Source organism: Nicotiana tomentosiformis, chromosome 1 (genome assembly GCF_000390325.3).
Source record: "Nicotiana tomentosiformis chromosome 1, ASM39032v3, whole genome shotgun sequence".
NCBI classification, from domain to species: Eukaryota; Viridiplantae; Streptophyta; class Magnoliopsida; order Solanales; family Solanaceae; genus Nicotiana; species Nicotiana tomentosiformis.
The window spans coordinates 34183246-34253472 of NC_090812.1; the positions used below are offsets into that span (position 1 = coordinate 34183246).

The 70227-nt window shown below is 38.0% G+C and overlaps 8 protein-coding genes across 9 annotated transcripts; 5 read left to right on the top strand and 3 right to left on the bottom strand.

Moving 5' to 3' along the window:
• Positions 1 to 2131: 2131 nt before the first annotated feature.
• LOC104092204 (cation/calcium exchanger 5) lies at positions 2132 to 8946 on the top strand. The gene is made up of 2 exons (XM_009597742.4): positions 2132 to 3119; positions 7718 to 8946. The coding sequence occupies exons 1-2, from the start codon at positions 2259 to 2261 to the stop codon at positions 8480 to 8482; spliced, it is 1626 nt and encodes a 541-aa protein (XP_009596037.1). The 5' UTR covers positions 2132 to 2258; the 3' UTR covers positions 8483 to 8946.
• A 160-nt stretch (positions 8947 to 9106) lies between these two features.
• On the bottom strand, positions 9107 to 12277 carry LOC104092203 (increased DNA methylation 2). 2 transcript variants are annotated; one of them, XM_070180903.1, is made up of 3 exons: positions 12144 to 12277; positions 9750 to 11025; positions 9107 to 9533 (listed from the first exon to the last, which is right to left on the bottom strand). In XM_070180903.1, exons 2-3 carry the CDS (start codon positions 10972 to 10974, stop codon positions 9289 to 9291), a joined length of 1470 nt encoding a protein of 489 aa, XP_070037004.1. In that variant the 5' UTR covers positions 10975 to 11025; positions 12144 to 12277; the 3' UTR covers positions 9107 to 9288. The 2 variants fall into 2 exon arrangements, with proteins under 2 accessions (XP_070037004.1, XP_018625003.1); XM_018769487.3 differs by lacking the exon at positions 12144 to 12277 and having other exon boundaries at positions 9750 to 11872.
• A 6915-nt stretch (positions 12278 to 19192) lies between these two features.
• Positions 19193 to 22818, top strand: LOC104092205 (signal peptidase complex subunit 3B). Its single transcript, XM_009597743.4, has 6 exons — positions 19193 to 19384; positions 19532 to 19579; positions 20534 to 20596; positions 21657 to 21710; positions 22363 to 22449; positions 22531 to 22818. Exons 1-6 carry the CDS (start codon positions 19259 to 19261, stop codon positions 22654 to 22656), a joined length of 504 nt encoding a protein of 167 aa, XP_009596038.1. The 5' UTR covers positions 19193 to 19258; the 3' UTR covers positions 22657 to 22818.
• A 1155-nt stretch (positions 22819 to 23973) lies between these two features.
• On the top strand, positions 23974 to 25558 carry LOC104092206 (gamma conglutin 1-like). The gene has a single exon (XM_009597744.3). It carries the CDS (start codon positions 24035 to 24037, stop codon positions 25355 to 25357), a length of 1323 nt encoding a protein of 440 aa, XP_009596039.1. The 5' UTR covers positions 23974 to 24034; the 3' UTR covers positions 25358 to 25558.
• A 4385-nt stretch (positions 25559 to 29943) lies between these two features.
• LOC108944436 (uncharacterized) lies at positions 29944 to 37852 on the top strand. The gene is made up of 2 exons (XM_070180918.1): positions 29944 to 30412; positions 32904 to 37852. Exon 2 carries the CDS (start codon positions 35308 to 35310, stop codon positions 37603 to 37605), a length of 2298 nt encoding a protein of 765 aa, XP_070037019.1. The 5' UTR covers positions 29944 to 30412; positions 32904 to 35307; the 3' UTR covers positions 37606 to 37852.
• Positions 37853 to 41927: 4075 nt separating this feature from the next.
• On the top strand, positions 41928 to 44125 carry LOC117277034 (uncharacterized). The gene is made up of 2 exons (XM_070193978.1): positions 41928 to 42302; positions 44030 to 44125. The coding sequence occupies exons 1-2, from the start codon at positions 41928 to 41930 to the stop codon at positions 44123 to 44125; spliced, it is 471 nt and encodes a 156-aa protein (XP_070050079.1).
• A 19344-nt stretch (positions 44126 to 63469) lies between these two features.
• LOC138905460 (uncharacterized) lies at positions 63470 to 63920 on the bottom strand. Its single transcript, XM_070193985.1, has 2 exons — positions 63716 to 63920; positions 63470 to 63648 (listed from the first exon to the last, which is right to left on the bottom strand). The coding sequence occupies exons 1-2, from the start codon at positions 63918 to 63920 to the stop codon at positions 63470 to 63472; spliced, it is 384 nt and encodes a 127-aa protein (XP_070050086.1).
• A 1616-nt stretch (positions 63921 to 65536) lies between these two features.
• Positions 65537 to 67980, bottom strand: LOC104092207 (heavy metal-associated isoprenylated plant protein 34-like). The gene is made up of 3 exons (XM_009597745.4): positions 67608 to 67980; positions 67018 to 67093; positions 65537 to 66840 (listed from the first exon to the last, which is right to left on the bottom strand). Exons 1-3 carry the CDS (start codon positions 67635 to 67637, stop codon positions 65612 to 65614), a joined length of 1335 nt encoding a protein of 444 aa, XP_009596040.1. The 5' UTR covers positions 67638 to 67980; the 3' UTR covers positions 65537 to 65611.
• Between the last annotated feature and the right edge of the window lie 2247 nt (positions 67981 to 70227).

A 70227-nucleotide genomic window follows, 5' to 3' on the forward strand; every position in this document is an offset into this window, starting at 1 on the left:
CTCATATTACACAAAGAACATCTATTTCTGTTACAATGTTGTTGTTTTTTTCCATATTTATGGCGAATTATAAAATTTCTCGTTGAGATATGTAATACTTAACCATTTTCATGTTTCAAATATAATTTTTTTTGGTATAAGAAGCCTTTAAAAGTAAATGTCCTTTTTGCCCATGACAAGAAATTCTCCCTATTTAGTGGGCATTTGGACATAAGAATTATAAAATTCAAAAATAAAGTGAAATTTTTTTTCGAGTAAAAATGATATTTGAAAATTAGAATTGTATTTGGACATGAATATAATTTTGGGTTGTTTTTGAATTTTTGTGAGTAATTTGAGGTAAAATTTTGAAAAACAGTTTTTTTGAGTTTTTCAAATTTTAGAAAAATTCCAAAATTCAGCTTCAAAAATTTTTATGGCCAACACAGATTTTGGAAAAAAGTGAAAAAACGGGCTCTAATAGCCTGTTTGGCCAAGCTTTTCCCGACCCAAAAGTATTTTTTTCTCAAAAAATACTTTTTTCTCAACTTGAGGTATTTGACCAATTTTTTTTTTTTTTTTTTTGGGGGGGGGGGGGGGAGAAGTATTTTTGGGATGAAGCAGAAGCTGTTTTAGAGAAGCAGAAAAACGTAGTTTCTCCCCTATGGATGGCAATGGAGCTGGGCGGGTGCGGGGCGGGTTTGGCAAAAACCACAAAATTTTAACCTGCCCCGCCCCGCATAGCTATTTTTTATGTTTTCAACCCGTTCCGCCCCGCCCCGCCCCACTTATATTTTTTTCTTTTATCTTTTATTTTTTTCTAAAATAAACTAGTTTGACATTTTATACTACTAGAAGTTTAGATTGATAGTTCAGTAGAAATGAACACTAGAGTGGGTAGTCTTGTGACTCAAAAATGATTAGTGTATAATTTGGTATAGTAACCATATTTAAGATTTCACAGATTCTGATAATAAACTAACTGACATTTTTTTCTCCATTAATTCCTAGTTTTCAATTTCAAACTCAACACTAAGTTAATTTTTCTAGTTAAAATCAAAGACGAAATACAATCTAATTTATTCTTAATTAACTTAAATTGGGGCTATTTTATTTTTATATAGTAATTCTCTGAAACAAATTTTTTCATTTTTCCATTTCTTCCATCAGAAAATCGTGAAGGATGTAGCAAATTCATTAGTATTCACAAATTTGAAACAGAATGGATTAGAGCTATTCCACAGGTTTCACTCTTGGAAATAAAAACGTAAAGTTTTCGTGACCAAAGTTTTGTTCTGATTTGGTTAAAACCGCGGGAACAACAATTTGGAAGATATAAACTATCCTTTTTAAAGCCAACCCGCGTTGAACCCACATTAAACCCGTTACCCACCCCGCCCCGCTTTAATTTTTTAAAAATTATTTTAACCCGCCCCGCACCCGCATAAGAGTAAATCCACCCCGCCCCGCCCCATTGCCATCCCTCGCCAGAAGCATAAGTAGAAGCAGAAGTAATTTTGACCTTTCTTCTTATCAAATATACCCTTAGCAAAATATGGTATATACCAAAATAACTTACTTATTTTAAACCTAATACTTAGAATTAGAGATTATATTATTGAACTCTCCTAATGTATAAATATATATATATTTTTTTAGGATAGCTTTCTAATATATGGTGACTTTTGGGATGAATGCTTTTATATTTATTGAATGATTTTTTGATATATTTAAATAATCTTGAAAGAATTAAAGTACTTTTTAATTTTATTTTCATGTTTTAATTAAATAGAATAAAAAATTTAATTATTATCTTTAATAATAAATATTTGAGATTATTTGTTTATTCATATAATAATAACTATTAAGTAAATTTCTTCGTGTCTTTATTCGTAATTTGATACTTAAAAGCACTTTTTGAAAAACTTGGCCAAACACAAAATATTGCTCAAAAGTATTTTTCAGATCGATTACTGAAACACAAATAACTTTTCTCCAAAAATACTTATTTGAAAAATATTTTTGAAAAAAACACTTATAAGCAGATTTATCGAGCCCGGCCAAACAGACTATTCTTTCTCAATTTAGGTTTCATTTCGTGGATAAATCTATCTATATATTTTTTTTTAGTAATTTTAAGCCTAATTGGATCTAGTTGATCTTATTATTCTCACAGGCAAGTGAAGTTTACACTCCATTCCATAAACACGAAAACGCGTTAATACTTCTCATCAAAAAGCCATTCTTGATCTTCAACTCCAATAATAATCTGGAATGGCATGGCCTTCAATTTCTCCTACTTCAACACCACTCTAACCTCACTCATCCTCCTCACCACTCTCATCTTCTTCTTCATCGTCCAATATTCCCCAAATCCCATTCCCAAATCTCCCCACAGGTCCCTCTTCAATGTCCAAAAATCCAATCTTTTTCCCTGCAATTTCACTGACTCTAATGGAATCTTTAACTACTTTTCCTTCCACTATTGTCTCTTCCAAGAAAACCCATTTTTCTCCATCCCTTTTTTCACCCTTTGTGTATTTCTACAGTTCTATATCCTCATTAAAACTGCTCAAGATTACTTTTCTGTTGTGGTTACTAAGCTTTCTACACATCTTAGGCTGTCACCTTCTATGGGTGCAGTGACCCTTTTGGCTTTAGGAAATGGTGCGCCTGATGTTTTTGCATCTGTGGCTGCAGTTAGGGGAGGCCAAGCAAGAACAGGTTTTGGTGCTATTCTTTCAGCAGGGACTTTTGTCTCTGCTTTTGTGGTTGGGTTTGTGGCGATTTACGCAGCGCCTTTTGCTGTTGATCCTGCTCCTTTTGTGAGGGATGTGATGTTTTATTTGACTGCTGCTTTATTCCTTTTTTATGTGTACTTGAGTGCTGAGATTTTCCTATGGCAAGCTATTGGGTTTGTTGGGTTTTATCTGTTTTTTGTTGGGTTTGTGTTTTATATGGACTTTGGGATGGGTGATGGAAAAGGGAAGGGTGCTAAGTCTGGAGGTGAGGTTGGCTTGGTTAGAAGTGATGAAGTCCATACAGGGATTATTGAGTTGGATTCTGAAAAAGGCAAAGTTTTGGGAACTTTGGAAGACGGAAAGAAGCAAACTACAGGGTCTTGCCAAGTTATCAAAAAGGTATTTCTTTTCATTAACTTAGACATACATATGGAAATTTCAAGTTTTAGCGAATTGCTCATTTTACCTGGTTATTGAATTGACATTTGATAGATGATTTATTGAGCATTTTGAACCACTTTAGGGTGCAAAATTGCTTAATTCCTGGTGTTTGTGGGCTTGCCTGTATACTAGGTGTGCTTTAATTATTATGACGCCAATTAGTATGCATTTGTTTAAGAATGAGAAGATTGAACATTTGCTTGACCAAAAAGATATAAACAATAAAAAAAGAACTATGAGAGTGATTAAGGTTTAATAGGATTGTTGTCATTCCTCTTGTGTAGGAAACTATTTGGTTCTGTTGTGCATTGCTGTGAAGCATGATTAAATCCGATTAAAGTATTGAGATCAAACTACGACCTTGTACTAGCTCCAGAGGCTTAACAGAGGATATGTTTTGTGGGTTAGAGTCTAATGTTAATGAACAATCCTTCTTGTAGCAATGAGAGAAAGTTGGTACTCTACGATGATTTATGTTACTTTACTAATGTTATGATAGTAGTATGTGCTGTCTGGCAGAATTTTGAGGTCGCATTTGTAACATAGTGAAGATGATTACTAAAAATTTCTGCCAAAAGTCAGTGTTTCTTGAATGGTTCTCTTCAGTAACTGAGGATGCTGAATACGGGGCAAGATTACCTTTGTCTGAACATAATGATCTTGACAATGATGCTGCAAAGCTAACTGGTGGTGTCCTTCTATCTCCACCTCAAAGGTAAACCATCTGCGAATGGTAGCATTTTCAGGTTCTGAAACTTGAGTGGGGAAATTCAGCAACGACTGTAGTCTAAAGAATGGCAAGATGTTGGAATTAGGAAGTTAATCTAAATAATATGCGAGCTTTATTGCTCAATGAAAACTTATATAAAACAGAACCCACTCCAGCTTTAGTTCTGTATTAATCTTGTATTCTACCAGGCTAGGATGTAAAAACTTATTAAGTGGATAACTAAATAGAGCCATGGCTAAATGGGTCAAGGCACAGCCATTGGTCATTATACAAGAAATAGTCATCTAGCATTCTAATTAGTCTTTATCACCCTGCCTCTTATGCTTGGCACTTGGCAGGTATAGATGATTTTCCTTCTCTCTGGGTTTTTGGAACTAAAACTATGCATGTAACAAGCAAATTCTTATTAGATACTTGAATGGTACGTTAGAGTATTTTGGGGTGTATAAAGCTTTCCCTTTTTAGTAATTCATGCAGAGAATATATTATTAGAGACGCTTTAGTACAGCGTGGACGAGGTCAGGAGTCTATTGAGTGAGGTTGTGAAGGATATCTGATAATGATTCTGGGTTGATTTGAAGTATGAGGTTGGAAACTGTGGTGGTGTCTGGTGGTGGTTGTGACGGCGGCAGTGATCGTGACGGTGGTAGAAGAGAGGCGAAGTGGTGGAGGGAAACGGGATATAGAGGGGTTTTAAGGATTGTAGTATTGTGTAGATTCAACATTTCACCGTTCTGCGCTAAAGAGTAAAGACGAACCCTTCCATTCATGTTGGCTAATATGCTAAGTAATACTCTCTCCATCCAAATTAGTAATCAATTTGACTAAAATTCAAAACTAAATTGGATTAGATCATCTCATTATTTTAAAATTAAAAATATAAATATTTAAAAACTATACGAGAGAATATTACAATATAAATATAAGAAAAAATATATTTTAAAGGTTTAGCCCCTTCCATTTTTGCCCGTAAGAGAAAATTGATGCTGTGAAGAGTTAGGCATCTGGTGCTCAAATTTCCTTTGAGATGCTTTGTTTTGTTGAGTTGACAACAGATTGGCTCTTTTTAAGTTTACTTATGAGGAAGTTAAAGAAGGGGCCAAATGATATTTACCTTTTGAGTTATTGTAGCGAGCGTAAAGCAAAGGATTGAGTGTTCGACATCGATCTATTTGGAGTGTCCTTAACCTTCCTCAGTTAGAATTGCTTACTGAAAAAGATATAAGGTAAACATGCATAGTTATGTTTAAGGGAAAAGGGCCAAATATACCCCATCTACTTTCATATATTGTCTCCATTTAACCTCCGTTATACTATCGGGCTAAATTTACCCCTACCGTTATACTATCAGGCCAAATCTACCCCTACAATCAGCAAACTTTTAAAAATACCCCTTGATTTGTTAACTAATCCAAAATCTCCCAAATTCCTTTTATTGAAATCACTTATTGTTCTTCTTGGTCCACTATTTTAATTTCAAAAATTACTATTGATGTGAATGCTAAAGTTAATAGACTATACAAATTATTCATAATTTTTTTTTATTACCAATGCACCCATTTCTCTTTTTGTAATAAATAAAATTAATTTAAAATTTTGTTTATTTTTCAATCATATACACATCGTAGAATTTAGTGGGTCTATTTATTGTGTATTATATGTAGCTGATCATCATGTATGTACATGTATATTCAAATATATTTTGTCATTGCCTGGTTAGTATAGAGATCGAACAACTAACTTAAGAGTGCAAAATGTGTAGGCATTTAATTAAAGCAAAGTTGAATTAGACAATGTAAAGTCTCCGAGGAACTTCAACTTCAATCACTAATACTTGCAAAGTCTCCATACATTTGGTGCAACGAATTCATTAAAATTGGGATGTTGTAAATACTTTTAGAATTTAGAAAAGCTACCTAATTTAGATTTTTCAATTTACTATACTTTGTTTATTCGGTTGTATTATTTAATATTTTTTTCTCTAATTCAGAAAAGCAGGTAAATGCCAATTATTTCAAAAATAGTGGACCAAGAAGAGCAACAAGTAATTTAAATAAAAGGAATTTGAGAGATTTTGGATTACTTAATAGATCAAGGGGTATTTTTAAAAGTTTGCTGATTGTAGGGGTAAATTTGGCCCGATAGTATAACGGTAGAGATAAATTTGGCCCAATAATATAACGGAGGTTAAATGTAGACAATATATGAAAGTAGATGGGTATATTTGGCCCTTTTCCCTATATTTAATGACAAAAATGAGCATATAGGCTTATCAATGACTTAAACACTCTTATACTACTACTTACCTCACTCTGTTGTCATTTAAAGGTGAAGTCTCTCTTCTTCTTCTTCCATAAATGTAGAGATGGCAATAGGGCAGGGCGGGGCGGGTGAAGCATTGCCCTGCCACAAATTCAACCCGCCCTGCCCCGCCCATTTAACAGTTTTTATCTTTTTCAACCTGCCCCGCCCCGCCCTGTTTAGCTCCTTTTTTTCTTTCTTGCTTTTCTTTTAAGTTTAGAACTGTAAATTACTACGTTGACTCATCTCAAAATTAAGCTACTGTCATTTTTACTTAGAATGAGAAATGACAGCATTCTTAATTAGCTCCTTTTTGGTTTTCAAACAAACACCACTGGACTGTCATTTTTACTTAATGAAAGGGTTAATTTATGCCTGGACTTTGCATTAGTCTTTCTTCTCAAAATTATGCTACTGTCATTTGTATTTAGAATACGAAGCACATCAGATTTTTTTCCAGCTTCGATTTCTTTCTCATTTACTATTTGTTATTTAATCTCTCATGATGAATTAACTAGATATTATGCTTTAGTAACATGCCATCTTGATTATGACACATTAGGAAAGAAAGAAAAATTTTAAAACTAATTAAATGGGAAGACCAGTATGATTAACCCTTTCAGTTAATACTCATAAGTAAACATATTTCGGCAACTAATTAATTATATGCTTTGCTAAAATGATTTGAAGCCTTTGTACAGAAATATGCGCGCCCAAGTGAAGAATACTCCAGTTTGTTTGCTTGTGCTTGCAGCAAAAATCCTGCCCCTACACCTGCCCTGCCCCATTTATTATTTTCTGAAAATATGTTTTGGCCCGCCCCGCCCTGCCCTGCCCCATTAAGGTTTTGCCCTGCCCCATTTGCCATCCCTACATAAATGTAAGCCAAAATGTTGAACGAACTCCATGCTTGTACTTTTCGAGTGAAGGGAAGGAACAGAATAAGCGGCAAGCAATTGACGAACGGAAGAGCATGCCTAAGAAGTTGGATTACACTATATTAAGCCATACGAATTGTGATCACTATAACATTTCTCATGACTCATAGGTGATAAAAGTAATATCCTACATAGCAAGAAAATTTTGATAAATGAATGTGTTTAATGTGAAAATACATTCTCAGCTTTCTATTTCTACACCATTGTACTCTAGCGTTGTGAAGCCTTTTAGATTATTCTTAAGATCCATGTACATACAAACCAATTTATTTGCAAGTGTGCCAGCTTTAGTTACAGATATTTTGCTCATCTAGGTTCTAGCTAATTGTTTTTCATGGGCGCTTAAGGAGATTATGCTTTTTTCCCATTGGTTCGGAGGTATCTTGCAGAGTGTTCGGTTGTTTATGTTTACTTCTCTAAGTCAGCTATCTCTTTAAAGCGTCATGCCAAATTAGTTGCTTCTGGTTCTGCTGCTTATTGCAATCCATGTAGTTGATTAGACCATTCATGAAGAATCCATTAGGCACACACAAAATTTCTACTCTAATTTTATGAATTTTGACATTTTACCTTTTCTTTATTGACAGGTCACAGTAATCTGGAAACTTCCTGTCTCAATGCTCCTTAAACTCACTATACCACAGACTGCACCTACTGATTGGAGTAGACTCTATCTATCTGCCAATATTGCCCTTTGCCCCCTCCTACTTCTGTTTTCCTGCAAATCTTTCGTGCCATTAAATCATCCAATCTCTTTTCTACTCTCAGACACCCATTTTCCTCTATGGTTCATTGTATTTTTTGCTAGTTGTTCTTTGGCTATTCTTCATTTCATTGTTGAAAAGGAGGCCCCTAAAACAGAGCAAATGCCTGCAGTTGTTATAGCATTTGTGATGAGTGTATTTTGGATCTCCACTGTTGCTGGGGAACTCCTCAACTGTCTTGCAGTTCTAGGAGTGCTCCTTAAACTGCCTGCTGCATTTCTTGGTTTAACAGTACTTGCATGGGGTAACTCAGTCGGTGATCTTGTTGCAGACGTGGCTGTTGCAAAGGCTGGGCAGCCGGCCATGGCCATGGCTGGATGTTTTGCCGGGCCTATGTTCAACATGCTTTTCGGGCTTGGAACAGCTTTGGTTATACAGACAGCCGATGTATATCCAGAAGCTTATGAGCTTCATTTCCATGTGAGTATTGTGGTTGCTTTTGTTTTCTTGCTATTGAGCTTGATGGGATCTCTGCTGGTAGTAACTTGGAATAGATTCCGGGTGCCAAGATTCTGGGGATTCTGTCTAGTAGGACTTTACATTGTTTTCATGCTAATAAGCCTGGTCATTGCCAAGTTCTCTGCGTGAGTTTCAGAGGGACGGAAGTGCGTCGAGCAAGAACAGTCGATTCATCCATCACTTGTGCAGAACCATGTGGGAGCTGCTTAACTCTTGAATGAGTAAATAGATTGAAGATGAAGCATCTGGCAGTTATTAGCAGTGCAACTTATGTAAAAATTTGGAGAAGTGATTCTGCTTAGATAACCTCATTCACAAACCCAGTTAGACATCCTATTGATTTCCATGCAAGAATATAGCAATTCATTTTTTCAGTTCATTGTTAGGTGAGTAAAGTGAGTTGGAATATGTATCCATCCATATAATGGTATCCAATAGAAAATATCTGGTCAACACGAGTTTCATGTAGGCCAGTTTTTCTTCATATGAAATTGATGTAGAATTTTAGAGAAAAATGTTTAGCCAGGACAGAAGGAACGCTTACTCTCTTGTACTTCTCATATTTAAGCACTTCATCCTTGTTTTCTCCTTGAGATGTTTAACCCCTTAGTCATGCAAAACTACCGTAGTTCTTTAAAGCTTTTCAAAGCTTTTGCTTGTTGGAGAGTAAAGATTGAATAAATCCTTAAACCATTATGTGGGGTGAGGGATGAATAGCCCTCCAGTTCAGGACAAAGAACAAAATTTGCAAGATTGTGCAAAATGAATGTGCTTTTGATTGAAATTGTAAGGTGGTCACATTCCATCATGTTACGAATCACTGGAAAATACACCATATTAACACTACTATGGACATAAGCTAGGAGAATATGTCCAGGTACTAGCCTTCTAATAAATTTTAAAAAAAAGAGCAAAAATATACCCTATTCCATCTGTCATTTTCTTTCTGCTTTCATTACAATTCCCTCAAGAATTCCATCAGTGCCGAAATTACCAGAAAATTGTTGAGGGTCAACTGGGCCTGGCAGCTTGAAAGAGATGGAGAATTGTCCTGTTGGACAAAGGTTCTGAGTTTGCATCTCGAATGCTTGGGAGTATTTGCGGACAGTCCTGTCACCAGTTGTTGTCAATCCCTTAATCAATACCTTTCCATCACTCTCCACTTCACTAGAAAAATCTCCTGCATTTTACCATAAATTTTGAATTTATTAGTGATGAAAAATCACTGATGTGACCAGTGATAGCAAAACCAGAAGCATCAGTATGCAAATACAATGAAGTACTGAGAGAATCAACCAGCAGAACTTTGATGAGAATGACTGCAATTTATAAGAGGATTTTGCAAATCAAATATGTTGAAGAAACCAGAAAATTGGATATCATATTTATAAATTACTTTCATCTCTTTTTACTCCAGGGAGTGACACACGGAACAAGTAAGAGTCCTCGCTCTCTCCAACATCCAAGAGTCCTAGAACTGGTCCTATTTTACCCTTTGCTGCACTGCCAGTCACTGCAAATCCACTCTTAGTGGCAGCAACAATGTTACTTAGCTCCTCCTTAGAAGGGCGAGAAGGAAGGAAGACGGTACTAAGCTCAAAGTCCTTAGAGTTGGTGTGCACCGATGATGAACCCGTAGAACTGTCCGTCAGAGGATGGACATCTTTAAAGAGACGACCAAAAGGATTACCATTTAATTTCGTAGAGGTGTCTGGTGGTGCATCAGTAAACTGGCTGTCACCAGCATTCTTCCAGAGACTACTAAAAGGTGTATTATCAAACTGTCTGTTGCTATCAGGTCGTGTACTGTTAAATTGTCCGCCACAAACTTCCTTCAAGAGACTACTAAAAGATGTAGTGTCAAACCGTTCATTGTTACCTGGTGGCATACCATTAAATGGTTCATCACAAGCAGCCTTCAAAAGACTAGTAAAAGAAGTATGTTCAAATTGTTCATTAACAAGTGGTATACCACTAAATGCTTCACCACAACAAGGCATCTCCTTATATGGTCGGCTACTAGAAGCTATGGATGGATAGTGGACGATATCTCCAGGCTTGAATACCTCCTGTTTTCCAACATTACTTAGAGCTTCACAATCAACACCGGCTTGTGACTCTGCGCAATCTTTATCCATAATAAGATGTGCTAGACAAGTGAGCTTCTTGAATCTCTTAACATCGTCTGGGCTAATATAACTGGTATCAGGGTCATTAATGAATACAATGTTTGCAATAACATTATACACATCACAACATAAATGTGGATGCAGGCTGGAAGGAAATAGATCACAAAACCGAGGGTAAGCTGCAGCTTGGCCGTGGTAAAGAGTAGGAAGCTTTCCGTGAAAGAACTGGTGCAACCATGGTTGTGCCAGGACAACAGACCGATCTGCCTTTCTCAATGCATGATAGTAAACCCTTTCTACTTCTATGGTTCTAAGGCATGAACCAGCTAGTTCATTGGAAGTGTACGGAGGTAAGCCCAGATATTTTCTTTGCAGAACAGATTTTTTGGGATATTCTCCTAGGAGATCTGGTCCAAAGTAGGTTCCGGTGATGAAGTAAAGGAGGAAAAACTGATCATCCGTCGGAACCAATCCACTGAAGTTGTTGTCCATGCTTGCTCAAAAGAGTAAGAACAATGTGAATCTAATCCAACGGCAACTAACCTGTTTCAGATGAAATGAAGTAGAAAAAATAGTGCACATTAGCTAACCTTTAGTTTAAAACACGAGTGAAACATATAACAAATGAAGACAGTAGTTGACAACTGATGGAATAGAATCCTTAAATGAGAAGGGTAGAACCAATTTTACAGAACATTATGGGATTTCAGAAGCCACAGTCATAGAGAACTATGTCTTACAAGCATAGGCATAGAAAGGGGAGGCGAGGAGAAGTTCTCTTAAAACTGAAAAGTAAGAAACAGGTGAGCCTTTTAAGAATATTCACCAAATCATACTTGCATTTTTTCAAATATAGATTTAAAAATAACTATTTTGTATGCAAGCCCAAAACCGGGTGATTGCAGCTGCTAGTTTTGTCCTTTTTCTTCTGCAATTGGTGGCAGGACCTTTATTCTCTATTTATGTTAAATAAAATATGATGCCAAATTTTATGAGCTATCAGCAAAATAGTGAATAGTGTGACAACATCTTCCTTTCCTATCCTATAATACTTTAAACACCAGATATAATTCATTAATAATATATAACTAATTATCCATCTATAATTAGACATGACTACTTCCATTAGTTTGACGCCAGAGCAAAAGAATGAACAGAAATAACTCAAAATTGCTTCAATAGCCTGGATTTAAGCAGGTACAAACACAAATTAAAAACAATTTTGACACTACACCTACAAATTGGCAAGTGAGAGCAGAGGTTTACTATGCAAAACCCATATGCAACAAAAGAAACTGAAATTGTCTTGGTAATTGGTTCAGATTATGTGAACTACCCAGTATTATCTCCAGTTCCCACCTAGAATTCCATCAGAAATTTCATCGGTCATCAGAAAACTCAGAGTCAAATTAACAACACTACATTGATGAATCTTACATGCAAGAATGCTAAATCCATGATATATAGTACACACTCAAAAATCAGAGAAATTGACAAAACAAAACACCTATTCAACTGGGGGGTTACTTCTAGACAAGAAGACACTTCATTATGTGCAGTTTGCTGTTTGCATATACAAAATGCAAACTACAATTCAGTTTTTTCTTGGTCTACAAAAATGAATTGATTCTATGACTTTGAGACGAAGAAGTTAAGTGTACCAATGAGTTCTGCAGAGTGAAAGTTGAGCTCTCTTTGCTAGTTAGGGAGACAGCCATGAACAAGGCAAGGAGTTCTTTTGGCCAGCAGTCATTCCATGCAGTGCCACGCGTCAAATGGACTCTTTTTCATTTTTCCATTTAGATGTTACTAACAAGTGTTACACCCAACATTAACTATTTTGTAAGGGAGCTATATATAGAAAGTTAGAAACTCAACTTGAGCAATAGCATTCTTTAGGAGTTCCTGGGTCTACGATGCAGTTATGCAACAATTATACTGGGGTAACTGATAATACTCAAAATTGTTGTACAGTAAATAATAATAGATGAATTGTTAATAATATATTGGGGTTCTTAGGAAAAAAGAAAAAAGTTATATCGGGGTTGAATGCCCTTATCAATTTTGCATGTGCGAGTTTTGACACATTGGATTTTTACGCAAATAGCTGGTCATATTCACTGTTTACTTTTTTTAACCATATACATGAATAATATATTAATTATACATAACTATACACATATAATATATAAATTATATCTCCACCGACTATTTTTAATTTAAACAGTTGGATGGTCGGCTATTTGGGTTAATTCTTCATAAGTGTTAATAGTTAGCGTAAATTAGTCAATTTATTATATATTTCATAATATACAACATGAATGTTGCAAAAGTTGCTTGAAATTGATGTGTGATAGTAATTATTAAATATCCTTTTCCCCGTTCTGAACCACCCCTAAATGGGATCCAATATCGTCCCAAAAAGTATTAAAAATATATCAGTTATTTCAGTCCATAAGCAATTAGGTACAAAAATTAACCAATTCATAAAATATTATCAATATTAGACAATGAGCTATTCGTAACAAAAAAAAATGTCAAAGATTTGCTTTCTTTTGAGTGGATGTTGTTGGAATAGATTGTTCGAAATAGAAGATGAACATGAAAAAAGATGATATGTGTATGATACTATGTATCATTTGTGTATCACATATATATCATATGTGTATCGAATATGCATCACATGTTTATCCATGTATACATGTGTGAGATATGCATGCGTGATACATGTTGTTTGACCCAAAATTTAGATATAGGTTTAAACAATTAGATTTTCTAGTAAAATAGAGTTAATCTTAGTCGATATTAATATCCAAAAGAAGTGTTAACCGATTTTGTGTGGCAAAATAGTACGGGTATGATCTAAGTAGCAATAAATACTGACAACACTATAATATTCAATGATCCAAAAACGAACGAGATAGCATTGAATAGCAATAAATAGCAAAAAATGGTATTTAAGTAAATAAAGGCATGTGAGCCACCCGAAAAGGGTGAGATTCTTTAGTATTCTTTCTGACAATGATGAATGATTGATGAACCTTTGAATATTCAGATTCTCCTTGGACAATGGGAGAAAAGTTAGACAAGAATCTCAAGAAAAAGGTATATTTTGTGTGTGTATAATAAAGCAAAAATCTTTAAAGAATGTCAATGTGTTGTCTTACAAGTGAGTGTTCAATGTTCCCTATAACTATGTCTCTTTCTATTTATAAGGGAACATATGCCAAAAAACGCTAATAGTACAGATCTAGAGGATATTCTCTGAAATATTCTCTTTAAAGTCTTATCTTAGCCGTTATTACTCTATTTAAGGAGAGTGCTCATCCTCGACCTTGATCTCTGTTGCCTCCTCGACCCCGCCCTTCATCTCTTGTTAGATCACTTCGACCTTGAATATGCCTTTTGTCGAAGTCATATAAGTGACACATGGCAGCTCTTGCAGGCTTTCTTAATGTTGATATGGTTTAAACATAATTAAGATAAATTTTGGCCCATAGAGTTAGTCCCTCCGCTTGTTAAGGTCGTCCTCGTGGCGAGTTTGATGAGCGGATAATGTCGTTCATGGTCGAGCTTATCGAACATATAACATGGGTCGTAGTCGTTGTAGCGAGCAGGCGACGTGGCTCTCTGTGGGCCGCGTATTTCAAAATTCCTTAAAACAATTTTGGGTGATTTGTTGGAGCCATCTGGTCCAAGAGAGGGGGTGACATCATGACATCATGCATCATGATGATGCTTGTTCCCGATGCATTAATCGATTTGCGTATGACCTTTGATGGGATCTGTCGTTTCAATTCCGGTGCTATTCATGATAAGTCATTTCAGATTTGGTGCCCATTATGACAAACCGTTTCAGATTTGGTGCCTTAATCTCTTTAAATAGAGATAGCCAAATCCGAATTTGAAACTTTTACTCCCCCAATCTTTTGAGATTTCAAACTCTCTCTAAACCCTTCTTCTTTGTATCATTGCTCTCTTCCATATCCCAAATTTCCCTCCCAGTTTCCTTCTTTACTTTCTTATAAATATGTCAAACCTATCATCTGATGCTGGTGAAGGGAGTCGCGTCGTTCCCTTGGCGGTTGTGTTTCCTAATCACGAGGAGAATATTGCTGCCATTGTTGAGGATGGAGCCTTTCTATCGGTGGAAGAGATACTTCCCCGCAACTCAGAAGCCAGGTCTGATCTACACCGATCAGTAGACGCGACACCTGAGAATTTCCTATCGATGATTGCATCCAAACAGTTGGCTGAATTTAAATCCAAGTTTGGCCTCCCCAACCACATCGAACTAATCCACGCTGAAGGAGACGAAGTGCATGTTAACCGTCCTGGGTACTGCGCTTTATACGCTTATCCCTTCCTTATCGATTACTGGTTCCCTCTTCTCCCGCTAGTGGAGGAGTTTTGTCACCACTACAACATTTGTCCCGCTCAGCTCTCACAGTACGTCTACAAAGTCATTAAGATGTTGACCAAATTTGTCGAGCTTGCCGGGGTCAAAGTGACGGTGCGGCATTTGGTTCACCTGTTCGCCCTTAGTTCTATAGGGGACGATGTTAAACCTTCACCACCGTGGAGGTAAGTGCTTGGTGGTGAAGATGGACGACAAGGTCAGTCGCCAATTCTGCCTGGATTTCTTTTATGTTAGGACCTAGGACATTGTGGCTAACGTTGACGGCTTCCTGGAGGCTTGGAATTATACACGTGAGTGTACAAGTTTTTCTTTTTTCATCTTTTACATCTCTTCGCTTGTTTCGAGCTATCTGAATGCTTTTTCTTTCCTTGCATCCAACAACCAACCTCCTCCTTTAGTCGTGCGCATTACCGACTGGGTCGAGCAGATTCTCCCTCACGCAGTAGGGATTCGTGACTGGCCGAGCTTCTTTAAGAAGTTCAGACCGACTCTCCCCTTCGCAGTTAACTTCTTTTTCTTGGTCGTGGCTAATGCATCTCTTTGTCGTACGTTGGCTTGCTCTGCTAAATTTTGTGTTTCTTCCTCTCAGGTTTGACTTTGGGGGGGGGGGGGGGGTCTCGATGGAGCAGGGCACATATTCCCTCGTTTAGGAGAAGGGCTGCTACACCTTCAGCTTCTGCCCCCATTGTGGCTACTGTACCTTCCGCATCTGCCCCCATTTTGGCGGTTGCGGTCCAAGAATTTGCCTCCATCCTAACTACTGCTTCTGTTCCTCAACTGTTTTCCATAATTGATGAGGATGACGAGGTCTCCCCCGGTGATGGGGGATTAAGTCCTCGCAAGAGTAGAGCCGTGGATACCGGGGGGGAGGGGGAGGGGGGGAAGTTTCGATCGCTGTCAACTCACTAGGGGAGGACTTGGTTCTCGGGGAGACGACGTCGATGATTCATATAATAGAGAATGACGGGGCGAGCACCGAGGCCCCGCAACTAGAAGAGATGACCGTGGACGTGCTGGTGCATCCCGGGAGGGAGACGACCTTTGTGGGGGCACTTGACGGTGGCCCCGTACTTCAGAGGCGAGATGAAGCTTCATCTTCTCAGACAGCAACGAGCCGGGTTCTGACATTGATGTGGACGATCTGACAATAGATCATGATTTGCTTGTTGACACTGAGGATGTAGTTCCTGCCCTCGGTCCCCTTTGTTCTGACGTCGAGGGTGAGACCCTCAAGAAGATAAATGGCAGTACTCTGTTGAAGAGCATCGCTGGCCTTGCTCTCAAGGTAAGTACGAATGCTGCCTGCCTCTTTCCTTATGCCTTAGCCTATTTTCAAGTTCTAACCTCTTTCTTCGATTTGTAGACGGTTATTTTGGAAATTGAGTGCTCGGAGGAGAAGAGGTGTAAAGAGATTTTTGTGAAGTTGAAAGGAAAGTATACTGAGTACCGCGGGAAGTAACGGGAGCTTCAAGATCGGCTTCGTGAGTGAGGCAACGTGCGGACCTTAAGAGAAGATTTGAAGAACAAAGACGAGGAGCTTATGGCAGCCATTGAGAAATTCAGCGTTCTTGAGGGAACACTGAGGGCCAAGAAAGAGGAGATGGAGATTAGTAAGGGCGTGGAGGCCCAATGCAGCGACCTTCAAGCTCTGGTGGTCCAGCTGCAAGGCCAGTTAGATGAGTGCCAGTTTAAGATGAAGTCTCTTAGGGGTGAAATTTCCGAGAAGTAGGAGGAGCTCGAGCAGGAGGAGTCTTCTTGGTTGGATGCTCGAAGGAAGGTGGAGATCCTTGAGCTAGCAAATAGAACCTTTCATTTTGAGCGGGAGAATGACCTATCAACACCAAGGGCTAAGTAGGACCGACTTGAGGAGAGGATCAGAGAGTTAGACAGGGAAACCTTCGAGCTTTATGATCGAGTTGCCGCTCCAGAGGCCGAGAAGGCCTAACTGCTTGTGCGACCTTCTTCTTCTAATGCTTCTGATTTCCCCAACATCCCTCGGGAGTTGTACGAAGAGTGGATCCATACCTAGACCCGACTGGATATGTTTCGAGATTTGCATGCAATAAGTTTCATTTCTGAGGCAGTCCTTGAGGATACTCGGGTTAAGGCTTGCGAAGCTCGGCTTGCTTGTAGCTATGACCCTGCTACGCCTCCGCCTGGTGAGGACGATGATAAAGAGGGCATAGATCGGCTTGAGGATGATGCCTGGTATGATTCCGTTTACACTTAGGACGAGGATGAAGAGGATGCTGGTGGTTGAGACGGTGATGGTATCGATGGTCAGGGTGTTGACGTCGTTGAAAACCGAGATGGAGAGGGTGAAGGCCGTGATGGCGATGGCTTGTAGTTTTCTTTTAACTTTTTTGTGTATTTTTGCTGGTGCCTTCAAGAGCCTTTATAAAAAAAACTCTTTATTTAAGTATGAAATATCAAAGTTGTCCCTTGCACCTTCTTCCATTCCAGTGGTTTGTTTCTGTACTTATATATTTTTTGCTTCTGTTGTGTCCATGTTTCTCTTTTTGTCCTTTTTATTGTTGTTTCCTTCGAGCTGATCGTGGCCTTTGAGCCGAATAGTCGTGGGCCGTATTGGTCCTTTTATATAGGTCCATGTTTCTTAGTTGGAGTGTGGCCGAGGGCCGATAAGTGTTGTTTGAATTTGGTCGATCTTAACCTTTTATTAAGTCGTGGCCGAGGGTCGGTACATTTTTATTCGAGCGTGATAGAACTTGGCCTCCTGTTTAAGTTGCGGCCGCAGGCCAGTAGGTGTTTTGTTGTCACGACCCAATTTCTCCTATAGGCCATGGTGACACCTAACGTTGCCGCTAGACAAGCCAACAGTGAACTAGCCATGTATTTATTCTTTTAAAAATTTTAAAGTAGTTGATTTTTTATTTATTAAGTAAATGAGAAGTGAAAATTTTGATAAAGTAAAGCATAAACAAATAAAAGAACAAGTATGGTGAAATAAATACTCAAAAATCACCACGTGTCTACTAGCATGTTTCCAAGACCGGTGTCACAAGTGTATGAACAACTAGTAGAATATACAAAATACCTAAGCTACTGTCTGAAATGAGATAGACAGAAAGTAAACACAAAAGAGAGAGACGACGGGTGGTGCAGTAGCAAAATGAGATGACAACACTGTAATATTAAATGATCGAAAAATGAAGGAGATAGCATTTAATAGCAATAAATAGCAAAGAATACCATTTAAGTAAATAAAGGCATGTGAGTCACCAGAAAAGGCTGAGATTCTTTAGTATTCTTTTTGACAATGAGAAATGATTGATGAGCCTTTGAATATTCGGATTCTCCCTGGATCGTGGGAGAAAAGTTAAATAAGAATCTAAAAAAAAGGGTATATTTTGTATGTGTATAATAAAGCAAGAACATTTAGAGAATGTCAATGTGTTGTCTTACAAGTGAGTGTTCAATGTTTCCTATAACTATGTCTCTTTCTATTTATAAGGGAACATATACCAAAAAACCCTAATAGTACAGATCTAGAGGATATTCTCTGGAATATTCTTTTTAAAGTCTTATCCTAAAACTAGCTGTTATTACTCTGTTTAAGGAGAGTGCCCGCCCTCAACCTTGATCTCCGTTGACTCCTCGACCCCGCCCTTCATCTCTTGTTAGATCACTCCAACCTTGAATATGCCTGTTGTCGAAGTCATATTGGTGACATGTGACAGCTTTTGCAGGCCTTCTTAATGTTGATATGGTTTAAACATAACTAAGATAATTTTTGGCTCACACACATGTGTCGTAGAAGAATGTATAAACTCGATCTTAACTACGAATTTTGATACCAAATCACCTCCAATCTTTCTCAAATTTTGTATATTGACTCATATATATGTTTTCAATGAATTTCAACCATACTCATTGAAAAAGATCCCTTTTTGCTTAAGTTTTTGGAATCTTGTATATTTTTTTCTTTGTGTTTCATCACCTTATTTTGTACCTCATTTATGAAATTTACTTTCCGTCTTGCATCTAATGTTGATGATTATGTTTAAAACTGTGGACTGAAATCTTTGTGCGTTATTCTTGGAGAGAAAGAATACTTATTTATATGACTTTTTAATTCTTGTATTCGCTTGATTAATTTTGTTAAGTATATAATTAATGCCTAAAGGTCGGTAAATTTGTGCTTATTTTGTATGTTTTACGCGAGATTCTCTTAAAAATAATATTGCAGTATAATACAAAAGAAAAAGAAAATTAAAGGCACAAGTCAGCACAAGCAGGTAAAAAAAGTGATTTAACTGAAGCAGCCTCAAGTCTTAAAACCGCACTTTTTCATAAGACCCGATACGTTTTGGGAGAGACGAAAATAAGGTAGCGAAGATGCATTCATTTGGATACAGAGCGAATGCTCTGTTAACATTGGCAATCACCATACTAGCTTTTATGTGTGGCATCGCTTCTCTCTCTGACAATTTCAATTATCCGGCTCCTACTGCTCAAGTTCAAGTACACCCTACATCCCGAAAACTCTACTTGAATTCATGTATTTTCTTTTTTCTATTTTGGTATCGTTGTTTATTATAATCAGATCTGTAGTTTTTGTAAAAGACCCATGTGTTCTAATCACTTGATTTTCTGTTTTCATTTTTTTAGGTGTTGAATATCAATTGGTTCCAGAAGAAACCTGATGGGGATGACGAGGTAATTTTTCTTTGCTGAAACATATGTTTTCTGATGATTTTGATAGGGGTTTTGATTTTTTTTTTCGGCGTTTTAGTTTCTGGTTAATTTTTGCTTAATTTGGCAAAGATTTAGGCGTTTAACTCTAAACTTGGTGTCTAAGATTGGTAATTGGGGCAAAGTTTTATGCTTTTAGTTTTAAATTTGGTGTCTGAGCTTGGGAATTGGGGCAAAAACTTGTTGAAGTGTGTTAGGTTGACTTTTTCTTTTTCTAGTTCCTATTTCAAATCCATTGTATCCTTGCGTCATGAATATGGGCACTGCTGGATTCTTTGTGTAATCAGGCGAATTTCTATGTGACCTATATGCATTCTTGGCTAAATTAGTTGGCAATGGAAAAATCTTGAGATTTTCTGTTTTGAGGTAATATAATGTATAAAATTGTTCAATTTATATAAATAAATAACACATATAATTGTGTAAACTGCATATATTTTTCCAGTATTCTAATTGTTTGCCATTCCTATGATAACCGCACAGATATTACATCTATACTTTGTGGCTCAACCTTTTTATCTATGTGACTTTCCTCAACCTTCCTCAAACAAGCATATACCTATTCGACTTCATCTTGTCTCAGCACTGAATCCCTGATATTACCCTTATCCATTCCCAGCAGAGAGTCGAGGATGTTAATTTGAGTGCACTTTGCATTATCCATTTCTTGCCTGGACAATCTTATGTGTTATAGATCTGTTATCATTGAAATATCATAAAAAACATGCCAGCATATGACATTTTATGTATTTGAAGGTATCTTTTTTTTTTTTTGGCTTTTTCTTATTGATCTACATGAAATTGGTAGCTGCTCTCATGTTAAGATTCCTAGTTAACATCGTGATTAAGTGGTTCTATGAACTTCTTAATTTTTGAAAGAAGTTTGACTATATCATGTATACTTCTCCTATTATGCAGATCAGTTTGACCTTGAACATATCAGCAGATTTACAATCATTGTTCACGTGGAATACTAAGCAGGTTTTTCGATCTACCTTATTTGCACCATAATTTGGACTTTACTCTTTCATCCCTATTACTTAGGTCTGATTTTCTTCTATGTGGAGTACATATGAATGTCTGGATGTTTGGCTATGTATGCGTCTTATGTTCCACTAAGCTAATCTCTTGGACATTATATATGTACACTTTTCGTCCCTGGTCTTGTATCATTGGAGTTTGCTAGAGTGTAGAGGAGAGGCGGTCATATAGACGTTGATGCCAATGGCAAAGCTAGGAATTTCTTCAAGGTTGTTCAAATTTAAAAGAAGTGAATTTTTTTTCGACAAAGGGTGTTCAATATGTGTTATATACCTCTAAAACGTAATATTTTACCTATGTACACAGTGTAATTTTTCGACGAAGGGTGGTTAGTTGACCACCCTTATGACCATGTAGCTTTGCCACTGGTTGATGCCACAGCTAACACTCGGAATTTTAGGATGTGGAAATTGGAAAGTAAAATGTAATACAGAACTTTACCAGGCTATTGGTTACCTATAGCAATGCCAGATAGTAAAATCTATGCCTTCTTGTACAACTTGATGAAGTTTCACCAATAAGTCCAATGGCTTGTTTCAGTATTTCCTTTTTCACTGTATATTTTTAGTGAAGATTTACTGAATGGCCTTAAAAGATTTTGTCACTGTGCCTGTGAGAATGCTGGTTTTATTCACTTTCTTCCTTTTCTATTTTCTTTGGGAACCAAATTTACAGTTGGAGGACATGATTTCGAGTGTCTTACAGCTTCACCATACCATTTATTAAAATTCTGTCAAGCTTGAACCTAGCATGTGTAATAAGAGACCTGAATAATTCAAAAAGAACAAGACTCACTTGCTCTGGGGTTCCGGTGTATGACAAGTGATTTTTTCATGACTGCAATAAGCTTACCAGATGTTCGAATTCAAATTTTATGGTTTTTAACTTAGGTCTCTTAAGATATATTTTGGTATTGATCGGTCAGATTGCCTGTAAGTAGGGATTGCCTTTACACTTACTTTGAGCAAGTATACAACTCTAATTATGTCAAAATTTGCAGGTGTTTGTATTTTTGGCAGCTGAGTATGAAACTCCAAAGAATGCTCTAAATCAGGTCTATCTTTCATTGGTTTAGAACTGCATCTATGATTAATATTTTCCTTGTATTATATTTATTGTTTGATGGTTATTTGAGGTTTGTGTCATTGTTTAATAAATGTATTGCAACTGAAAGTAAGTTTTAGCAGTAATTCAGTATGTATCGACATATCAGTCCTTTGCTTCTCCTTGTAAAAAAGGAATACAGTCCTGTACTTCTTTGTCAGTGATGGGATTTTCCTGTAAGTATGAGTATATGCTTAGTGAACCTAAGAGTGAGGCCCATAGGTTAAGAATCATGAGGTCTCGGGTTCAAATCCAACTGGGCAAAAAAACTAGGCAAATTCTTCCCATCTTTCCAAAGTCTGGGTGGATAAAGTTACCCGGTACCCATGCTGGTGAACGGTAGTAGGTAACCCGTGGAATTAGTCGAGGTGTGCCCAAGCTGGTCTGGACACCACGGTTATTAAAAAAGAGAGTATATGCTTAGTGATACCTCTTGGGACTGTCTTCTCTTACTTGGATGAGCAGGCTGTTGCAGCCCCAAGGATACTCCAATCCCTAAATCTTTTAGGGACCTGCTTGAGAATTTGTTTTGTATCTTGTTTTCCTACCAGATTAGAGTTTGGTTTGAATTCCTTCAACTGATCTGATAGCTTTACAAACAGATATCTCTGTGGGATGGTATTATCCCCAGTAAGGAACATGCAAAATTTTTGATTCACACCACAAACAAGTATCGCTTCGTTGATCAGGTTAGTTTCAGAAGCATTTTGCTTTATTCTGCTTTCTTGGTCTTCTCATGGTATTCATAGGTACCTTATTCCTTTTTATAGGGAAGCAACCTCCGTGGTAAAGATTTTAATCTAACACTGCATTGGCACGTTATGCCAAAAACCGGAAAAATGTCTGCAAACAAACTTGTGATGACTGGTTACCGCTTGCCAGAGACATACAGATGATGGAATTTTTTCTTTGTGCAATTTATCTGTAACTTTAGCCTCCACTGACAGGAAGGGAAAAATGTGCTTAAACGAGATGAATTGGATAATTTTGTAGCGGATAATGTCAGAGAGCTATTTATTGGCTTCAAATTCACATATTGGAACTATAGACCTTTAATATCTCTCGTTCTTCTATGATTGTTTTGCTCGTCTAAAACCTCAATTATTTCCTTTCTTCTGCTGGTCGGAGAACCTTAATAGGTATTTGGACAATATTTGAGTCAATTGAAAAACAAAAGGTATTTGAAGTTGAAACTGAAAAAAAAATTAGTGGAAGAAAGCTTTTAGTGAAGTTTCCAACTGCAGACAATTTTATGTGGGGATGGCTCAGCAGTAAAAAGTATAGTAAACAGTGAAAAAGTTTTCATTTCGCGAAAACGAGTAGGGATAAATCAAACAAATGCAATTGTATTATTGTTATCTGAGTATTTCCCCTCTGACGCGCTTTTTCCCCAATACTTTAAAACACTATCTTAATTATTACTTTCAATGTTTACATTTGCTTTTTATTTGTCATGGATGAATGAAGCTGATTGTTTAGCAAGCTTGTTCTTCGTATGAATCAACTATATCATATGGGCTTTATTATCAGAAGGCAGAAAGTACTAAAGATAATAATTGCATTGCAAAATTTTGAGTAAGCCTTTTGCACTTCTTATTGAGCATCTGCATCTTTTAAGTTGCACTGTGTGAATAAGAATATTTAAAGACAAATATATGCTTATGAAGCCAGCGATCTGTATTAGATCGAAGAACAAAAGCCATTGCTGGCTACTATGGAAGATGCTCTGAATCCGAGATTTGGTATAAATTTAAGATTTATTAAGGAACGGAAGATGTGATAAAGTTATGATCGATCAATTGGAGGTCATTGAGCTTGCAACTACTACTAGACAATTGAAGGCACAAACAAATAAACAATGACAACACTTTGCGGGATATGTGGAAATACTTGTAAAACTACTGACAAAATGAAGTTTATCATCAATACCATGTGTCTTAAAGCCTCGAACACACAGAAATTGTCTTGTTCTCTTTAAATACGACAGTCCAAAGAGAGCATGATCATGTTAAAAACTTACATGCCAAACTGAGTTTGTTGACAGGAAAACCATGTTTTAACGTCATTGAAATAACTCTCAAACAAGAATGAAAGACAACAGCCTGGTGTGCATCATCACATGAAAAATGACAAAACAGCTCAAATACTGTCTCTATCCTTAACTATAGTAGATAAAGCCCTAGCTAAACTACAGAACTATAAATGTGTATACTCACTCTTGTTCATCAATACTAAAAGGTAGTAATAAGAAGTTTTCTTCTATTCTCTCTAAGTATGGCCTCATCAATCATTCACTTTCTTCTTACTTTCTTAGCTCTCTCAAATCTTGTTTTTCTATCAAAATCAGAAGTTACTAGTACTAGAGCCCCCTTCAAACCTAATGGCCTAGTTTTACCAGTGTATAAGGATTCTGCCACAGGTCTTCACATAGCTAACATCACAAAAAGAACTCCCCAGCGATCACTACCATTTCTCATTGACTTGAATGGCAGGTTCTTGTGGGTAAATTGTGAAACAAACTATCTTTCGAACACCTATTTTGCTCCCTTTTGTCGCTCAACTCAATGTTCTCGCGCTGGTGTTCATTCTTGCAACAAATGTTTCTCTCCTTCACCTAGACCTGGTTGCCATAACAACACTTGTGCTGTTACAACAACAAACCCTTTAACTCGCCAAACTGCCATTAGCGAAATTGCTCAAGATTCTCTCTCAATTCAGTCCATTAGTACTACTCAAGGTTCAAATACTGGTCCTTTAGTTACTATCCGTCATTTCCTCTTTGCTTGTTCGCCTTCATCGTTGTTACAAGGTCCTTTACCTAGAAATGTTCAAGGAGTAGCTGGATTAGGCCATGACTCTGTCTCTCTCCCAATTCAACTTGCTTCTCATTTCGGATTGCCTCGTCAATTTGCCTTGTGCTTACCCTCTTCCTCACAGAAAAATGGTGCAATCTTTTTCGGGGCTAGTGGATCATATGAAACGCAACCAGGACTAGATGTGTCACGAAATTTAACCTACACACCATTAATCATTGGTGCACAAGGCGAATATTTCATCCCAGTGAGATCGATAAGGGTAAATAACAAGCCTGTCCCGCTGAACCGTTCATCTTTAATTTCAACGAGGAGTCAAAACTTTGGTGGTGCAAAGATTAGTACTATAAGGCCATACACAGTTCTTGAGCACAACATTTTCACTGCTTTCACTCAATTTTTCGCGAACCAACTCTCTGGGGTTTCTCGAGTGAATCCAATATCACCATTCGGACTGTGTTTCAATTCCAACAACTTGACAAGCACCAATGTTCCAAACATCGATTTTGTCATGCAAAATAGGAACGTTACGTGGACTATTACTAGGGCAAATTCAATGGTGCAAGCACGACCTGGTGTGTCTTGCTTGGCTTTTGTTGATGGAGGAGAAAATCGCAAGAATCCTATTGTTATAGGGGTACATCAACTAGAAGATAACTTTGTTCAGTTTGATCTTGTGAAGTCCAGATTGGGTTTTAGTTCTTCCTTACTGTCACGTAACACTAGTTGTTCTAACTTCAACTTCACTACTTCCACCTCCTTCGTCGATGAGAATATGGAGTGATTATGATCTGAAGATTTTCTTATTAAGGGTTTCAGATATATGTATGAGTCTGTATGTTTTTTCTTTTTTTTTTTAATGTTCATGTACTAGTTATTTCTCCTTTTTCTGTACTTTCTCCAAACCAAGCATTGGGGAGGTTTAAGGTCTATGTAATATATGTTAAGTTCTTTTAGTTTAAATAAATATCTTTTGTTGTTTTTTTGTCTCAAGATGCAAATGTGCTTTTGATGCAAGGAGAGTTTGATTTCAATTTCTTTGGCTAATAACTCTTAACTCATTAATTAGAATCTTCTCTTATCAATAACAAATAAGAAAGTTAATGCAACTTGAATCTTGAATTCTAGCATCATATATACGATTGTACACATCGTTAGGTTGAGCTTCATTCGGAACTTTCTCCTAAATATTGATCATAGTCGAACTTCATCTCGCAATTTATATTGGTTCATTCAGGTGTTATCTCTCTACTTCATAAAATCATAGGTTTTTGTTTAACACCATTTGAAAATAATATTTTATTATACTTTTTGTGTCCATTGGTGGCCACGGATCTAATTGTTTAACTATTAAGCCTAAATAAGTAATGATGGAAAAGGGGAAAGGGATACTATGCTACTAATGGAGTTTGAATCTTCCACTTCAAGAGTGAGAGAAAAAGAGCTCACCAAATGTGCTAAGCTGCTAGCTCCCATCCCAATGGCTTAATGGTGAAGTTGTGCTCGGGGGTGTTCATACAAACCAGAAAATCCAAATCAAACCTAAAATCGAATCAAATCGATCAAAAAAACCGATACTTTTTAGGTTTGATTTTGTTTTGGTTTTGAATTTTAAAAACCGATCAAATTTGGTTTGGTTTTGGTTTTAATCAAAAAATAACCGAAAAAATCGAACCAAACCGACTATAAAAGTAGCTATTTAAATTTATTATTACACCTATATATATGTATATTTTTATATAATTCTAAAATTTTATGGTACATATTAGTCATTTGTATTTTTCGTCTAGTTCTTTGCTATTATAATAATCTAATTCTTTGCTTTTACATTCTAGTTTGATTGGTAGTTTTCTTTTACTAAGTACAATAATTTATTTCATGTTAAAAATAATCGATTTTTAATTGAGTACTTAAATTATTCATCACCATTTGATTCAATTATCATCAATATATCTTAAAAATGAAAGATTTCTCAAAGAGCAATTGATTTGATAGTGTTACGTTGAAAATGTAGTCGTCGGAATATGCGTTTGGTAGTGTATGTCTCATATTTAAGAAAAAACCCGATAAATAACCGAAAAACCCGAAAAACCGACAAAAAACGACAAAAACCGAATCGATAAAAAACCAACTCAATTGATTTGGTTTGGTTCCAATATTTGAAAAATCGACTTACTTAGTTTGGTTTCTTTTTAGAGAAAAATCGACTCAAACCGAACCATGAACACCCCTAGTTGTGCTGTATATGCAAGTCATTTCTTTTTTAGGATTAGAACTTATTTTTTTCATTTCTTTATAATTGCATCCAAACTATTGTGAAAGGAGCAATGTTCCGCACCAAAAAGTGTCTTGATTAGTTAATTGTAATTTTGAGGTACAATAGGTAGTTTGACAACATGTACGACAATGTTTCTCTCCCTATTATTGTATAGACTAGATGGTTGAAACACTTTACTTGATTTGTATCTCATAATTATTGTATTATCGTATTGGTTATTGTTTCTATTAGTATGTTAGATACTTTGTTAAAAAATACAAATTTTTATTATATTCCTGATACTTAACGTACTTTTCTCTTTTTCAATAACTATGTTATTCGTTTAACTTATAAATACTTTCGAGGTAAGTCCGTATTAAATAAAACGCCTTGCTTCACGACTCCACTTTTTAAAACAATACTTTGAATTTGTTTTAACTTCTCTCAATTATTCGGTGAAATTTTTGAAAATATAAATTTGCATTTATCATATGTTGTAGTTATCCTTTTAGGAGATTCATATAGGATTTCTTTTACACTAAGAATGTGTAGAAGCTAAATCATTGTCACAAATGCTACTGGGTGAATTACACAAATAGCCCTCAAAGGGTAAGGTCTTGACCTCATGGCAGAACATCAAGTTTAATAAGTGTTACCCCTCCTTTGCCCCATAGACAACACTTTTAAATTTTGACCTTGAAATTCTGTCATGGAAAAGCGAGGGTCAAAAAATAAAAGACCACAACAAAAAGTGTCTGCAATTTTTTAGATGCTGCTAATGCACAATTCCAGAAGTTGGGCCATAAAGAAAAGTATCCCAATGGGCTTATAGGTTTCGAAGCTTTTTGGCCCAATACTAATGTAAAATGGTCGGGTGAAATTCAAAAATAGTAAGATTTACAAGTGGTAATTGAAAAATAGCCACAGTTTCAAAAGTAATCGAAACTTAGCCACTTTTCATGTAAAGATAAATCTGAACGAAAACACTGTTCAAAATCCAGAAAATATTCCAGCATAATATATTAGAGTTCGAATTTTTTACATGTGAACTTCCAGCATAATATACTGGAACTTAATATACTGGAGTTCCAGTATATTATGCTGGAACTACAATATATTATACTAGAACTCCATAATAATATATTGGAGTTCCAGCATAATATACTGGTCCAGCGTAATATGTTGGAAGTTCATACACAGGTACTCCAATCCCTAGTATATTATACTGGAACTTTCCGTGTTGTAGCAAAATAGTGGCTATTTTTCAATGACTTTGCAAACGCTAGCTATTTTTCAATTACCAGTCCGAAAACTTGCTAGCCCGTGCTATTTTTACAAAATGGCCTCACATGCTATTCTACCAAAATAATTTACCTCCTATAGCAAACTATTATACCCTATTTATTATAAATCAAAACTATTTTAAAATATTATTATCTATAGCTACCTTTTATATTTTATAGTAAAATAGGTATTTATTATACACACTACCCTATAGGCATGAAATACGCTATTTATGGTTTTTCTCTCTCTTTCTTTCAGTTAACACACGTTCTCTCTCAAATCACATCAAGATTTTTCTTCTTCTCTCTCTATGATCTCTCTCAAATTTAAATCTGGAATAAAAAAGTTTAGACTCCCGTCAAGAATATTGAGTTGAAAGGCATGTAGGAACAAATTTCTCGGAATTAATCCTCAATATTTTTGCTCCAAAAGTTCGTGGTAATTGGTAAAGCTTTTGGCCGGTTCACGCCAAGTTACTATGTCATTCTTCTTTTTCTCTTCACTCTTTTTTTTAATTTTCTTTTTTTGCCATTGTTAGGTTTTGAGGAAGAGACTTTAAATTTTGTCTTTAATGACTGATTCAACAACTCCGAAGAGGGTATACGAGGTATACCCACTAAAGCACTCAGTTTTGACCGTCAGCGTCAGAATCGTCGGCGTCATCATCCACTATTGGCTCATCATCTTCGGCGAACAGATCTGGACATGACTATTCCGGAGAATATTTGAGGGCCGAATTTTTGTTTGTTTTCATTTTTAGTTTTAATATAATGTATACAGTATTTTGCTTGGCCGGAAAAAACCATCTCCGGCGAACGTTCTTCTCTTCTTTGCTTTTTTAGTCACATACAATGATACAAATACATTGCATTCTGTACAAATACACTCAAATATATTTTTTTATATAAATACATTATTTTTTTGCCTGTATTTATGTATTCAGAAGGTTTGTATTTTTTAATACAGCCGAACATCATTGTGTTTTGTGCTTTTTTGTTGTTTGAATACAGTCGAATTGAATACAGTGAATTTAATACAATGTATAATAGTCAATAATGCATATTTGTGAATTGAATACAATGTATACAGTCGAATTTAATAGAACGGTATATACCATATTTCTTGATTACGTCATTGTATTTATAAAAACAGTCACATGAATACATGGAATACAATATAGTGTGAGCACGTGATTTTTGCCCGACGAAAAATAATCCTACAAATCCACAAAAATAGATTTTTCTAATTTTTTATTATTATTATTATTTTTACAAAAATTTTAGGAATTTTCTGTCAATTAATTATTTGCATTTAGTGGCGCGTTTAATATCTTTAAAATCGTAGAAAAACACCAAAAAGTGGTTAGTATTTCATTGCAAGGCATTTTAGATCTTAATTGCATCTGGGATTTAATTACATGAATTAATTGCACTATTAAACAAAAATTACAAAAAATAATGGTCATTTTTTTTAAAGCTTTTGGTTTTAAATTTGTAATTTCGTTTCATTAGTTTTTAAGTTAATTTAATTACTTAAATGGTAGAAAAAGATAATTAAGTTTGATTCTACAAGTTAGATTAGGTTAGGACTTAATTAGAATTTTTAATTAATTTTGAAGAACTTAAAATCAAGAAAAACAAAGAAAAGAAATAAAAGGTTTGTTTGGTCTTATGAAAAACTGGGCCAAAAGCTTTCAATGACCCAATTCCCCTACAAATCCGCCACAGCCCAATCCCTTTGACCCATCAATTGACCCGCCCTAAGACCCATTGACCCGCCAGACCCCTCCTTTGAATCTCATCCGTCCTTCCAACCTCAAATCAAGGAGGTTCGAGAGAAGTTATAAATAAGAGTTATTTTCTTTTTTTTTTGAAGAAGAGATTTTTGATAGAAAAATTAGGGTTCTAAGAGAGTGTTCTTCTTCTCCTCAATTGTCCATCTACAGTTTTTTTTTAGTTCCGAAAAAAGCAGAAAAACAAATACTTTTAGGAGAATTAACTACACTTTTAGAAAACATTTTCCTTTGTCCATCATCTCCTGTTCTGAAATAGCCAATATATATATATATATATATATATATATATATATATATATATATATATATATATATATATATAAATCTTCATTTGTTCCTTTCTTACTACTTCATTGCTGTTGGGATTTTCTGGATTTGAAGTTTACTGAGCTTCAATTTCTGCTTGATTGCTGCTAATTTCTGTCAAGTCCTTGTTGATTCAACTTTAGTTGTGCTTCTCAATCTCAGAGGCTTATTTTCTTTTTGTTCTTACTGCTGTTCAGGTATTGATTTAGATTCTAAATGGTATAATTTCTGGTTAATTTCCATTTATCATGTAAATCTATGTGATGTTTAGACAATAATTTGATGGTTTGAGTGTTCTGAGTGTAAATCATGAATTGATTGATTAACTGATAGCTGGTACTACCTCTGTTAATATATGAGCTACACAATGCTTGGTGCATAAATGCTATTTGGTTTGAAATGAATCATCTCGTCTAGTTGAAGTTAACAGGGCATGTTGAGAAGAAAATCTAGAGTCTAGCATGGAGAGTGGTTATATAGGGTGTTAGTATCTAAATTTTGTTAATTGTTGTAGCTGGAAATAATTGTTGACAATTGTGGTTTAAAATACCTTGAATAGTTTTGTTAATCTTTTGAGTTAAGTCAATTGATCTAATGCTCATTTCTCCATTATATGTCTGTTTAACTACTACTGTAAACATATGTGGATGATTCATAAAGCTTGCGCACATAAAGTTTCTTTCTCTATTGTTGTTTGGCGTGATTGCTTCATCTTTTTAGGCATTTAATCAGTAGATGATTATTTCAATACTAGAGTTTTTTTTTTTTTTGTCTTTAACTCTGTTTAGCAACTGAACCTCGTTTCAACATGATGATTTTTGGGCCGTTTTGGACTTAAACAATTCAAGATTGGTTGGCCACATGTTAATAAGATTCATAAGCTAGTTTCATCTTTTAATGACTAAGTCTTGCAATTTATTCATAACAATTTCCTTACATAATGACCATACGACAATCTCAAAGTACTTTAGGAAAAATAATCGTTGACTATCGTAGTTTGCTTTAGGCGCGTTAATTAAATAAATTATCGTGGCCATGGGTACGGTTCCCGTGGCATGGTCACGATACGTAAATCCCATTTGGGTGTGCATTTCATGTGACTCGATCATAACTTCGAACAATAATAAAATAAACATGTTGTAGATCGTGGGTACGGTTCCCGTGACACGATTCGCAATGTGTACAAAAACAAACGAGTGCGCGACATCGCGACTTGTTCAAACAAATTTCATAAATAATTAAAAGCGGTTTAAAAGTTAAAAATGTACAAATAGTTTTAAAATACGTAATAAATCAGACAACTAGGCCAATTAATAATAGTTGAGTGACCGTGCTAAAATCACAAAATCCGAGAATGTCTAATACCTTCTTCCGGATTAATAGAATTTCTTACCCGATCTTCTGGTTTTTCGCAGACTTTTAACGGAGTCAAATTTCCTTGATTTGGGATTTAAAATAAACCGGTGACTTGGGACACCATAAATTATTTCAAGTGGCGACTCTGAGATAAATAAATAATCTCATTTCGATTAATGTCACTTTAATTGGAAAAACTCTCTATCCCCCTTGGGAAAAAGGAAGTGTGACAGCTCTGGCGACTCTGCTGGGGAATAGAACCCAGAATCTCCGGTTGAGGGTTCAGAATTCGAGTTTAGAATACTGTTATACTTGGCTTTTGTTTATTATTTGATTTTTTACGTGTTTGAGCCTAATGTGCTAAATGTCACTTTTTACCGCTTTGATATTATTTGGACTGTATATAAACTGTTACGAAACCCTTCTTCTCCCTGAGTCGTCTAAATCTTCTGGGAAGTGCACGCTGGTATGACTTCTTTTCTGTTAGTGTCATACCCTAATTTAGAACAATGATCGGATCAGTTACAAAGCCGGATGGCCTTTTGGTTACCGGTACGTTGCCCCTTCCCCCGGCTCGAGTTATCCGCTCGGGTAAGCCAGGTCTAGAACAACACACCTCAGGAATTAAACCTAGAATAACACAGCCTCATGCCAGATCCCTAGAGGTACGTTTGTTTGCATCACGTGCATTTGACTTTGGGGACTCAACACAAGGGTTGGGTCCGTCTAGGATAGGTGTATCCAATTTAAAAGACCATTCTGATGCATTTTACGTGCTACTTGTGCATTTATCTATTTCGGCTTGTATGTTGACCAGCTTTTAGAGTAGGGAAAGAAAATCAAGTAAAACCAAGAGTGAGATAAGATATAAAAACATTCGGTTCTAAAAATACCAGTGTTCAAAATATCCTGAAACTCTGCCGAAATTTTCGTGCGTCAAAACTCACCGAACTACGCGGGTTTGATTCTCACCAGGTATGTGATACATAGGCAACCCTCATCGGGTCCAGCTCAGTTTTTGCAAAATAATCAGAATAGGAAAATGTTGTCATAAATAAAGTTAGGTGATGCCGTTTTTGCCAGAAATGTTCCGACGGGACGCCGAAAGGCTAATTTTGCAAGAATAGCCACTCATGGTTTTTTTAAAAAAATAATTGGCCACTTAGCAAACACAACCCTAAAATCTTCTCTTCCGAAGTATTGAAGGGTCGTATTTGCAAAAGTAGCCGTGATTTGTTTTCGGTTGGATTTTGCAAAAATAATCTTTCCATGGTTAGTTTTAAACAAAATTCACATGTTTTAATCTGGTCACCCTAATCTAAAAATGTGCAGAATGAGCACTGTTCAGAATTTACCTGTGAAGGTTATGGATAAGATTCCACTAGCACTCCACATGTGGTGGGAGGATTTGGGAAAACAAGGACGAGACATGGTCAACCAATACCTAGGGGCGCTCACTGGACTATTAAATATTCAACCCAGAGGGGACCTGATAGAGGCATTAGTGGCATTCTAGGACCCTGCTCATAATGTTTTGCACTTCTCAGATTTTGAGCTTACGCCTACTTTGGAAGAAATGGCGGGTTATACTCGAGTACGGAGGGATTAAGACACAAGTACCTGGTATCTCCAAGGACTGCTACTCCCCACAAGTTTCTGGGCTTACTAAAAATAAGCAGACAAATCAAGATTGGAAGTCTAGCAGGTGGAACTTCCATTTTTCATTTTCTATACCAGCGATACGGGCCTTTAAGGGGATTCGAAGACCCAGAAAATGGACTCTGCAGTAAAGGATACCGATCAAAATGGGAGACCCATATATGTTTTGCCTTCATGGTGGCGTTTTTAGGCCTTTTGGTGTTTCCAAGGGAAGACGGGTATATTGATTTACAGGTAGCCAGGGTTGTCCACGTTCTGACTACTCAGGCCAAGAGTACCCTCGCACCCATGATCGTATCAGATATATTTCGAGCTCTCACATTCTGTAAGGCCGGAGTCAGGTTTTTCGAGGGATGCAATCTGCTGTTGCAAATATGGATGATCGAGCACCTTTGTCACCGTCCTCGATACATGAACTATGGGTCTACGGGGAAAAACTGCATTGAAGAGTTTGGTACATGAGTAACAGGATTCAAAATGCCGGAAGGGGTCAAAGATTAGATTACCCGCCTTCGATCTACAACCGCAGATCAGATAGAGTGGACATTGGGTTGGCTTCCCGTTGATGAGATTGTTTATATGCCCGCCACTGGTCCCTACTTCTTGCTAATAGGCCTCCGAAGCATCCAACCCTATGCTTTGTATCGGGGTTTGAAGATGCCAGACAGTTCCTAGAGATGAAGATCTTAGCACTTATATGGTCGAAATCCGCTCTGATGCCCAATTTCCTGAAGAAGTGGTTCGCCAAATTTGGAGCGAATGCCAGTATTTGGGGGCAAGCACCCGAGTACGTTGATTTGTCCAGGGGAGAGGTCTTACCTAGTTATGTTGCCTGATATGGAAGAGAGTCACGACGAATGGTGAATCTGAACGATCGACTAAAAGACCTCATATCCAATAATTTGTTGACGCATCACAGGAGCAGTTTGCTTGGTTAGCCAAAGAAAAGGAATATCGGGCCACCATAAGCAAATTAGAACAACAAATCAGAAAAATCAAATTTTATAGTAGTTTGCAGGCTGCCTAGGACGAAGGAGAAAAGAAGAGATTGGTTCGGGAAAATGAGGCACTCCGGGCCCAACTCTAGGACATGAGGATAGCCGCCGAAATGCTTGTGAGGAGCGAGAGAGATGAAAAACTCATCAGCAACCTAAGGATGAGGGTTCATGACTATGCAGCTAACTTAACAAAGTTCGAAAGAGACTTGCTAAATGCTCAAGAAAAGTTGGCCAAAGGTGCGGAAGAACAGGTTAGATTAGCCCATCAGTTGAAGCAAAAATATGACAAAGAAGTAGCAATTTTACAGAAAAAGCCGGTTGCCCTTGAGAATGAAATGGTCAAGCAAACAAAGGATTTCAAGGCAGAAAGAGAGCATTGCTGCGCATTGATTTATCAACTACAAGAAAGCATGCAGCAGTTACAAGATCAAAACAACACAGATACACAAGTGTTGGAAGCTCGGGCCAGCATATTGGAAAGGGTGTCATCAGAATGAGGATTAAAGTCCTTGTAATAGAAAATCCAAAAGATGTCTTTTATTAATGAAATATCGAAAACCCCAAAAAAAAAATCTTTTCTTTTATTTCGCATTTATATCCTTGAACTACGTAATGATCTGATTCATGCAGCGTCATGATACGTAGGCAATCCCCATAGGATTCGATCATAGCCATAAAATTTTAAAAAAAAAAAGAGAAAAGAAAGTGAGTGAAAAAAAAAAAGAAAAGAGTGGCAAAAACAAAAAGATAAAAAGAGAGTGCCAAAAAAATAAAAGAGTAGCAGAAACAAAATGAGAAAATCAAGAGTGATTAAAGGGGGCAGAAATGAAAGAAAAGAGGTACAGAGTGAAAAAAAGGTTAGTTAAAGTCGGGATGAAACATGCAACCGTTCAAACACATGGTAGAAGCATTTAGCTATTTAGGTGCATTGCATCCCAACGTACGATTTCCTATCTGTTAAGCTTCTCAAAACTAACAAGGTTGCTGGATGGGATAAGTACATGTTCTGCTCAGGTGGTTAGTTTGTTGGCATCCTGGCAAGTCACCCATACACCACCAGGTCAAAACGCAAGGCAGTCATGACTAGCAAAGAATCGGACACAGGTGTTATTGACCCGCCGAGGGAGATTGTAGAATCAGAGTCTGAATTGAAAGAGGAGGTCCATAGGTTGAAACATCAAATGGCGAAAATGTATCAGGCCTTGATCAGGGGACATCCTCCACCTTCATTCCCTGCCAACTATACAGAAAACCCTCCTTCCATTCCACCACTGTCACAAGCCCAGGTTCCCATTACAATTGATCTTTCCCCTCAACATGCACCAGGCTTTACCCCTTACCACAACTACCTTGGCACCTCGTCCCAATATTTTTATGCTCTACCAGCCAAAACAATGTCATACCCTGCTCCGATATCGGCTCCTGTTTTTGTAGCTCCTCCACAAGCTACCCTCCACCGATCCTCTAGTGAACCCACATTCCAAGCTCCATATGCTTACTATTATGCTCCAGAACCAACCTTCAAGGTCCTGGATCCTTATCCCTACACCCCTCACTTTGAGCCACCTATTGAAGCCAAGAAATCGTCTAAGAACGTGGGGCAAGATGAGATATTTAGGAAAGTAAAGAGTTTAGAGCAATCTTGGAAGAACGTGCAAGGGATAGAAAGCCAAGTAAGTATGGCTTACAAGGATTTGTGCTTATTCCATGATGTCCAATTGCCCGTTGGGTTCAAGATGCCTAAGTTTGACCTGTACGATGGACATGGAGATCCCGTGGCCCATTTGAGAGGCTTTTGCAGCAAGATGAGAGGCGCCGGTGGGAAAGATGAATTATTAATGGCGTATTTCAGTCAGAGTCTGAATGCGAAGAATCTGGAATGGTACACCCGCCAAGACTCTAGCAGGTGGTACACATGGGACGACTTGGCTCAGGCCTTTGCTCGGCACTTTCAGTACAATATAGACATTGTTCCAGATCACCTATCTTTGACCAAGGTAGAGAAGAAGCCCAGTGAGAGCTTTAGGGAATATGGTTTCAGATGGAGAGAACAAGTTGCACGGGTCAATCCTCCAATGGAAGAAGATGAGATGGTCGAGTACTTTCTTCAAGCCCTAGAGCCTACTTACTTTGGCCATTTGATCTCAGCCATAGGTAAGTCCTTCAACGATGTGGTAAAGATGGGAGGAATGGTGGAAGAAGGACTCAAGTCAAGCAAGATCATGAGCTACTCCGCTATAAACGCAACCACACAGGCAATTCAAAATGGCACCGGAAGCCTGTTAGGCAAAAAGAAGAAAGATGATGTCGCTATGTTTGTCTCTGGATCATGGCGTGGCCCAGCGGGTTCGCCTCACCAGTACACCCATCCTCGACCCCAACCTCAATCCTACACCCAAGCTCCATATAATCCATTCCAACATTATCTCCCACCACAAGACCCACAATATTCAGTCAGACCACCCCAATACCATGTTCACCACGCACTGTCATATGCGCAACCCCCTCCTTACCCGCAATGGCGTGCTCCAACTCCACAAAATCCTTATCCACCCCCACAACCATACCGAAACCCTACTGGTCTAAGCTTTCGACCAAGGCCGGATTATAGAAAAGAGAGGCAGCAATGGAAAGAAACATTCACCCCTCTTGGAGAGTTCTATACCAATTTGTTTCAGAGGTTGAGGCAGTTGGACGTGTTGAGGCCGATTGAGTCAAAGATACAAAATCCACCTCCAAGGAATCTTGATTATTCCCTCAGATGCACATATTGTTCTGATGCCCCAGGGCACGACATAGAGAAGTGTTGGCATTTGAAGAGGGAAATTCAAGAGCTTATTGATACAAATCAAATTGTGGTCCAGAGCCCAGAGGCGCCAAACATCAACAAAAATCCTTTGCCGGCCCATACAGAGACACATATGATTGAGATAACTCATAAGGATGGGGAGCCCAAGAGTTCTTCCAAGTCTGTCATGATGATCCGTGCAAGCAAAAGTAATTCAGTTAAGGTTCCAGATTCTGCAAAAGCAATGCCCTTGACAGTTGAAGGGGCGATGGAGAATATAAGCACTCTCAATGTGAAACCATTTGTATTGGTTGTGAAAGGGCCTCCAGATGATGTTGGAGCGAGCCAGGAAAAGCAAAAAGTGGTTGTGCCAGGGATCCTGGGCAAGCCTGTCATAATCGTGAAAGGGGCTCGTATTACCCCCGTTATTATTAAGTCAGTGACCCAATTACCAATGATTGACACAAAGGCCGTCCCGTGGAATTACAAACAGGTGATAGTGACATATAAAGGGAAAGAAGTAGAGGAAGAAGTCAATGAAACCGGAAGGCTGACTCGTTCTGGGAGATGTTTTACCCAGAGGAACTGAGGAAAGCCAAGCCATTCAAGGATGGCCACATCCCAGTAAAGAAGCCGGTCACCGAAGAAGAGGCTGAAGAGTTCCTGAAAAAGATGAAAATGCAAGACTATTCCATTGTGGAGCAGTTAAGGAAAACACCAGCTCAGATCTCTCTTTTGTCTTTGATGATACATTTAGATGAACACCGCAAAGCCCTGATGAAGATTTTGAATGAGGCCCATGTTCCTGATAAGATCACGGTGAACCACTTGGAAAAGATTGTTAACAAGAATTTTGAAGCAAACAAGATCACTTTCTCAGATAATGAACTTCCTATGGAGGGTACAGAACACAATCGAGCTCTTTATCTCACAGTGAAGTGTGAGGATTCTGCTGTCTCAAGGGTACTGATTGATAACGGTTCTAGTGCAATTATTTGCCCTCTGTCCACTTTGCAAAAGTTGAAGATCGATACTGAAAGGATCCACATAAACAATGTATGTGTTCGAGGCTTTGATGGAGGAGGGAAAGATTTTGTCGGTGATATAATGCTCGAATTGTTAATAGGGCCAGTTGAGTTCACTATGGAGTTCCAAGTGCTAGATATGGCTATCTCCTACAACTTGTTGTTGGGCTGGCCCTGGATACATACTGCCAAGGCAATCTCGTCTTCTCTGCATCAAATGGTAAAGTTCGAACGGGACAGGTAGGAAATAGTTGTGCACGGTGATGAGAACTTATCTGCTTACAATGACACAACTGTTCTATTTATTGAAGCTGAAGATGGTAAATGGCTGTGGGTTTACCACACGTTCGAAACAGTGTATGTCGAGAAGATTCTTGAGGGAGAATGCATTCCGGGTCCGAAACTACCCTTCGCGTCCGTCATGGTAGCAAATGAAATGCTAAAGAATGGTTTTGTGCCGGGCAAAGGTCTGGGTTCATCTCTACAGGGTATTATGCACCCAATGTGTCTACGTGAAAGTCTTGGTACGTTTGGTCTGGGATTCAAGCCCACAGGGAAGGATGTGAAGAGGGCTAAAAAGTCAAAAAGGAAGGCATGGTCACTTCCTAAGCCTGTTCCACACATCGCCAAGTCTTTTGTCAAGCCAGGGGTCACAAAATGCCCAATATCAACGGTCCCAAAACCTGTGGTCGACTTTGATGAAGAGCTGATCAAGAGGTTCTAGAGTCTATTTGATGACGTTAATATGGTAGAAATCGGGGAAGGTTCCAGTAATGCCGATGTGCAGCTTGTTGGGCCAAATGTGAAGCTTAGCAATTGGAAAGCTACTCCTCTCCCCACTCGGAAGGAGTTTTGGTAGTTTGCTTTGTTTTCCTTTCTGTCATCTGGGTTATTCCAGGGTTGTTATCCAGATTTTTATTTTTGCTTGTTTTGATGTACAAACCTTTCTATCCTTTTATTTTCAATGAAATACAATTTCCCGTTTTCCATTATTCTTGATAGCGTTTCATTTTTTTTTTCTGTACAGTTCTTTTTATGCTGGTTTCAATGACATGACATGCATGTAGAATTTTCAGCCAAATTTTAAAAGCCAATTTAATTCTAAAATAACAATCCAAGAAGTAGAGTGTGATGATGAAACAAAATATGATGAAGAAGCAGCATTTCATGAAATCAGTAGAGAACTAAATCACTTTGAAGAAAAACTCAAGCCTAATCTGAATGAAACTGAAGCAATCAATTTAGGAGATCAAGATAATATTAGGGAAACCAAGATAAGTGTGCATCTGGAACCACAAATCAAGGAAGAAATAATCAAAGCACTGTTTGAATATAAAGATGTTTTTGCATGGTCGTATGACGACATGTCGGATTTGAGCACTGATTTGGTAGTTCATAAATTGCCAACTGATCCGGCATTCCCTCCAGTCAAGCAAAAGTTAAGGAAGTTCAAGACTGACATGAGTGTGAAGATCAAAGAAGAAATCACAAAGCAACTTGACGCAAAGGTCATTCAGGTCACTCGATATCCCACTTGGTTAGCTAATGTTGTGCCAGTACCAAAGAAGGATGGTAAGACCAGTGTATGTGTTTATTATCGTGATCTCAACAAGGCAAGTCCAAAGGATAACTTTCCATTGCCGAACATCCACATTCTGATTGACAATTGTGCCAAGCACGAGATCGGGTCTTTTGTGGATTGCTATGCGGGATATCACCAGATCCTGATGGATGAAGAAGACGCAGAAAAGACAGCATTCATCACGCCATGGGGGACATATTGCTACAGGGTAATGCCATTCGGTTTGAAGAATGCTGGGGCAACTTACATGAGAGCAATGACTACCATATTTCATGACATGATACACAAGAAAATTGAGGTTTATGTAGATGATGTGATCATAAAGTCAAAGAAGCAGTCCGACCAGGTTGGGGATTTGAGAAAGCTTTTCCAAAGGCTCCGTAGGTACAACCTCAAACTCAATCCAGCGAAATGTGCATTTGGTGTCCCGCCTGAGAAACCATTGGGATTCATAGTCAGTCGACGCGGTATTGAGTTGGACCCGTCAAAGATCAAGGCCATCCAAGAATTACCACCGCCAAATAATAAAATTGAGGTGATGAGCCTTCTCGGGAGGTTAAACTATATCAGCAGGTTTATTGCTCAACTCACAACGACTTGTGAGCCCATTTTTAGGTTGTTGAAGAAGAATGTTGCGGTTAAGTGGACTGGCAAGTGTCAGGAAGCATTTGATAAGATCAAGAGGTACCTGTCAAACCAACCTGTGCTGGTCCCGCCAGAGCCTGGGAGACCTTTGATTCTCTATCTGACAGTCCTGGATAATTCTTTTGGTTGTGTACTGGGTCAACACGACATCACAGGCAAGAAAGAGCAAGCCATTTATTATCTCAGCAAGAAGTTCACTGCTTATGAGGTTAAGTATACTCTTCTTGAAAGGACGTGTTGCACCCTGACTTGGGTAGCACAAAAGTTAGAAGCATTATCTGTCGTCCTACACTACTTACCTCATTTCTCGCATGGATCCTCTAAAGTCTATATTTCATAAGCCTATGCCTACAGGAAGACTTGTAAATTGGCAGATTTTACTCACAGAATTTGACATCATCTATGTGACCCGGACCGCGATGAAAGCCCAAGCCTTGGCCGACCACTTGGCCGAGAATCCAGTGGATGAAGAGTATGAACCATTGAAGACTTATTTTCCCGATGAAGAGGTAATGTATGTTGATGATTTTGACCATGAGGAATAACCCGGTTGGAAACTCTTCTTTGATGGAGTTGCTAACACGAACGGCGTCGGAATAGAGGTTGTACTCATTTCTGAAACAAGGCATCACTACCCCGTAATAGCTTAGCTTCGATTTTATTGCACTAAAAATATGGCTAAGTACGAGGCATGCATTCTAGGTTTGAGACTAGCGATAGACATGGGAGTTCAGGAAATATTGGTTTTGGGAGATTCAGATTTGTTGGTTCACCAGATTCAGGGAGAACGGGAGACTCGGGATTTGAAGCTCATACCGTATCAACAGTGTCTGCATGATCTTTGTCAATGATTCAGGTCAGTAGAATTCAGGCATATTCCCAGGATTCATAATGAGATTGTTGACGCTTTGGCTACTCTAGCATCAATGTTACACAATCCGGATAAGACTTACGTCGACCCTCTGCATATCCAAGTCCGTGATCAACATGCCTATTGCAATGTGGCTGAGGAAGAACTTGATAGTGAGCCTTGGTTCCATGATGTCAAGGAATACATCAAGTCGGGGGTATATCCGGTACATGCCACAAGTGATCAAAAGATAACCGTTCGACGTCTGGCTTGTGGATTTTTCTTAAGTGGGGGAATCTTGTACAAGAGGACTCCAGATCTAGGACTACTAAGGTGCATAGATTCTAAACAAGCTTCTACCATCATGGACGAAGTGCATTCCGGAGTTTTCGGACCGCATATGAGTGGGTATGTTTTGGCAAAGAAGATTCTCCGAGCAGGTTATTATTGGCTCACCATGGAACGAGATTGCATCAGCTTTGTTCGCAAATGTCATCAATGCCAGGTGCACGGTGATTTGATTCATTCCCCGCCATCTGAGTTACACACAATGTCTTCACCTTGGCCTTTTGTTGCTTGGGGCATGGACGTCATTGGACCAATTGAGCCGGCAGTGTCAAACGGCCATTGATTACTTTACCAAGTGGGTCGAAGATGTAACTTTCAAGTCCGTGACCAAGAAGGCGGTGGTAGATTTTGTTCATTCAAATATCATTTGCCGGTTAGGAATTCCCAAGGTTATCATCACAGACAATGCTGCTAACCTCAATAGTCATTTGATGAAAGAGGTCTGCCAACAGTTCAAGATTATGCATCGAAACTCCACTCCGTATCGTCCTAAGGCAAATGGAGCTGTTGAGGATGCTAACAAGAACGTAAAGAAGATACTTCATAAGATGGTGCAAGGTTCCAGGCAATGGCATGAAAATTTACCTTTTGCTTTACTAGGTTATCTCATTACTGTTCGCACTTCAGTAGGTGCAACTCCTTATTTGCTGGTATATGGAACTGAGGCAGTTATACCTGCGAAAGTTGAGATTCCATCCCTTCGGATCGTTGTTGAAGCTGAAATTGATGATGATGAGTGGGTCAAAACCCGGCTAGAGCAGTTGAGTTTGATTGAAGAAAAAGGATTGGCAGCAGTGGGCCAATCTTGTTGTATGGCAAGAGCATACAACAAGAAGGTGCGTCCCCGGAAATTTGAAGTGGGCCAGTTGGTACTGAAACGCATCCTTCCACATCAGGCCAAAGCTAAAGGCAAGTTCGCCCCAAACTGGCAGGGGCCGTTCATTGTGACAAAGGTGTTGCCCGATGGTGCTTTGTATTTAACAGACATAGAAGGGAAATGTGTGGATATGGCTATCAATTCTGATGTAGTCAAGAGATATTATGTATGATTTCTTTGCTTATCTTCAATCGCATTTTGTACTAGGCAAGTTCAAAGTTGGAATGACGAAGGCATTTTATTCTGCTACTCCAAACACTTTTATCATTTGTTACCCCTTTTTGAGCCTTATTTAGTTTCTTTCATACCCTTCTTTTGGAATCAGAAGTAGAGTTAGAAATAGAAAAGAAAAGAAAAGACAAAAAATAAAAGAAAAAAAAGAAGAAAAAAGAGAAAAGCAAAAGAAAGAAAGAAAGAAAGGAGAAAAAGAAAAAGAAAAGCAAAGTAACAAAAACAAAACAACTTTTACTAGTTTGAACTACGTTCGATCTGATTCCTTTTAAGAATACGTAGGCAGCATTACACGGTTCGGTCCCATCAAAATAAAAATCCAAAATTCCCCAGATTCGAAGAAACTGGGGCAGAAGTTTTAGTTTTGTAAAAAGATCTGATTCCAAAAGTTGTAATTTTGAACCCCTTCATCTTAAATTATTTTGAGACTTCATGCCACCCTTTCTTTCTAACCCTGTCCAAAAACCAACACTACAGTCCAAAGAAAGACCTTCTGATCAACTCTGAGGATGCCAAGTCAAGTGAGATAGAGGTATGATTTACATCATGGGTAGCGCCTTGTTCATGGGCACAAGGAAAATTAATAAATGAGAGAGTCTTATTGGTGAAAACCCTCACGAGCACCGTAGGGCGATGGTGAGTCGAGAGAAAATTCAAATTGAGAGAGTCTTATTGGTGAAAACCCTTACGGGCACTGGAAGGCGACTGTAAGTTGAGAGAGGAGCAAATGAGAGAGGCATGCTGGCGAAAACCCCTCGGGGCATTACAAGCCAAATGAGGTCCATGACTTTAGAGAGAAATTGAATTATGGAAACCCCGATTTTGAAGTATGAAGACATGGCATGAACTGAAATGTGATTAGTTGGATGGATAAGGCTGATCAATCCGAAATGCATGTCATGATCATTGGAGCCAGCTGCTTCATTCAGATAAGTCTCTTTTCCATTTTTGTTCAAATAGTCATATCTGTTTTTTTCCTTTTTATTCCTAATTCTTAAAGTCACTTCGATTCGTTTCTTTGGGGTCTATTTTTCTAAGTCTCTGGCAAATTAGTCTTTGTTAAGCAAGCAAGAAAGGACTTCAAAGCTCATTACCAGCTTTTTATTTGCACCAAGTGAAATTGGGACAGGCACATCACAAGTGACATGATTTAGAATGAGCAATGCGGTGGTAATTGAAGTTCAGGTGGTCAAGTGATTCGTGAATTTGTAGGAAATGCAAAGGTTCAACAGTTGTCAGAATAAAAGTGCCATACGACGAGTTGAGTGTGAGGGATTCAAGTTATTTAGAGGTTTTGTGGTCGAGGTTCGATCAAATGGTCAAACAATTCTTTGTAGCCCGAAGCAGCTAATCAGAATGAAGCGGGGTAGTGGCAGAAGCAGACACCTTCAGCAAGGATGCCACAAACTAACCGCCACATTTTCAAACTGACAAATTTTTTTTTCTTTTAAGTAGGGGCAAGAAATCTTGTTTGCTTTGCCAGGAATCCCCCATGAGGAAAGCATGTTCCAGATAAGTTCAGTTTTACGTTTTCAGGACCCTCATGGATAATGGGAGTTAATTTCAACTGTTCAGGACCCTCCTGGATAATGGGATTTAATTTCAAGTTTTCAAGACCCTCCTGGATAATGGGATCTAGTTTTAAATTTTCAGGACCCTCCTGGATAATGGGATTCAACTAACAACCAATGAATGTTCCTGGTACAAATTGGGGCAGAAAAGTTTCTCTGTTTTGTCTGTGTTGTTGTGATAGCAGGCGCCCACCTGGAATATGAGGGAATTCATTTCAAGTTTTTAGTCAGCATCAAGCACCCACCTGGAGAATAAGGGAATTTATTTCAAGTTTTAAGTCAACAGCAGGCACCCACCTGGAGAACAAGGAAATTTATTTCAAGTTTTAAGTCAATAGTAGGCGCCCACCTGGAGAATGAGGGAATTCATTTTAAGTTTTAAGTTAGCATCAGGCACCCACCTGGAGAACGAGGGAATTTATTTCAAGTTTTAAGTCAATAGTAGGCGCCCACCTGGAGAATGAGGGAATTCATTTCAAGTTTTAAGTCAGCATCAGGCACCCACCTGGAGAACGAGGGAATTTATTTCAAGTTTTAAGTCAACAGCAGGCACCCACCTGGAGAACAAGGGAATTTATTTCAAGTTTTAAGTCAATAGGAGGCTCCCACCTGGAGAATGAGGGAATTCATTTCAAGTTTTAAGTCAACATCAGGCGCCCACCTGGAGAATGAGGGAATTTATTTAAAGTTTTAAGTCAGCATCAGGTACCCACCTGGAGAATGAGGGAATTCATTTCAAGTTTTAAGACAGCATCAGGCACCCACCTGGAGAACGAGGGAAATTATTTCAAGTTTTAAGTTAGCATCAGGCACCCACCTGGAGAACGAGGGTATTTATTTCAAGTTTTAACTCAACAGTAGGCGCCCACCTGGAGAATGAGGGAATTTATTTCAAGTTTTAAGTCAACAGCAGGCGCCCACCTTGAGAATGAGGGAATTCATTTCAAGTTTTAAGTCAGCATCAGGCACCCACCTGGAAAACGAGCGAATTCAGTTCAAGTTTTAAGTGAGCAGGCGCCCACCTGGAGAATGAGGGAATTTATTTCAAGTTTTAAGTCGGCATCAGGCGTCCACCTGAAGAATGAGGGAATTCATTTCAAGTGTTAAGTCAACATCAGGCACCCACCTGGAAAACGAGGGAATTCATTTCAAGTTTTAAGTCATCAGGCACCCACCTGGAGAACGAGGGAAATTATTTCAAGTTTTAAGTCAGCATAAGGCCCCCACCTGGAGAACGAGGGAAATTATTTCAAGTTTTAAGTCAGCATCAGGCGCCCACCTGAAGAACGGGGGAATTAATTTCAAGTGTTAAGTCAACATCAGACACCCACCTGGAAAACGAGGGAATTCATTTCAAGTTTTAATTTAGCAGGCGCCCACCTGGAGAATGAGGGAATTCATTTCAAGTTTTAAGTCAACATCAGGCACCCACCTGGAAAACGAGGGAATTCATTTCAAGTTTTAAGTCAGCATTTGCCCACATGGAGAATGAGGGAATTTATTTCATGTTTTAAGTCAGCAGGCGCCCACCTGGAGAATGAGAAAATTTATATCAAGTTTTAAGTCAGCATCAGGCGCCCACCTGAAGAACGAGGGAATTCATTTCAAGTGTTAAGTCAACATCAGGCACCCACCAGGAAAATGAGGGAATTTATTTCAGGTTTTAAGTCATCAGGCGCCCACCTGGAGAACAAGGGAAATTATTTCAAGTTTTAAGTCAGCATCAGGCGCCCACCTGAAAAACGAGGGAATTCATTTCAAGTGTTAAGTCAACATCAGGCACCCTCCTGGAAAACGAGGGAATTCATTTCAAGTTTTAAGTCAGCAGGCGCCCACCTTGAGAATAATGGAATTTATTTCAAGTTTTAAGTCAGCATCAGGCACCCACCTGGAGAATGAGGGAATCCTTTTTAAGTTGACATCAAGCGCCCACCTGGATAATGAGGGAATTCATTGCAAGTTTTAAGTCATCAGGCGCCAACCTGGAAAACGAGGGAATTTATTTCAAGTTTTAAGTCAGCATCAGGCGCCCACTTGGAGAACGAGGGAATTCATTTCAAGTTTTAAGTCAGAGGCAGGTGCCCACCTGGAGAATGGGGAATTTATTTCATGTTTTAAGTCAGCATCAGGCGCCCACCTGGAGAATGAGGGAATTCTTTTCAAATTGACATCAGGCGCCCACCTGGATAATGAGGAAATTCATTGCAAGTTTTAAGTTCTCAGACGCCTACCTAACGAACGAGAGAGTTTATTTCAAAGTTCAAATTATTGACAGGCGCCCACCTGGAGAACGTGGGAATTTTATTTCAAGTTAAGTCATCATCAAGCGCCCACCTGTAGAACAGGGTCAATTCAAGTTAGAGGTAGCAGAAGCTCGCCTCAAGAATGCGAGTCGACAGTTCGAGATGCACAACAGAACTGTTAGAAGATTCAAGATCAAGTTTCTGAAGACTTATAGATAGGAATCTTGTGACTCATAGCTGATAGACTTGCTTAGTTTATTTTTATTTTGATTTCGTTGTAATAAGGAGTTCAGCAAGCACTAACAGCAGCAACAGCGGTGAAATCATGGCTTCTCGGTAGTCCCAGCTACCAAAACTTCCAGAACTACACCGACCTGATTCCTTTATAGCCAAGGATATGTAGACAACCTAGGAAGCAAGGTTCGGTAAAACTTTTCAAAACGCTTCCCATGGAGTATCCAAACGGGCAAAAATTGCTCGTAATTGCTCACTTTATCTTTACCCAAAAACTCTTCGTGTTTCTGAGCAAAGAGGGGCAACTGTGAGCACGTGATTTTTGCCCGACGAAATATACTCCTACAAATCCACAAAAATAAAATTTTCTAATTTTTTAAATTTTTTATTTTATTTTTACAGAAATTTTAGAAATTTTCTGTCAATTAATTATTTGCATTTAGTGGCGCATTTAATATCTTTAAAATCGTAGAAAAACACCAAAAAATGGTTAATATTTCATTGCAAGGCATTTTAGATCTTAATTGCATTTGGGATTTAATTACATGAATTAATTGCACTATTAAACAAAAATCACAAAAAATAATGGTCATTTTTTTTAAAGCTTTTGGTTTTAAATTAGTAATTTCATTTCATTAGTTTTTAAGTTAATTTAATTACTTAAATGGTAGAAAAAGATAATTATGTTTGATTCTACAAGTTAGATTAGGTTAGGACTTAATTAGGATTTTTAATTAATTTTGAAGAATTTAAAATCAAGAAAAACAAAGAAAAGAAATAAAAGGTTGTTTGGTCTTATGTAAAACTGGGCCAAAAGCTCTCAATGGCCCAATTCCCCCACAAATCCGCCCCAGCCCAATCCCTTTGACCCATCAATTGACCCGCCCCAAGACCCATTGACCCTCCAGACACCTCCTTTTAATCTCATTCGTCCTTCCAATCTCAAATCAACGGTCTGGATCTCCTTCCCATTACCATATAAAAATTACTTTACACACAAACCCTAAACCTAGCAAATTACCGTCACTCCTCATTTCCCCTTCCATCTCTATCGCCTCCTCCAGGCCTCAACCCCACCCAAACTCTCCCAACTCAGGCGAGTTCACCTCAAACTCGCGCACATGGTCCTTCCTCTCTCTCTTTGCCACGTATCCTAATGACTTCTGACAAACGAAATTATTCTTTCTGGATTTCACGCATGCTCTCTCATTTTTTCTTTCAGATTTATGCTCTTTTGGCGAAAATAGGAAAAATATGGGGCGTAGGATCGAGTCACATTTGATCTACTCTTTACATCTGTCTTATCTCGCCAATTCGAGATTTTCTGGATTCTGTGGGTGATTTTCGGATTCTTTGGCATGCAAGGAGAGAAGGTTCGAGAGAAGTTATAAATAAGAGGTTTTTTCGATTTTTTATGAAGAAGAGATTTTTGATAGAAAAAATAGGGTTCTAAGAGAGTGCTCTTCTTCTCCTCAATTGTCCATCTACAATTTTTTTAGTTCTGAAAAAAGAAGGAAAAAAAAAATACTTTCAGGAGAATTGACTACACTTTCAGAAATTTTTTTCCTTTGTCCATCATCTCCTGTTCTGAAATAGCCAATATATATTTTTAAAAAAAATCTTCATTTCTTCCTTTCTTACTACTTCATTGCTGTTGGGATTTTCTGGATTTGAAGTTTACTGAGCTTCATTTTCTGCTTGATTGCTGCTGATTTCTGTCAAGTCCTAGTTGATTCAACTTTAGTTGTGCTTCTCAATCTCAGAGGCTTATTTTCTTTTTGTTCTTACTGCTGTCCAGGTATTGATTTAGATTCTGAAAATGTAATACCCTTTAAATGGTATAATTTCTGGTTAATTTCCATTTATCATGTAAATCTATGTGATGTTTAGATAATAATTTGATGGTTTGAGTGTTCTAAGTGTAAATAATGAATTGATTGGTTCACTGATAGTTGGTACTACCTATGTTAATATATGAGCTATACAATGCTTGGTGTATAAATGCTATTTGGTTTGAAATGAATCATCTCATCTAGTTGAAGCTAACAGGGCATGTTGAAAAGAAAATCTGGAGTCTAGCATGGAGAGTGGTTATATAGGGTGTTAGTATCTAAATTTTGTTAATTGTTGTAGCTGAAAATAATTGTTGACAATATTGTTCCCTCGCAAAGTGTAAATTTTCAAAGTTTCAGTGTACGATATTTGACAAGAAGTTAACGTTAATTTAGATTATCATTAGAATCGCTGTTGTTGAATGTTTGAGTGGTAAATCTAGTGATGAGAGGTTGTATTGTAATTAAATCTGAACAGTGGGTATTTATTGTTGCGTTTCTGTTAAGGTTGGACTGGATTCTAAGTCACGAATCATCAAGTTATCAACAACATATTTTGTCTATTGTTTGTGGTTTAAAATACCTTGAATAGTTTTGTTAATCTTTTGAGTTAAGTCAATTGATCTAATGCTCATTTCTCCATTATATATCTGTTTAACTACTACTGTAAACACATGTGGATGATTCATAAAGCTTGCACACATAAAGTTTCTTTCTCTATTGTTGTTTGGCGTGATTGCTTCATCTTTTTTGGCATTTAATCAGTAGATGATTATTTCAATACTAGAGTTGATGTTTTTTTTTTCTTTAACTCTGTTTAGCAACTGAACCTCATTTCAACATGACGATTTTTGGGCCGTTTTGGACTTAAACAATTCAAGATTGGTTGGCCACCATGTTAATTAGATTCATAAGCTAGTTTCATCTTTCAATGACTAAGTCTTGCAATTTATCCATAACAATTTTCATACATCATGACCATACGGCAATCTCAAAGTACTTTAGGAAAAATAATCCTTGAATATCTTAGTTTGCTTTAGGTGCGTTAATTAAATAAATTATCGTGGCCATGGGTACGGTTCCCGTGGCATGGTCACGATACGTAAATCTTATTTGGGAGTGCATTTCATGTGACCCGATCATAACTTCGAACAATAATAAAATAAATATGTTGTAGATCGTGGGTACGGTTCCCGTGACGCGATTCGTAATATGTACAAAAATAAACGAGTGCGCGACATCGCGACTTGTTCAAACAAATTCCATAAATAATTAAAAGCGGTTTAAAAGTTAAAAATATACAAATGGGTTTAAAATACGTAATAAATCAGACAACTAGGCCAATTAATAATAGTTGAGCGACCGTGCTAAAATCACGAAATCTAAAAATGCCTTATACCTTCTCCCGAGTTAATAGAATTTCTTACCCGGTCTTCTGGTTTTTCGCAGACTTTTAACAGAGTCAAATTTTCTTGATTTGGAATTTAAAATAAACCGGTGACTTGGGTCACCATAAATTATTCCAAGTGGCGACTCTGAGATAAATAAGTAATCTCATTTCGATTAATGTCATTTTAAATGGAAAAACTCCCTATCCCCCTCGGAAAAAAGGAGGTGTGACATACAGTAGCAACGAAATTTATGTATCAATTTTGTTGAGTTAAATTAGGAGTGATACACGCTAATTGAACCTCTTTCCGTTATTAAACAGCTGGAGTCACCTATGTTTTAGGCGAATTCCCATACTGTATTCATGAATACAGTAACGCGAATACAGTCGCATAGCTGGACTCCCATATTACTGTATTCATGAACACAATAGCGCGAATACAGTCGTGTAGCATCGAAATTTATGTAGAATTGATTTTTTTGAGTTAAATTAGGAATGATACACATTAATTGATTCTCTTTCCGAATACAACGAATACAGTCGCGTAACAACTAATAATAGCTATAGGAAGTAATTATGTATATGATAGCTATAGGAAGTTAATATCCACTAAACAATAGTGATTTCTGAAAATTCATCTAACCCAGCCATAAGCAACCTCACTACCTCAATCCTCGATCTGTTCAAATTTGGAGGACTACAACTTTAGATAATCTGCATTTTTGAAAGAAATAGGAATCTTTTCACCTTTTACTTGAATGTGTGTCATGTACATTGTATATGTACCTCTACTTATACAAACAAAGGGGAAAGACAAAGAGATAAAGGCTCATAAGTGTAACGACCCGGCCGGCCCTTTTGAGTATTACAATTCAGTTTTCACATTTACTGCTCAAATTATACTTTACAGTTATTATGTGAATTGCTGGGGTAAATGGTTCGGGTTCGGTGAGGTTTGGAATGAATTGGAACACTTAGTTCCAAGGTTTAAAACTTAAGTTAAAATAGTGACCGGATGTCAATTTATATGTAAACGACCCCGAAATGGAGTTTTGATGATTCCAATAGCTCCGTATGGTGATTTTGGGCTTAGGAGCGTATCCGGAAAATTATTTGGAGGTCCGTAGTGGGATTTAGCTTAAATTGCCGAAAGTTGAATTTTTGGAAAGTTTGACCGGGGGTTTGACTTTTTGATATCAGGATCGGAATTCGATTCTGGAAATTGGAATAGGTCCGTAATGTGAAATGTGACTTGTGTGCAAAATTTGAGGTCAATCGGACGTGATATGATAGATTTCGGCATCGTTTGTAGAATTTGGAAATTTCAAAATTTAGTAGGCTTGAATCCGTGTGTAGTTCGTATTTTGAGGTTGTTTGATGTGATTTGAGGCCTCGAGTAGGTCTTTGGTGTGTTTTAGGACTTATTGGTGTATTTGGACGGGATCCCAAGTGCTCGGATGAGTTTCGGAAGGCTAGGGTATACATTTCAGAAGGCGCGCTATGCTTTGAATTATGGATATTTATTTTTAGGTATTGCGGCATTTTCCCGGTTGATCGACTGCTGATTTTAAGACATTTCTATATGGCAAGAAAGGATGGGAAAAATATTCCTGGTGGGATGATTGTGTATGAGAGATGTGTCAGACATTCGGGCTGTGGAGATGGAATCAGAAATGGTGATTCGTGTGTTCTATGGATTTGGAGCAGATTGTTTCGTGGTTGCGGATTGTGAAGTCAAGGCCGAAGCTAGCTAGATAATGGTATATATAATGACTCTGTCGTCGTGAATTTTCGAAGGGTTATTTATTTACTGTAGGTGACCAGAGTTGATTTGGGGGTCCATTGGTAGGCCCAATCAATATGTGTATTCTACACTGAGCCGGAATGGTTGGCTTCATACTGCTATTGTTGAGGGATGTGTCATTCGGTTAATGTTGAACTTATTCGTATTCTGAAATCATCCATGAGTTACTCCTTTATGCTACGAGGAGTTGTGATTCATTGGTTATGTGCACAGATGGTGCGGTTCTATTTGAGCTTTATAGCAAAATTTGAGCATGATGAGTATTTGGGTATTGCATGATTGATTGCGTAATGGTTATGTTCTTTCAGGTTTTATGTGGCATTTTGGTCATTTGCCTCTCCGTCGTTATTGATTTTTGAGCATAGTGACTCGAGGTAGGTAATATGGACCAACGTTTGGATGGGGTCACGCATTGCAGCGGAGTTATGTTAAGGTATGAACCTTGTGTTAGAATTGGGTGATGGTTCTACGGTGTATGATGAATTTTTAGCATTTCATTGTGGCGGTACTTGTTAATCTGGCGGGGCAGTTCTCTCATTTGAGTCATTTTTCCATGATTGAGTACATTTGAATTGTTGTGTATTGGTGCACGGATGGCACGGGTTGTGGCTCTGAGTTATATTGGTGCGGCATGTCTATGGAATAGTTGTGTTTAGTAATATAAGGTCATTGGACCTAGAATGGGTACTATCAGGTTTGATTACGGTATGTTCGGGAGTATAATATTGAAAGTCGGCTCAGAAAGCAATTATGATTCTGGTTGGGGCGAGAGAGCTCCGTGACTTGTTGATTTGGTAAGTGGTCATGAAATTTTGGGATGAGGTTTGGTTCGATAGGGGTGTAACACTAGTATGTGGCTGGTTTTGGAGTAGTCACTGTGATCATGAATGGTGCTACGAGCATGCGAGTTGTGTAATATGTTAGGTGATTATGTCCGTGGTTATGGTGATGGTTATGGCTTGATAGAGCTTGTTCAAACTAATACAGTGTATAAATGTAAGATTTGTGTCTTGAAAAGAAATTTCTAAATGTTGGAAATTAAATTCCAAGGTTTATGTGCTAAATTTAAATCAATGATTTCAGTTGTATTGTGTTGTCAAGCTTATATGGAATAGGGTGATGTGGGTTCACCCCCCGGTACGTGTGTGGTAAGATAGAACAGTGATTTGATGGCTTGGAAGCAACTCTTGGCACGTTCGAGGACGAACGTATGGTTAAGTGGGGGAGAGTGTAACGACCCGACCAGTCGTTTTGAGTATTACAACACCGTTTATCCATTTACTGCTCAAATTGTACTTTACAGTTGTTATGTGAATTGTCGGGGTAAATGGTTCGTGTCCGGTGAGGTTTTGGAATGAATTGGAACACTTAGTTCCAAGGTTTAAAGCTTAAGTTAAAATAGTGACTGGATATCGGCTTATGTGTAAATGACCCCGGAATGGAGTTTTTATGATTCCAATTGTTCTGTATGGTAATTTTGGGCTTAGTAGCGTATCCGAAAAATTATTTGGAGGTCCGTAGTAGAATTTGGCTTCAATTGCCGAAAGTTGAATTTTTGAAAAGTTTGATCGGGGGTTTGACTTTTTGATATCGGGGTCGGAATCCGATTCTGGAAATTGGAATAGGTCCATAATGTGAAATGTGACTTGTATGCAAAATTTGAGGTCAATCGGACGTGAATTGATAGGTTTCGGCGTCGTTTGTAGAATTTGGAAATTTCAAAATTTATTACGCTTGAATCCATGTGTAGTTCGTATTTTGAGGTTGTTTGATGTGATTTGAGGCCTCGAATAGGCCCGTGGTGTGTTTCAGGACTTGTTGGTGTATTTGGACGGGGTCCCGAGTGGCTCGAGTGAGTTTCGGATGGTTAACAGATCAAATTCAACTTGAAACATTTCTGGAACTGCTTCCTACTGGTGTGATCGCACCTGCGAAGTTTTTAATCGAAGGTGCGAAGCCGCATGTGCACGAAATAAGTCGCAGAAGCGACCAAGTGTGAACTGGGCTGGCGTGGGGCGAACGCAGATGCGAAGGGGAATGCGCATCTGCGAGCCCGCAGATGCGAGATTTGAGAAGGTCGGTTGTTTCCGCAGGCGCACAATTTTGTCTGCAGAAGCGAGGGTCGCAGGTGCGACCCCTTGTCCGCAGATGCCGAAATCGCTGGGACAGAAGCTTAAATTCGGGGTTTCGTGATTTTTACCCATTTTTCGATTTTGGAGCTCGGTTTTGGCGATTTTGGAGAGAAAGTTTCCACACAACTTGGGGTAAGTGTTCTTGACTCCCTTGTGATTATATTTCATGAATTAATCTTCATTTTTGGTGTAAGATTATTGAATCTTCAAGAGAAATAGAAGAAAATTTCTATAATGTCACAAAAAGAATTTTTCGAGTTTGAATACCAATTCGGAGTCGGAATTGAGTGAAATCAGTATGGTTGAACTTGTAATTAGATGGATTGTCGTATTTTGTGAGTTTCGTCGGATTTTGAGACGTAGGCCCCATGGGTGATTTTTGGGGAGTAATTTCGAATATTTTGGAAAAGTATTAATATTTTGATATGGAATTAATTCCTAAAAATTATGTGGACTGAATCAAATTAATTGTGACTAGATTCGAGCCGTTCGGAAGTTGATACGCGCATAATGGGACTTCTGGAGCATTGCTTCGCTTGCTCGACATTAGATTTGGCTTGTTCGAGGTAAGTAACTCTTCTAATCTTGGAGCTGAGGGTATGAACCCTAAATATATATATTATATGAATTGTTGGAAGGTGACACACATGTTAGGTGGCGGGCGTGTGGGTGTGTACTATAGAAATTGTGACATAATTGTTTCTATGAAATTTTGTAGTTAAATAATCTTGGCATTTTCCATGCGGTTTTATGTGTTAAAGAAATTGAGCTGAAAAGCATATTAAAAATTATATTGAGGCTATGTGCAAGTATTTGGGGACCCACAAAGGTCATATTGTTGTGAATTATTTTTTTTTTTAAAATTCATACTCAGTCATATTCATTTCATTACATATCATATCTCAGTCTCTATTATTATTTATTGATACATCATATCATCATTTTTGGGCTATTCTCGTAACATTGTGAGCCCATGAGAGAGAAGCTGGAGAGATTGATGACTGAGGGAGGTCGAGGGCTTGATTGTGAGGATATATTTGAGATCGGGCTGCACGTTGCAGCAGGCCATGTTGGCTATATATATATTATTACTATTATACGGATCAGGGTTTCTCGCCTGCAGCAGGCCTTATTGGCTTATTATGGCACGTGAGTTGTCCGTGCGGGTTCTAATATGATATTATAGCACGTGAGTTGTCCGTGCAGCACGTGAGTTATCCGTGCAGATTATAGCGTTTGGGTTGTAGGAGCCCCTCCGTAGTCTGTACACACCCCTAGTGAGCGCAGGTACCTACTGAGTACGACTGCCGAGTGATGAGTGACTGAGAGGCATGAGTGATTGTGAGGTATGCCCGATGGGCTGTTTACGAGTGATTGTGAGGTAAGCCCGAGGGGTTGTTTACGAGTGATTGTGAGGTAAACCCGATGGGCTGTATACGAGTGATTATGAGGTCTGCCTGAGGGGCTGTTTATGATTTTATCATTGAGTGGCATCGCATTGGCATGCACACATGACATACAGGCACAGAGGGGTATTTTTCTCACGTTGTACTGCATCACATTATTCATAATTTTTACACATTTTGACAGATGGGCATAGTGATGAATTTGTTTTTACATGGGTTATCTAGAAGGAAAATAAAACATCTCATTTATTAATGAGAGGATTTTTGGGAAAAATTATTGTTTTCAAACTTATTCATATTTTTGGAAACTTCGGTAAACGATTTGGGTTTTCACTAATGTACTTGAAAGGAAGAACTATTATTTTTGAAACCATGATTTAGCTGAGCATTTTACCTCTCAGTTACTTCTGGTGTTTGCTTTATGTTGTTATGAACTGTTGTGGACTATTAGTTTTGGACCCGACCTTGGTGGAAGCTCGTCACTACTTTCAACCTAAGGTTAGGTTTGTTACTTACTCAGTACATGGGGTTAGTTGTACTGATATTACACTTCTGCACATTGCGTGCAGATGTTGGCTGTTGTTGTTGTTGTGCTCGATGGTTGCGGGATTTTAAAATGTACTTGTGTTCCTGTTGTAGATGCCTCCTGTTCATGGTAGCCTTAGAGTTATAAAAGCTCTGTTTATGTACTATTCAAACAGATTATGTATTTATTTCATTTCCACTTTGTAAACTTTATTCTTAGAAGCTCATGATTTGTACTACCAGTTCTTGGGGCTTGTATAAGATTAAGACCTTTAATTACTTAAATTGCTTTAATAATTATTATTGAAATTGGATAGTTGGTAATTGGATTACCTACCGGGTTGGGTTAGGTTCCATCATGACTAGTTATATTTTGGGTCGTGACAAGGTGGTATCAAAGCTCTAGGTTCATAGGTTCTACAAGTCATGAGCAAGTGTCTAGTAGAGTCTTGCGGATCGGTATGATGACGTCCATACATATCTTCGAGAGGCTACATGGCATTTAGGATATATACTTCCCATCTTTCTTTCCTTATCATGCGAGATTGATTCCGCTTGAGACATAACTCTTTGAATTCCTTCCTATATTTGTATGCGCACATGAGCGCTCAGTATCAGCTGTGCATCGCCGGCTTGTGATTCCATGAATGAAGTTCGAGATGAGTATTCTATGTTTTGGTGATGGGCCGGTCTGGAGGACTTGAGGCTAGGTTTAGACCGCAGCTTAAGATCGGTAGCTTCAGTTGTAACTTGAACAATTGGACTCATATGTCTGGTGATGACCCTACAGTGGAATTTGTGGCTCGATGACCGGTGGAATAGCGATATGATGGGTATGATGTGACCGCGGGATGTGTTTAGACGATTTGAACATAACTAGAAGTGTTTCTTTGAAAAGTAAAGGGAAGGCCATTGGGTGCTTGATTTTTTGATTTGATGTGACGTACAGTCTCGAGAATGAATATTTTGAAGGATCTTTCACATTGTTAAATTTTGGGTAAATTAAATTCTCATATCTGGTAAATGAGTTTGGACTCAGATTGACTAAGTGATTGCATGGTAATTGTGGCTGCGAAAAGATATAACAAGATGCCAATTTCAGGCTAGGGAGGTGGGTTATCTCCTGGATAGTAATCTACGTAGGTGTGTTCCTTGTAATGTGAGCGGAGGGTTTCTTTTCTGCCAGTGGGGCGTATGTGTGGAGATTTGAATTTGAATCTGGCCGAGGAAGTCGACTTAAGTGTCAAGAGAATGATTGCGAGCTTAGCAGATGATTTGGGGTATTTTTATGGTTGGTGTTGTATGAACTTGAGAAGAATTTTATGGCACTGACTACGGTATTATGACAATAATATGGTATGGGTATTATGGATTATGGAGTGTTTTAATATATGGCATTGAGCCAAGTGGGGAAGTCTGCTATTGACAATTTGATTTCATGGTTAGGTGTTAAATTTTAATTTTGGTCTGAGGCATACTTGTGGGTTGGTTATGACTTGCAGAAGTGAGATCAAGGATGACTCGAATAAGGAAACTCCTGGTTAAGGATTATATTGCACGTATGAGTATATGAAATTCGTGGGATGAGTGAGTTGTTATTGGTGAATGATGTAGTACGCACGGAGTATGAATTGGATAGGTAGTGTTAAAGTAGAGTTACTTCTTGGAGTGATGTTGTGCTAATGGGACAAGTGTCTTTTGGCCCATTTAGGCGGTGTAATGGGGATTTGAACAAAGGGGGAGACTCTCAAGAAAGTTCCAATAGGTCCGAGGTTTATATATAGCAATTGAGAATGTTTCCGGACTTGCATATGGATAAAATCTGAAATTTTTATTTGATGGTGCCTGGACTTGCGGAAATTCTATATGACTATGGATTCTACATTTTTGTATAAGGAAGATAAGAAGAACAATTTCAAATTCACATAAGGTATTCTCAGAGTAAGGGTTACAGTTGTAGTAGTTTTGAAGGTGCTTAAGAAGAATACAATTGCTTATGGGTCGTAGGGCGTTGTGGTTCTATGCTAGGTTGTGGGGTGAGTTGTGGTTAAAGATCGAGGTGTTTTAGCAAGGAGAAGTATCAATTTGAAGGCAAATTCGTAAGGGACTCGGAGAAATAGGACAACTGGGAAGTAGGCTGGACCAGTATGGTAATGATAGGATCGGTCCTTTGGGTAATTACGATGTGGTAAGACTTTATAGATGTTTTGGTGGCAATATTCTTGGGTTTGGCGACCTGCGAGGCGTGGTCGAGTTATAGGAATTTAGTTCTAAGGGCTTGATTATGTGCAAATGGATTCCAAAGTACTTTGGATGGTTTGAGCCGGATACCTTTCTACCTATATGGGGAACGTGTTGTGTTTTGTGACTTCCTCCGGAAGAAGCAAGAGAAAGGGTTCTAACTAATAGAGTCTGTAAATTGTTGGTGACTCAAAATTTATAATAAGATTCTCGTATTTTTCAAATGATGGCATGATAGATGCGGTGTGTTGTGTGGGAGTAAGGTTGGCCTGTGCAAGGTCACGGTTTAGCTTTGAAAGGGAGGTCATAAATTCTTTGAGGGGATGAATAGTTTTCGATGTTTAGATGAATGCTATCACTATTTAGTATTGCATGAGTAGGGTATACATTTAAGAAGGCGCACTATGCTTTGAATTATGGATATTATTTTTTTAGGTATTGCAGCATTTTTCTAGTTGATCGACTGTTGATTTTAAGACGTTGCTATGTGGCAAGAAAGAATGGCAGAAATATTTCTGGTGGGATAATTGTGTATGAGAGATGTGTTAGACATTCAGGCGGTGGAGATGGAATCAAAAATGGTGATTCATGTGTTCTATGGATTTGGAGCAAATTGTTTCATGGTTGCGGACTGTGAAATCATGGCCGAAGCTAGCCAGATAATGGTATATATTATGACTCCATCATCGTGAATTTTCGGAGGGTTATTTATTTACTGTAGGTGACCAGAGTTGATTTGGGGGTCCATTGGTAGGCCCAATCAAGATGTGTATTCTACACTGAGCCGAAATGATTGGCTCCATACTGCTATTGTTGAGGGATGTATCATTTGGTTGATGTTGAACTTATTCGTGTTCTGAAATGATCTGTGAGTTACTCCTTTATGCTACGAGGAGTTGTGATTCATTGGTTATGTGCACAGATGGTGCGGTTCTATTTGAGTTTTATAACGGAATTTGAGCGTGATGAGTATTTGGGTATTGCATGATCGATTGCGTAATGGTTATGTTCTTTCAGGTTTTATGTGGCATTTTGGTCATTTGCCTCTCCGTCGTTATTGATTTTTGAGCATAGTGACTCGAGGTAGGTAATATGGATCAACGTTTGGATGGGGTCACGCATTGCAGCGAGGTTATGTTAAGGTATGAATCTTGTGTTAGAATCGGGTGATGGTTCTACGGTGTATGATAAATTTTCAACATTTCGTTGTGGCGGTACTTGTTAATGTGGCGGGGCAGTTCTCTCATTTGAGTCATTTTTCCATGACTGAGTACATTTGAATTGTTGCGTATTGGTGCACGGATGGCACGGGTTGTGGCTCTGAGTTATATTGGTGCGGCATGTCTATGGAATAGTTGTGTTTAGTAATATAAGGTCATTGGACCTAGAATGGGTACTATCAGGTTTGATTACGGTATGTTCGGGAGTATAATATTGAAAGTCGTCTCAGAAAGCGATTATGGTTCTGGTTTGGGTGAGAGAGCTCCGTGACTTGTTGATCTGGTAAGTGGTCATGAAATTTCACGTGTTTCTTTTATTGTCAACAGTGTACGAAGGTTTTGGGATGAGGTTTGGTTCGATAGGGGTGTAACACTAGTATGTGGTTGGTTTTGGAGTAGTCACTGTGATCAGGAATTGTGCTACGAGCATGCAAGTTATGTAATATATTAGGTGATTATGTCCGTGGTTATGGTGATGGTTATGGTTTGATAGAGCTTGTTCAAACTCATACAGTGTGTAAATGTAAGATTCGTGTCTTGAAAAGAAATTTCTAAAGGTTGGAAATTAAATTCCAAGGTTTATGGGCTAAAGTTAAATCAGTGATTTCAGTTGTATTGTGTTGTCAAGCTTATATGGAATAGGGTGACGTAGGTTCACCACCGGGTACGTGTGTGGTAAGATGGAACAGTGATTTGATGGCTTGGAAACAACTCTTGGCACGTTCGAGGACGAACGTATATTTAAGTGGGGGAGAATATAACGACCCGGCCGGTCATTTTGAGTATTACAAATCTGTTTTGCCATTTACTGCTCAAATTGTACTTTACAATTGTTGTGTGAATTGCCGGAGTAAATGGTTCAGGTCCGGTAACATTTTGGAATGAATTGGAACACTTAGTTCCAAGGTTTAAAGCTTAAGTTAAAATAGTGATCGGATATTGAATTATATGTAAATGACCCCAGAATGGAGTTTTGATGATTCAAATAGCTCCGTATGGTGATTTTGGGCTTAGGAGCGTATCTGAAAAATTATTTGGAGGTCCATAGTAGAATTTGGCTTGAATTGCCGAAAGTTGAATTTTTGAGAAGTTTGACCGAGGGTTTGACTTTTTGATATCGGGGTCGGAATCCAATTCTGGAAATTGAAATAGGTCCGTAATGTGAAATGTGACTTGTGTTCAAAATTTGAGGTCAATCAGACGTGATTTGATAGGTTTCGGCGTCGTTTGTAGAATTTTGAAAATTTGAAATTTATTAGGCTTGAATCCGTGTGTAGTTCGTATTTTGAGGTGGTTTGATGTGATTTGAGGCCTCGAGTAGGTCCGTGGTGAGTTTTAGGACTTGTTGGTGTATTTGGACGGGGTCCCGTGTGGCTCGGGTGAGTTTCGGATGGTTAACGGATCAAATTCAACTTGAAACATTTCTGGAACTGCTGCCTACTGGTGTGATCGCACCTGCGAAGCTTTTGATCGCAGGTGCGAAGCCGCATATGCACGAAATCATTCGCAGAAGCGACCAAGTGTGAACTGGGGCTGGCGTGGGACGAACGCAGATGCGAAGGGGAATGCACATCTGCGAGCCCGCAGATGCGAGAAGGGAGCCGCAGATGCGAGATTTGAGAAGGCCGGTTGTTTCCGCTGGCGCGCAATTTTGTCCGCAGAAGCGAGGGTCGCATGTGCGACCCCTTGTCCGCAGATGCGGAAATCGTTGGGACAGAAGTTTAAATTCGGGGTTTCGTGATTTTTACCCATTTTCCGATTTTGGAACTCGATTTGGGCGATTTTGGAGAGAAATTTTCCACACAACTTGGGGTAAGTGTTCTTGACTCCCTTGGGATTATATTTCATGAATTAATCTTCATTTTTGGTGTAAGATTATTGAATCTTCAAGAGAAATAGAAGGAAATTTCTATAATGTCACAAAACAAATTTTTCGAGTTTGAATACCGATTCGGAGTCGGAATTGAGTAAAATCAGTATGGTTGAACTTGTAATTGGATGGGTTATCGTATTTTGTGAGTTTCGTCGGATTTCGAGACGTGGACCCCATGGGTGATTTTTGGAGCGTAATTTCGGATTTTTTGGGAAAGTATTAGTATTTTGATATGGAATCAAATCCTATAAATTGTGTGGACTGAATCAAATTAATTGTGACTAGATTCGAGCTGTTTGGAAGTTGATACGCGCATAATGGGACTTCTGGAGCTTGCTTAGCTTGCTCGACATTAGATTTGGCTTGTTCGAGGAAAGTAACTCTTCTAATCTTGGAGCTGAGGGTATGAACCCTGAATATATGTATTATGTGAATTGTTGGAAGGTGACACACATGCTAGGTGACGGGCGTGTGGGCGTGCACTATAGAAATTATGACATAATTATTTCTGTGAAATTTTGTAGTTAAATAATCTTGGCATTCTCCATGCGATTTTATGTGTTAAAGAAATTGAGGTGAAAAGCATATTAAAAATTATGTTGAGGCTATGTGCCAGTATTTTGGGACCCACAGGGACTATATTTTTGTGAATTATTTATTTTTTTAAAATTCATACTCAGTCATATTCATTTCATTACATATCATATCTCAGTCTCTATTATTATTTATTGATACATCATATCATCAGTTTTGGGCTATTCTCGTAACATTGTGAGCCCATGAGAGAGAGGCTGGAGAGATTGATGACTGAGGGAGGCCAAGGGCCTGATTGTGAGGATATTTTTGGGATCGGGCTGCATGCCGTAGCAGGCTATATTGGCTTTATATATATTATTACTATTATATGGATCGGGGTTGCTCGCCTGCAGCAGGCCGTATTGGCTTATTATGGCACGTGAGTTGTCCGTACGAATTCTAATATGCTTGCCATTGGGCATATGTCACAAGTAAAAACCTATTTATCTGTTGATGAAAGAGATATATTCTGTATATTCTTCATTGCATGATAAAGTAAATGCCCCAATCTTAAATGCCAAAGTCTGTTGGAATTCATAGAATCAGAAACAACAGTTTTATTCATTTTCAAACTTTCATTAGATGGAAAAATTCCTCTTAGAGATGTTTGAATAGACTGTGGGACAGAACTACACAATTGAACAAAAGACTTTGAGTTGGCTGCACTACAAGTCTTCACATGATTTTTAGGGAAAGGAAACAAAGGCTCATTGGGCACTCTAGACTTAGTTGAATCAACTTCTAGCACATAGAGACCAGCAAAAGCTTTACCAAGTACCACCTCTTCAGAGAAGAGGCATGTACAAGACATTTAGATTTAGTAAACAAAATATTAGAATTTAGTTGCTTACATAATTGGTTAACAGCCAAAAGATTATGGTTGAAAGAAGGAATATAAAGAACATTATGCAACTCAAGTTCAGGTAAAATTAATACACTTTCTAAACTGTACACTTTGACTTTATAAGAATTTGGTAGTGTAACTTGAATAGGGAAATGGGGTTGTTTGAAATTGTTTAGAAGTATTTTATCATGAGTCATATGTTGTGAGGCTCCTTAATCAATTATCCAAAAGTTGGATGTGATAGTTGTAAAACAAGAAATAAAGGTGTTAAAAGCAGTACATTTACCCACAATATCAGAACCTGAAGTACTTATGTTTCCAGCCTGCACAGATTGTATCATCTGAATCAGCTGCTCACACTGTTCTTTTATGAACCCATGTGGATTCATTAGGCTAGGTGCAACACCCCGAGTGATAACTGCTCCTCCTCCTGATGTTTCACCTTCCTCAATCACTGTTGCATTAGCCCGAACATTTCCAAAGTTTCTCTTTGGCTTAGTGAATTTGAAAGACGGTGGGTACCCAACCAGTTTATAACATTTCTCTTTCTGATGTCCCTGCTTCTTACAGTGTGAGCATAAATTATTTTTTCTTGCTTCAGTGTTACTGTTATAATTTTCACCCATGTACTCACTATTAGTTTTTTTGTGCATTAACATTGAAAGCACTGGGCTCAGCCGACACATAGTGACCAGAATGTACCTCCCTTTGAGACTCTTCATGTAAAATGATTGAATAAGCTTATGTTGTGGAAGGAAGGGGCTTCATCATGAGGATGTTTCCCCTTACTCCAGAATATCCCTCATTGAGCCCATCAAGAACTGGATTAACTTTTGATCTTCATTCATTTTGTGATTGTGAGTTTTTGCTCCACAGTTGCACTCACACCCACAAGCCATGAAGGTATTCAGAACTTTCATTTGATCCCAAATTCTTTTGAGCCTGGTAAAGTATGCTGCAACATCATTTGTTTCTTGCAAAATGTTGTTAAGTTCTCTTTGCAGCTAGAATAACTTTGAACTATGAGCTTGGCCATATCTTTGTTCTAGCTCAGCCCAAAGTTCTTCAGCTGTTTGAGAGTAAATGACACTTTCTGCTATATCCTTGCTTAAGGAGTTTAACAGACAAGCAATGACCATGTCATTGCATCTCTTCCATTGTGCAAACAAAGGTGAGTTCTCAACTGGTTTTTGACATGAACCATTGATGAATCCTAGTTTGTTTTTAGAGAGATTAATACCCCTCAGTACCCCCTCTCCAATTTCCATAACTGGTTCCATCGAAACTGACATTAATAAGGTTCATTCCAGGAGAATCAGAAGAGTTGAGAAAATATGGATGAGTTTCATCCACCAAATTTGAAGCTACTACTGTGGTATTCTCAACAGCAGCATCAAGGATAGTCTCGGGTGTGACTTCTCCAGATGAAATACCAGATTCTGAAGCAACAGCCATAACAAGGAAATGATAGAACAGAAAGATGAAGGAGAAAAAAATAATAATAAAGGATAAATAAATAAGATCTCTAAATTAGAGCACATGCGCTTGATACCATGAAAGCAATAGGAATCTTTTCACCTTCTTTTCACCTTTTACTTGAACGTGTGTCATGTACATTGTATATGTACCTCTACTTATACCAACAAGGGGGAAAGACAAAGCGCGAAAGGTCCATAAGGCCATAACCAATTCTGGATAGAAACAAAAAAAAAAAAAAAAGGACAAAGACCCATAACCAACCAACTATATTTTATACAGATAGACAACTATATGTACTATGTCTTGATATTGCTTCTGCTTGCTCAATATTTGAGGCACCTTTTGTGAGAGCTCCGTTAACAATTTTTTACAGCTTTCAATCCCTCAATTCCTTACAAATTATAATTAAGACTATAATTTTAATTAAGTTAATAAATTCTCTGGTCTTAATTATTATATGTGTTTCTGGCTTTTTCCGCAGAAAAGCTCTTATACATCTAACAGATTGTTATATCATGTGAGGCTCATCTTTAATGCTTCTACTCTATCTTTTCCGAGGAACAATTTTCTCAATTCTTTACATCACTAACAATAGAAAACTTGAGACCCAACTGCACATATTGATTAACGAAGTTGAATGTATTTTACTAATTACTATCATAAAGACTCATAGTACAGTTTTTCATTTATTTAAGAACCAAATTGCAAATTTTCCTTTATAATATTTTCCAAAGACCTAAAAATACTATCTACCCTTCTTTGTTTAATATTCAGAAATCGGAATTCAAGAACTCACGTGCTTGGTCAAGATTTATATAGATCGTGAATTTGATTAATTAGTTTGACCTAACCCAAGAATTCTGGCATGATTTTAATATGTAGGGGCACATGAATGCAATTAAAACCCTTGCCAGACCTGTTAGTACATCTTCAGTGTTATCTGCCCCAAAAATATCAATGTGATATTTATTCTAGTCAATACTACTAGTACCTTAAAAAAATCCTAGAGATACATATTGGAATTCTCTTTTTTAACCCCTCCTTTGTTCTTCCCTGCTTTCTTTTGATCTATTTTTCTTTTAGTTTTTGTTTCCTCTAATTTTTAGGAAACCATGTGCTCATCTATAAAGTGATTTCTAGGATAAGCTTTAGCAGAAGCTTCCTACTTACTATACTTAACATATTAAAACTTTACCAAAAGCAGAAGATCCATTGCCTGAGCTTTAAGTTCAACTAGTGTTGGAAAAAACTATCTTGTTTCCCAAGTGATTCCTTTCCAAGTTCCAACACATTTCATTTAGTAAATGTGTGTTTAATTGCAAGTTTGCAACTTTCAAGATTGTTTTACTAGGAAAGTTACATCAGCGTGTGCTTTGTGTATTGTTCTTTTTTTCCTCGTGAACAAACAAAATCAATTTCCCTCTACCCCAACACCCTTGAGCACTACAGACTGGAACATGATTAGCATCTTAAATTAAACATACGTAACGACTGAACTACCCATTATTTGAACCAACTTGGTTTTGGGATATTAAGCAGCAGAACTACTTGATAAAAAGTAGTAGTAATAGGTAGAGCAGAATATTGCTGTCTAAAAACAAAAGCATACTCGCTCATCATTTCATAAGAGAGACCAAAACAAAGTTCAGTACAACCTTCTTAACAATTTACATGATACTACAACTGCCTGTATTCTCATCACTGAACATATGAGTAAAATTATCATGCACCGGAGCTCCCATCGGCGGCCCATAATTCACGGCAGGATGTGGCCGGGCGTACATCATTGGGTGGGCGCCGTACATATCATATCCGGCTGGCCGCTGTTGTTGCTGCTGGTTCATCATCATTTGTGCCATGTACTGTTGTTGTTGGCTATAAGGGTTGCCCTGTCCCATCCCGGGGTAATACCCAGCCCCACCGGAGGCGGGAAGTCCTTGAGCTGCCGGCATATTCTGCCCCATTTGGCCCATCGGATAATTACCCATCGGGCCCATACTCATCGGGCCTCCGCCTTTCTGGCCCATACTCATCCCATGAGGTCCTTGTTGCATACTATTCATCATTAAGCCTCCATCCATCTTCCCTCCCCCACCATTCTTCCCTCCAAAACCTCCATTATTGTCACCTTTACCATTTACCCCTCCATTTTTACCATCTGGTAGACCCCCACCACCTCCATTTTTGCCACCATTTTTACCACCACTTTGATTCTGATTCCCTCCCTTTCCCTGTTTTCCTCCATTATTGTTCTTACCATCATGATGATTTCCAACCATACCCTTCATTTGTACAGGGATTTCAACCCCACCACCACCACCACCTTTCTTGCCATTTCCACCATTATTATTCATAGCCCCACCCTTTAAATTTGCATTAATCCCATGGGGTCCATGACCACCCCCCATAACAGGCATCATTTTGCCAGCTGGACGGTCGTCAAAACCGTCATCAGAATCATCATCAAACTCATCTTCATCATAGTCAAAATCATCATCAAACTCATCATCAAACTCATCCTCGGGCAAATTAAACTTAACAGATTTTTGGTCCTTGGCATTAGGAATATTGGGCATCTTGAAATTATCCTTTGAACCTTTGAGGTTTTGCATCATCTGAAGAAACTGTTGTGCACCCCCACCCCCCTTTGGCTGTTCCTTATTCCCACCACCACCCTTTTTAGATTTGTTGTCTTTTCCACCTTTGAGGTTGTCCATTTGCATGTTCAGAAACTGATTGTTCATCATATTGAAATTAGAACCTCCTCCTTTTTGTGCTCCCCATACCTCTGCATGTTTCCCTGATTTCACTAGCTTCTTTACTAGTGTTGCTGGATCAACGTTTCCTGTTACTGTTACTTTACTTTGGTCTACATCTATCTTCACTGTGTAAACTCCTGTTAAAAAATATAAATAATTTAGAAAAACAGATCACAGATGCAAATTCCTAGGCCCCAAAGCATGTGAATATTTCATATAGTTCTTTATTGGCAAGTTGACCGCTAAATGATTCTTGTTTTAACATATGGGGAAGTGTGACGGGACATGCTTTGACCAAGTAAAAATGAAGTTACCTTCAATCTTTTGCAGTTTTTTCTTCACTTTCTGTTTGCAGCCATCACAGTGTATATTCACTCTAAGAACACAAGTCTGCAACAACATAGATATCATAACGTTCAATAACCAAAACAAGAACTGACTAGTTAAGGTCGTTAAAAGAATTCAAACAAATAACAAATTAAGGTGGTACCACATGTTATAAAGTAAGATAACAAGAAATTTCAGAAAATTGGGAACACATGCTCTACTTCTAAAAAAAAGTAACTCGGTGCACAACGGCAGCTCAAGAGGTGAGCGCGTCATGTACATAGCCTACCCAAATACAAGGTTAATGGCTGTTTTTGCAGCTCGAACATGTGAGTTATAGGTCACATCGAGTCAACTACATAGCTATAGAGATGAGTCTTGAGAACAATTCCAAAGGAATACCGAGACACACTTTAATTTCTACTATATTGCATCACCTAAAAGATAACTAAGCAAATGGACTTAGTAGCCTGAAAAATAACTCTAAACAATATGCTACACCAGCTAAAATTACACTAGTATAAATTAGTAGTAAATCCAAACAAATACAAGAGACAGTGCAAGAAACTAATCATACCTGTGTCTTCAACATTTCTTGTTTATTCATTCTGACAATATCAAGAAAACACCTTCTAAAATGTATATATTAAGGAGTAGAAGGCACTAAAGTAGGAGCTTTGAATGTTTGTTAAAACTTCAGAAACTGTATATATGAAAAAGGAGTAAGCTGAGATTTGAAGAGGAAATGGGAGAGAAACAGGGAAAGAAAGGCGGTCGGAGGAGTAAAAACTAAAAGAGAGTAAAATATTGTTGAAAACAAGTCGGTCTGTTTGATGGGGTTGTGTGCTGTATTTGAAGGAAAAGAAAAAGGGAGAAATATTGGCATGAGCTGTCACAGTAAAGAGTTATGTCGGCTCCATGTCAAAGAAGAAGAGATACACATTACACTCATAGCTACTGTTCCTATTACAACTTTCCCCCTGCTTTATATGATGTTGAGTTCAGAATTCTTTTTATTAGTATTATTTTGTTATGAAATAAATACGATAAAGTAAAGACAAGTATATAGAAACTGATATATTATTTAATTTTAAATTTATGTACATAATGTACATATTGAATTATGCATGCATTATTGTCTTCGTATAAATTTATGAATCTTTTATCACATTTCAAACCACATTTTCCTTGAATAAAATGAATCATTGATTCCAACCATACGCATTCCCTACTTGCTTCATGAATAGCTATTATCTCAGTATGATTTTAAAAAGTAGCAATAATAGATTATTTTGTGGAGCGTCATGATATGACAATACCTTCAGAGGCGGATGCAGCGTGCTAGCTACGGGTTCAACTGAACCCATAACTTTCGACGCAGAGTAAAAAATTTATGTAAAAATTTATTAAAATTACAAAAATAGTAGATATGAACCCATAACTTTAAAAATATAATGGGTTCAATGTTAAAAATTTTAAAATTGAACCCATGGAATTTAAATTCTGGATCCGCCTCTGAATACCTCCACATGTAAACACGTACCCGATTTGAGATTGAGCTTTATGTGGATCAGATAAATAACTTGCGTCTGCATAACCAACAAGATCTACACTACCTTTGTTAGAATAAAATAGACCCATATCAAGTGTTCCTTTTACATATAGTAATATATGCTTAATCCCGTTCAAATGTCTCCGTGTAAGAGAAGAGCAAAATCTTGCTAGTAAATTAATAGAAAATGCTATGTCACGCTTTGTAGCATTAGCAAGATACATAAGTGCACCAATTGCACTAAGATAAGGTATTTCGGGACAAATCCTTATTCATTTCAAGTGATCGAACAACCATTGGTGTACTCAATGGGTGCGCTTTGTCCATGTAAAAGCGTTTTAAGACCCTTTTTGGATAGGCAGATTAATGGATAAAGATCTCGTCTGCTAAATGTTCAATTTGCAGACCAAAACAAAGTTTTGTCTTTCCAAGATCTTTCATCTCAAATTCTTTCTTAAGATATTCAATTGCCTTTTAGAGCTCTTCTAGAGTTCCAACACGATTTATGTCATCAGTATAAATAGCAAGTATAATAAATTCTGATGCCATTTTCTTTATAAAAATACATGGACAAATAACATCATCTATGTAACCCTCTTTCAGCAAATATTCACTAAGGCGATTATACCACATACGCCCAGATTGCTTTAAACCGTATAAAGATCTTTGTAATCTAATTGAATACATTTCCCAGGATTTTGGATTTGCTTCGGGCATTTTAAATCCTTCAGAGATTTTCATGTAAATTTCATTATCAAGTGAACCGTACAAATAAGCTGTAACTACATCCATTAGATGTATTTCAAGTTTTTCATGTAGTGCTAAATTGATGAGATATCGAAATGTTATGGCATCCATAACATGTGAATATGTTTTATCAAAATCGACTCCAGGTTGTTGTGAGAATCCTTGTGCGACAAGGCGAGCTTTGTATCTTTCAATTTCATTCTTATCATTCCTTTTTCGCACAAAACCCCATATACGACCAACTCGTTTTATACCAGCATATGTTTGGACTACTGGTCCAAAGACCTCTCTTTTAGCAAGTGCATTCAATTCTAATTTAATTGCCTCTTGCCATTTTGTCAAATCAGATCTTTGTCGACATTCTTCGACAGATCGGGGTTCAAGATCCTCACTATCTTGCATAATGTTAATTGCAACATTATATGCAAAAATATTATCCACTAATATTTCAGATAGATTTAAATTAATCCCTTCAATATTAAAACTTATTAAAAGCTTCTCACTCACTTGAGTCTCGAGTTCATTGATTTCTTCAGGAATCTCAGAACTAATCAGATATTGGGTCTCTTCAGGAGATCCATTCGTAGTATCGTTATCATTTGTCGATTTTCTTTTTCGAGGATTTCGATCCTTAGAACCTAAAGGCCTACCACGCTCCAGGCGTGCTTTAGGTTCACTAGCTCTCATGCTAGTAGATGGTCCTGCTAGGATATCAATTCGGATAGGCACATTCTCTATAGGGATATGTGACTTAGTTATCCTTTTAAAATCAGTAAATGCGTCTGGCATTTGATTTGCTACATTTTGTAAATAGGTAATCTTCTGGACCTCCTGATTACATATAGGGGTACGTGGATCAAAATGAGATAATGATAAAACTTTTCACACAATTTCTCTT

Excerpts from the sequence above, each read along its gene's own strand:
- LOC108944436 (XM_070180918.1), top strand. The coding sequence starts at position 35,308 with ATGACTAGCAAAGAATCGGACACAGGTGTTATTGACCCGCCGAGGGAG.
- LOC104092205 (XM_009597743.4), top strand. The coding sequence starts at position 19,259 with ATGCATTCATTTGGATACAGAGCGAATGCTCTGTTAACATTGGCAATC. Across the intron at positions 20,597-21,656 it reads TCACGTGGAATACTAAGCAG|GTGTTTGTATTTTTGGCAGC; the intron begins GTTTTTCGATCT and ends CAAAATTTGCAG. Across the intron at positions 21,711-22,362 it reads CAAAGAATGCTCTAAATCAG|ATATCTCTGTGGGATGGTAT; the intron begins GTCTATCTTTCA and ends CTTTACAAACAG.
- LOC117277034 (XM_070193978.1), top strand. The coding sequence starts at position 41,928 with ATGCATCGAAACTCCACTCCGTATCGTCCTAAGGCAAATGGAGCTGTT. Across the intron at positions 42,303-44,029 it reads CAAGAGCATACAACAAGAAG|GGGCAAGAAATCTTGTTTGC; the intron begins GTGCGTCCCCGG and ends TCTTTTAAGTAG.
- LOC104092206 (XM_009597744.3), top strand. The coding sequence starts at position 24,035 with ATGGCCTCATCAATCATTCACTTTCTTCTTACTTTCTTAGCTCTCTCA.
- LOC104092204 (XM_009597742.4), top strand. The coding sequence starts at position 2,259 with ATGGCCTTCAATTTCTCCTACTTCAACACCACTCTAACCTCACTCATC. Across the intron at positions 3,120-7,717 it reads CTTGCCAAGTTATCAAAAAG|GTCACAGTAATCTGGAAACT; the intron begins GTATTTCTTTTC and ends CTTTATTGACAG.
- LOC104092203 (XM_070180903.1), bottom strand. The coding sequence starts at position 10,974 with ATGGACAACAACTTCAGTGGATTGGTTCCGACGGATGATCAGTTTTTC. Across the intron at positions 9,534-9,749 it reads TGGAGTAAAAAGAGATGAAA|GAGATTTTTCTAGTGAAGTG; the intron begins GTAATTTATAAA and ends GGTAAAATGCAG.
- LOC138905460 (XM_070193985.1), bottom strand. The coding sequence starts at position 63,920 with ATGGCTGTTGCTTCAGAATCTGGTATTTCATCTGGAGAAGTCACACCC. Across the intron at positions 63,649-63,715 it reads TTATGGAAATTGGAGAGGGG|TTGAGAACTCACCTTTGTTT; the intron begins GTACTGAGGGGT and ends GTCAAAAACCAG.
- LOC104092207 (XM_009597745.4), bottom strand. The coding sequence starts at position 67,637 with ATGAATAAACAAGAAATGTTGAAGACACAG. Across the intron at positions 67,094-67,607 it reads AAGAAATGTTGAAGACACAG|ACTTGTGTTCTTAGAGTGAA; the intron begins GTATGATTAGTT and ends ATGTTGTTGCAG. Across the intron at positions 66,841-67,017 it reads AAAACTGCAAAAGATTGAAG|GAGTTTACACAGTGAAGATA; the intron begins GTAACTTCATTT and ends ATTTTTTAACAG.